This window comes from Columba livia, chromosome 4, assembly GCF_036013475.1.
Source record: "Columba livia isolate bColLiv1 breed racing homer chromosome 4, bColLiv1.pat.W.v2, whole genome shotgun sequence".
Classification (NCBI taxonomy): Eukaryota; Metazoa; Chordata; class Aves; order Columbiformes; family Columbidae; genus Columba; species Columba livia.
This window is the reverse complement of record NC_088605.1, coordinates 41,481,616-41,553,704: the sequence shown is the minus strand read 5'-3', so window position 1 is coordinate 41,553,704 and position 72,089 is coordinate 41,481,616. Positions and strand designations below refer to the sequence as shown.

The window sequence follows — 72,089 nt, the reverse complement described above, 5'->3', positions numbered from 1 at the left end:
AGTTAATTTGTGACCAACTCAGATTCTATTATACAGGCCTATTGAAAATATTGTTATTCTCATGAGTCCCAATTAATGGGTATAAATTGTTTGCTGAAATAAGGGAAGCAGGATTTTCAGAAGGTTTAATCTATCCATTTCATTGAAAACTTGGTAAATCACATCACCCGAGAACAGCATTTCCAACCCATGAGTGTTCTGGAAATAATCTGTAAACATGATGGACTGTTTTAGTCTATACATAGGCAGATCTCTAGTGAGAAATCATTACCATAATTATTCTGCATATTAGATACCAATTTTCTATTATTAAGGTAGAAATTATGTGTCTGTCTTAACATAATTTCTGTATCAATTTTCAGAATGAAAGTAATGTGTCTGTGCCGATAAACTGACAATATTAAAATAGCTGGAGATAAAAATAATGTATCTGTGACAAAACTTCTCTGAAAACTCTTTCAAAGATTTGTTAGAGACTGTATTATTCTGGAATTTTTGTTAAGCATTTAATCACATTTCATCTCTCTAGAACAAAGACTTCTGTTTTCAGTCTATAACAGTAAACCAGTCAGCAGATAATGAAAAACAGAAAAAGAAGTCATATTTTGATGAAGAAAGGGTTGTTGAAGGGTTAATTTATTTTCAAATAAAATTTGCTGTTCTGTAAAAAGAGAAGCCTTCTGTGCTTTTTTAAATCGGATTCTTCCTACTGCTCCAACTGCGCTCTGGTTTTACTGATTTTCTCTAGCAGGCAAATCTGAGTGAGGTGGTCAAAGATGCACAACTACTTATTACTCATCTGAGCTGTTCCACATACTGAATATTGATACTATTTAATACTGATACTATTTAATACTGACACTATTTAAAAATAGTCTGTCCCCAGTTTTATCTACGTGTCTGGTGGACTTTTGGGTCCTAAACCTGCCTCCACTGCTATTCGTGAATATATATGACCAGGCCTCAGACATTTAGCAAGCTGCATTCTAAAAATTAGTCCAGATACATTTGGGTTAATGACAGTCCAGTATTACAGTCATGAAATAAATTGGCATAATAAAATAAATGAGTGAAGGTCTGTCATATCTTACTATAACGTTAAGCACATAGTAATAATGATAATTTATGGTACAGTTTAATTGATATTTAGCACAAATTGCCATCTAAAGCCATTAGCAAATTGCATGGTAGCCACCATTAACCTGCAATACATTTTAGCCCTTCCTCAGTGATCAGATATAAATCTGCAATTTTACACGCACATCAATATTTGTTTCTATCTGCAATCCTATTATTTGAAACACCGCTTTGCACATTTTTCCATTACTCATCTTGCACATGTGTAGGTTAAAAAAACACAACCCATTAAGTTCTTAAAGTACTCATCGTTATTCTGTCTGAAATATCATGAAGGCATTGAATTCTGACGTTTGTGTAGTTAACTACAGGAACAATGAAAATGCATGTCCTAACATAGAAAATAAATGATGACCATTTATTTCAGTATTTGTGCCAGAACATTGCATTTTACTGTAAAACAGACAAACTGTAAAAGCTAGTGGATTGTATAGTTACTGTTGAAATACAGGAGGGGGAAAAATGAACATATTTAAATGCCCTTTTTCAGATAAAAGTCTCAGCAAGGTACATTGTGTAGTTAGTAATTGTGCTGAATGCAGCAAGTTCTGAGTTGTGCATAGCGCTAAAACAAACTATTCAAGTAACAGTAAAAACTCAGAAGAAAATTACACAATCAGCTAAATCAAGATATAATAGCCTTAAGTACCAGTATGTCTTAATTTCAAATTGGACTTAAATTCTACATTATTTTATGCAGAAAATACAGCTAGAGTTGTAATTAGTATTTCATTCTAAAGTATCTGGCTTTGTAGTGAAGCTGGAAAGCTGGACATGTGTTTTTCAACAAAGTATTTTCTTTCTTTCCTGGCAAACTGGATCATGTCCCTACTGTGTTCCTGTAAATAACACTAGGTTTTCAGATTAATCCTCTCAAGACTAGGAGGGGCACTCCAATAATATTTCTGATTTATTATTTTGTGCTGCCATTATCCAGAGTACTGGGGAAGAAACAATTTGCTGAATGCATATTTATGCTGCTACAGGAAAGGGCAAGTAAATTGGGAGTGGTACACTAACATGTAATTCAGAGAAAAAACAAGATAATAATTAAGATAAGGAAATTTAAGTTACTAGCAACGGTGAGTAAATTTACAGTGTATGTACATTTAGAAGTCAAACCTAACAGAAATATCAGAAAGGAACAGAATAGCAAGCAGAATTGCAACCCTGGACTTCAGCAGGGCAAACTTTAGCCTTTTCAAACAATTGCTAGGGGAAATCCCATGGGCAGGCTGCTTGAAGGTAAAGGGGCCCAAGATAGTTGGTTAGTGTTCAGGGACTGCTTCTACCAGGCTCAAGATCAGAGCATCCTGACACGTAGGAAGCCAAGGAAGGGAGCCAGAAGACCTGCGTGATTAAACAGGGAACTGCTGGGTAAGCTCAAGTGGAAGAGGAGAGTTTATAGATCATGGAAGGAGAGGCTGGCCACTTGGGAAGAATATAAGGCTGTTGTCAGAGGGTGTAGGGAGGCAGCCTAAGGCCTCCTTAGAATTAAATCTGGCAAGAGGGGTCAAGGACAACAGAAAGAGCATTTTCAAATACGTGGCAGATAAAATTAACACCAGAGGCAATGTAGGCCCACTGATGACTGAGGTGAGTGCCCTGGTGACAGAAGATACAGAGAAGGCAGAGTTACCGAATGCCTTCTTTAGTCTCTGTCTACTCTGCTGGAGGCTGTCCTGAGGGGCCCCATACCTCTGAGGCCCCAGAGGAAGGCAGGACAATGGAGGAGTTTGCCTCGGTTGATGAGGGCTGGGTTAGGGAGCAATTAGACAATCTAGACATCCACAAATCCATGGGTCCAGATGGGATGCACCCGCGGATGCCGAGGGAGCTGGCTGAGGTCATTGCTGGAGCACTCTCCATCATCTTTGCCAAGTCTTGGGAAACAGCAGAGGTGCCTGAGGACTGAAGGAAAGCAAATGTCACTCCAGTCTTCAAAAAGGGCAAGAAGGAGGACCCAGGTAACTATAGACCTGTCAGCCTCACCTCCATCCCTGGGAAAGTGATGGAACAACTTATCCTTGGTGCCATCTCAAGGCATATCAGGGATAAGAGGGTCATTAGGGGCAGGCAACATGGCTTCACCAAGGAGAAGTTGTACTTGACCAACTTCATTGCCTTTTATGAGGACATAACAAGGTGGATAGATGATGGCAAAGCGGTGGATGTGGTCTACCTTGACTTCAGTAAAGCATTTGACACAGTTTCCCACAGCATCCTTACAGCTAAACTGAAGAAGTGCGGTCTGGACAATCCGGTGGTGAGGTGAACTGCAAACTGGCTGAAGGAAAGAAGCCAGAGGGTCGTGGTCAATGGAGCAGAGTCTAGTTGGAGGCCTGTATCTAGTGGAGTGCCTCAAGGGTCAGTACTGGAGCCGGTATTACTCAATATATTCATCAGTGATTTGGATGAGGGAATAGAGTGTACTATCAGCAAGTTTGCTGATGACACTAAGCTGGGAGGAGTGGCTAACATGCCACAAGCCTGTGCTGCCATCCAGTGAGACCTGGACAGGCTGGAGAGTTGGGTGGGGAAAAAAATTAATGAAACATAACAAAGAAAAGTGTAGAGTCTTGCATCTGGGTAGGAACAAGCCCAGGTTCCAGTATAAGTTGAGGACTGACCTATTAGAGAGCAATGTAGGCGAAAGGGACCTTGGGTTCCTGGTGGCCAGCAAGATGACCAAGGCCAATGGCATCCCGGGGTGTATTAGAAAGGGGGTGGTTAGTAGGTTGAGAGAGGTTCTCCTTCCCCTCTACTCTGCCCTGATGAGATCACACCTGGAATATTGTGTCTAGTTCTGGGTCTCTCTGTTCAAGAAGGACAGGGAACTGCTGGAGAGAGTCCAGCGCAGGGCAACAAAGATGCTGAAGGTCATTGCTGTCTGAAGGGAATGGAACATCTCTCTTACGAGGACAGGCTGAGGGAGCTGGATCTCTCTAGTTTGGAGAAGAGGAGACTGAAGGGTGACCTCATTAATGTTTACAAATATATAAAGGGTGAGTGTCATGACGATGGAGCCAAGCTCTTCTCGGTGACAACCAATGGTGGTCAAATTTAAGTGGAAACTCTTGTGTTCCAGTTTGAACCCATTACCCCTTGTGCTCATTCTGGACAAGTTCTGATGGTTGCTTTTAGCACCATTTTATTTCGGTGAAACCCTGTAGCAATCATCAGACAAGGTAGGCTTCTTATGTGCATCTTTCTGGACTTAAAGTAGCTACTTCAATGTGGTTAATATGCTCTAAAAACTGCAGAGAGATTGTTGTTAAGCTATTTCTTACCAGCCTCGAAAGAGTTGCCATAAAAAGAAATCTATAGGAGGAGATCACTGTCACTGTATATACTGTGTAAGATATTAACAGGCTCTGATCAGCACATGAACCACAGAAATATCCATGCATATGTATTTCATCATGCAGAAGAAAATAGATACTTCTGAACTTAATAATCCTTTTGTAATCATTCATTACTGAACATATTTAATGAAAATGGCCTACTAGATAAGGAAGTTCAATGACATATAGCCAGACCAGAGCCTCTGCAGAATACTGTGTAAGCACCTTGAAATACATGGGTGTGTTCACCACACAGGACGAGCAGACTAAGAATATACATATGTCCTTAAACATTAGTATTTATTATTTGTATACAAGTAATGTTGTGCTGTTTGTGTGATTTATAGAATTACAGTTTTCAGCTAACATCATCTTGTAGATAAGAGAAGCCATAAAGTGATGGTAAACAGAATGTTACTGTATTAGCATTATTTGTGTCAAAGAGATCACATCTTCATTGGAAGTGTAGCAGGAAGATTCAGGAGACTAGACAACATCATGTATCAATTCTAACTATTTATACTTTATTTTCCTTTTCCTTAAATCTGCATTGTAATTTACATGCACTTTTAACTCAGTAAGCACAGGGTTTCCTTTTGCTGTTGAATGGATATCACAAAAAGGTAATAAAGAATGTGTAAATCCACTGCTCTCTGTTGTCTGAGCTTGGAATGTGGGAACAAAAATTGTTATTACTCTGATGATGGTATTGGAAACATTTACAGTGTTTATTTTAGCTAAGAAAAGTTAACATGACTTATGGAAATTAGTTAAGAGAGAGTAAAGAAAAATTAAAAAAAAATATGTACAGCTCCTTGGTAATATCTGCATTTGCTAGCTTTCTTTCTAGTCTTCATTTAACATGTATGAAATTTAATCAAAGTTTTCTGGATTAAAAATTAGGCATGAATGAATCTGTTCCAAATATGAGATTCTAAAAGTTTTTCTCTACTGTGAATTATGTAAATGAAGCTTTTTTACTTTTTCCAGCTCCTACTCTGGGCTTATTTATTTATTTATTTCCTCATTACATTGTTTTAATCAACTTAAAATTATCTTGCCTTCATCAAAAGTCTCTAAAATTACTGGGTAAAATGTCGAAGTCTGTAAAAGCTTGGTCTGCCCTGGGTTATGTGACACCATTACTGCACGGTTTAAAAACTGTGAGGTAAAGCTTCTAACAGGAATGTAGTTCTGACGTTATAAATATGTTAATCTCTACCCAACTCATTAAGATGAGCTCTAATTAAGACCAGCTTTGAAGGTAAACTTAGAAAGGGGACTTGGCTTTCAAATGGATCTCTGCAAGTTTGCTTTCACCTTTCAGTTATTTCTGATAGTTGTATAATCTCTGTGAACCTGCTGTCTGAGTTTCGTATTCAGATCCTGTTTCAGTGCTTAAATTTCTGTCAGTAGACTCCTACCTGCCTTCCGCCAGCCAAGCACTGCATGTGCCTGGAACATTTAGCTCTACATGCTGTTGGAAATGTAGGACTACATTAAATAAGGGTTTTAAAAGCCTTGATTTTTCAACCTCAGATAGGAATCCAGAAGCCTAGTGCTGTTTGCCCCGATGCTTGAACGGGCATTTTTTCCTTTGGCCCTAAATTTCCCCGGATCGATTTCTGCTCAGGATTGACAAACTATTGGTAATGCAGTGTGTCTCTAAACTAACATGCACTATCAACAGGCTACTCAGTGTGATCCCTACTGCAGATTCTCTTTGCAGTCTTCAGCACTAATAATACAAATGGGTGTCTACAATGCTCATCTCTGCCCCCTTCTCTTCCCTTTCCCTTTCTTGTTCCTGTGGGACTACAGCACCCAGGTAAACTAGTTTAACTGTCTGCTATGAAACCTTTTGCAAAAGAGTAGTGAATTGCTTCTTATCTCAAAATATTGGTATGGAAATGGAGCCATGAAGACTCTAACCAGCAAACTTTGCTCATGCCAGTGTTCTAGAAAACAGACAGGACCATATTGCAGCAGATTTCCACTCTATAATGTTTTTGCACAAGGCAACTAAACAGGTAAGAGAAGCAGCTTTATGCTGAACCAAGGACATAATGAATATTTTGCAGAAATATACCGTAACAGTAGAAAGTTGATTTACTCTAATCATTTTTCAGTTTGTTCTCTTCCAGTTTTCCTTTGCTGTTTTCCATCTAAATTACATTAGTTGCTATGGAAACAGCAATGTCATTGGCATGGATCTAAGCACACTGATGTCCACTAGTACAATAATAAGCCAATTTCTTTAATGATTTAGAATATACAATACGGTTTGTGAAAAACAGAATTTTATAGTGTAGAATACAAAGAAAAGATGGCAGGGGTCATAATTTTCACTTTGTAAAGAAAAAAAAAAATCGTGATCATTCTGTATTATAGGAGTCTTGACTGAAATTAAACATTAGATGGAATGAAACAATTCTGTATTCTCCCATTTCCACAGAAATAGTGGCAATACGTAATTTAGCCTGAATTCTGAATTGCATAGTTCCCATTATTATAACTTAGAACAACAACTTCCAATGTGAATGTTTGCTCTGTGAAGAAGGTATTTTATTTTCTAAATCCTTTGTCAAGATGCTTTACACTTTACATTCTCTCACTTGTATGTTTTTCACAAGACCTTGCTTCAGGGTTTTGAAAGTACCTTACCAGCCATATCTGTGTTGGCCTGTTGCTTTGAGTTGAAGGCAGCCTTGGAATATTCTTAACGCTATGTAGAAATATAAATGGCAAAAAAAGAAAAAAGTTATTTCCCAAATCACCTGTGCAAGGATTCTACAAAGAGTCCTTATTGGATTTGTAATGAGACTGCATCGGTGTCAGTATAAGAATTTTCCTTTCATAAGTGACAAAATCCTGTCTGTTGACAAACACATATAAATGCCACTGAAAAATAAAGAATCATTGACCATAATGTCATACTGTGTCTCAACCTCACCAGATAGACTGTATTGCCAGAAATTTTTAGATATTCCAACTACATTGTACTTGTACATATGCAGTGTGTCTCAGTTATATCTTATGTATGTTTTTACATATAACCCCTTTATTTAAAACCTTTGAATGTTGTTTAGGTTTATCTCTGCATGTGGATATTGTCCACATTGTTTGTTTCTACCATCCTTTAGCAGTAAAAGGATTAAGTTCTGATGAATCCCGAGTTTTCTAATATGTCAAGTCAAAAAAAGATGCTTTGGATTTAGTTTAAAGCTTACTAAATGGATAAGAAATTCTATAAAGAATAATAAATTTTCACATCACAATATGTACAGTTTTAAAATGTGTGAAAGAAACATTGCAGGACTTGTCATTTATATGATGAACTTTGGCTTCACAACTGTTTCCTGGATTTGAGCAATTAACACTGTGAACTTTAGTCTTTGCTTCATTTGTATAAAATGCATTTGAAATAACAATGCATTTCATTTGAAAGCTGAACATTTGATATCCTGGTAGGTGACACAGTTCTGTTTTCAAAACTGTTGATCTCTTTCAAGTACCTTCGTTTCAGATGTTCATCTGCTTGTAGATTGTATTTAGATTATTTACATTTCTGTTTTATGTGAGGTGGGGTAAGGATGTCTGCAGTCCAAGCCCATTAAGCTTTGGAATATAGTGTGTTTTTATAACACACTATATGAATTCGAGAGAATGCTAAAATAAAAAAAAAAATGTTTTAAAATTATTTTTGAGCTTGATAATACAATGGAACATTAAAACCAATAAAAACCTATAGACTGCATTTTAGACTACATATTTAATGCAACAAATATTCTGCATACTTGAATCTGAAGTCACCTCCAGCTATTGATCTCATTCAGTCTGCCTTCATTTAGAGGCCTGGAAGCCTTTGCTCTCTAAGCACAATTATTTAAAAAGTTGTTCAACAATTTACTGGCTACATCTCTGTCAGTTTTCATTGTTTTCATTTGAGCTGTATCCTCTCTCACCTCCCAAGTTCTCATCTCTTCCATTTACCTTAAATGGTATTTCTGATATCTTGTTTCTATTGTGTCTTATTCTATTCTACACTGTTACAAATCAGTAAAGCCCAAGGCTGTTAATCCTTTCTCTTTGAAAGAATACATTTATGCAGAAACGCCAGTGTCAACTCTACACTTCTGATTAGAATATCTATAATTAATTTTTTTTTTTTTTTTTTTTTTTTAATAGAATACCTAGAGCTTATTGAACAGCTGGAGGTCCCTGCCAGGCTGTTGCATTTTTTACAGAATAATTCTGTATTGGGACTGCACTGACAATTTTAGAGTGGAAAAGTTTTACATTAGGGCAGTTTTCATTTATGTTGTCAGTAGCACTGAACAGGTGGTCATTTCAGTAAATAATAAAGATACATAAGAAAACAGAAAACTTTTGTTGTAACCCTAGCTGAGTACCTCTTCCTATGAAGAGCAACTGTTGTAATGGCTACTAAGAAAAGAACATAACAAGCACTTCAGTGGTCAAAGATCAACTAGAAAAATTACTTCAAACCTTATCAATGGAAGTCCAGGTGTCAAGGTTTGATTGCAGGGCGACAATAAGCCATGGCAGATGCTTTGTTAACTCACTCCCTTTCCCTCCCTGTCAGCCCCCCCCTCCCTCCCCACTAAGTAAAGGCAATAGGAGGGCAGAGAGAGGGCTTGCAAGTTGGAAAAAGTTAAAAAAGTTTTACTAATGCTACTAATAAAATAGAAAAAAGAATACAAAATATACAAAACCAATCTTGAATTCCCCATCAAAGCTCACAACTGCTTCAGTAACTGCAGGACAGACATCTGGAAGTCCTCGGTTGGACTCTGCAGCAAAACACAACTGGACTCAAGGATGCAGGCCCTGTCAGTAGGCCTCAGATTTGCAGGGACAGCAGGCAGGGTCCTCCCCAGATGCCAGCCATAGTTGAAGAAGGGCCGAGACCCTTGTGATTTCCCATTTTATATGTTGTTATGACGTGGATGGGATGGAATACTTAGTTGGTCAGTTTTAGTCACCTGTTCAGTTTGCTCCTCCTTGCCCCTCTCACTTATGCAACGTGCATCCTTATTAGCAACCTTGCATTCCATTGCTATGTCTACCAAAACATGTATCCAACTTCAGAGAAGTGCAGTTACTAAGAAGAACTTAGCTGAAAGGAAAATTCACTAAAAGATAAACTGGTCTTGGTTTTAACAAAACCAAGAAAACAGGTAGACAAATTTCAAGAAACACAAAACTGTCCTTCTCAGCTTCTCTTGCAAGATTGTGGGGTTTGTTTGTTTGGTTGTTTTTTTTGTTTTGTTTGGTTTGGTTGGTTGGTTGTTTTCCAGGTAGGGTAAATTGCTTTTTTGTTTTTCCCTCTTATCCAGATAAAGATATTGATGGATGGACGGACGGACAGAAGGAAGGAAGGAAGAAAGGAAGGACCCAAATTCTGCAATTTGTTGAACCAGTCAGTAAGAAAATTTGAGATAATTCATTTTATGTGGGTACTTATTTAGAGCCAAAGTTTTTTCTTTTATACTCAGTTTTCCAGATTCCTTAGATGTTAGACTATGAAACTGTTAGGTAATATGTCTTTGACCAATTTTTTGGTGCTGTAGTCTTCACATCTGCTACAGAATATTGCATTATCCATAAAATACATCCTGCCATTAGCAGTATAAAACACTACTGTGTTCCTTATGTGGCAGCTCTGTCACAGATAACATGACTTGTAATTCACATTTATTGTGTGGCTCAGCAGTGGATTACTGCAATATCCTATGTTTTTCTGCAGAGTTTGAATTGCATTTTAAATTTCAGGCATGGGGCTAATGGGTCTGGAAAACCCAGTCTTTGACTCTTGATTTCTAATCTGTAAACATTTCAGATTCTGTGTAAAAGTACTACAAGTACCTATTAACTATGGCATACTAATTTGTAGCTGTCTATGTTTTTCTGTGTAAATTCCTTAGCCTTACTGCAGCAAGAGAAGGCAAATTCTTATCTGTAAAAGCTGTACTTTACCAGTGACTCCATGTAGGATGCTTTTATGTGTAATGCACTGACAGAGTACAATCTGCTGCAAAGCACAGCTATGCTCATTAGTGACAATGTTTATAAAACAATGTTCCAAATAACACTCTTGTTCAACACATCTAAGAGAAAGCTGAAATCTACTAGCAGCTCTGCAGCATTTAGCTTTCATGTCCTTTCCCAGATCATGACTTTCTGCAGAGATTATGGGATCCATTCTCAAGGTAAGGTCTTGCCTCCACATTTAATTGCCTCAGTCTGTAGTCTGATATTTCAAGAAAATAGGCACCAGCAACTTTTATAGAAATAGTGCTTAGGTACATATCTAACCTGATGACAGCTTATTTGGTTCTTAGATTATTCCTATAGCATTTCCAAGTTCATCTGAAGCAAGAATCTTTCTGTTTCAAAGGTTAGTATACTACTCTTAGGGCCTTGATGTCTATTCATATTCCATGTGACTAAAGACATATCAAAACAACCAACGTCTATAATCCCTAAACAGGAATTAGAGATGTCTATAGAGGAATGGATGAGCACTCGCTCTTTCCCTAAAGCTTTTCCCCAACTGCCCTGGAGATATTCTGTTATTTCCAGACATTCACACCTGTACTATATTGGCTGATCTCTGGCACTAGCATGAGGTCAGCCCCTTACAATAGTCATGGTCATGCTCTATTTTGACTGGCTACTAACATATTCCTGATAAATCCAGATGCAAAAGAGAAAGTAAAGCAAAACTGTGAAAAAAATGTGAATAAGGGTAGAACATTTGCTTAGTCTGAGAGTTTTCCTTTAGCTTGGATTCAAAACCCTGCTCTAAAGAATGGTAGTGCTAATCAGTTCCCCTCTAGAAAGTTAAAAAAGAGGACACTTTATATGATACAAATTTTAAGCATGGTCAAAGAGCTCTAGTAAAGCCCTACCGTAATATCCATATGCCCATACCATAGCGCTGGAATGGCCAAGGTTGGAAATCGCTATTAGATTGCTAAAATAAGTCTTCATTCAAAAGATAAAAATTAATTTTAGCAATGTATTAATGATCTTTTGAATAAAGTTTGGTGGAGGTTTTTTTGGTTTTGTTTTTGTTTGTTTGTTTTTGTTCTGTGTTTATATTTAAGCTGGTTTTAAATTGAGAAGAAACAGGGATTGTTGCAATTTAGAGGCTCAGACTTGTACATTACATTTAATATTAAATTCTAAACTTTCAAAGATATTCATACCTCAGAGATAGTTATCTCTTCCTATTTCACCCTTTGCTCCTATCAAAAGTAATAAAAATGTAAATAAGTGTACAGTGCTATTGACTTTTTCAGTTAGGTGGTTTTTAAGTCAAGATAATCAACACTAGGCTGAATAACTAGTTGAAATCTTTGAATCTTTCTATCTCCACCCTAAGAAGAAAGCAAAAATATCAATGTAATTTCAGTTTGTTTTTATAGTACTCATGACGTTTTCCTCTGATATTAAATGAGAACATAAAACAAAATTTGTTCCTCCACTCAACATTTATTTGCTATATAAAGCTTCTGCAATAATGTGCTTTCCTCTTTCATTCTACTTGAGTTGATTGAAAAGTTTTACATATTTACCACCTCACACTTCGCCTGAGTTCATGAATTATGCAATTAACCATGAATGCAATTTCCTGCATTTTACAGTAATAGCTTTAATTGTGTAATGCAATGCTATATAGGGAGCTCATTCACAAACTATAGAACGTATTAGAACGATTTCTTACATGGGTGAGTATTCTTGGGCAAACAGCTCAGCTGAATATGGTAATTAGTGTAAAAAGCTATTTCTGGGCAGTTTTTATGCAGGGGCAATATTCTGTAGCTACAGTATTTTCAGGAGCACTTTCACCATGTTACATGTGAGAAGCAGACCAATGGTGGTTTTGTACATAAACTGAAAACATTCTAGTACCTTCATTTTTCCTTACAGCTTTATAAATATGCATAGACATTGAGAACATGTGATAGACTATGGTGTCAGTAGGTGTTTAGCCCTTGTAATTCTATTGTGGATCATTTAATGTAGTTATCCTCAGTGATGTCCAGAATATCATACTGGCACTTTATGCTATGTGTTTTAAGTTATGAACTTAACGAGAAGGAAATAAAATAATGGTTTATTTTTTTTACTGAGCAATCCTAATGCAGTAATACAATTAGAAATCATTAGTATTTTGCTTCACATTACCTTTAGTTTGAAGCAAATGTGAGATCCCTGAAAACTTAATAACTCTGAGCACACTGTTTACACCAAATAAACAGTAAGACTCTTGCAGAATTCAACAGAGCAGAGAGCTAGGCCGTTATGCAGCACTGTTGAAAATCTTATCTTTCATCTTTCTTTTTTTCACTTGCAGCCTTTAAAAGAAAATGCTCCTGTTCTACTTTTGGCCAACCAACTTTATTTACATTTAGCTGGTTTCCATTTACTCAGAGTTGGTGCATAATTTGTATCTTAAACTTCAAGAGCTTGTCTAATTTGCAAAGTTGCACTTTTATCTACTATTATCTACAACAGGCTTCTCTTTATATCAAAGTGCTCACACACTCAGCTTTTAAATTGTATTTCGACTAATCTTCCAGGTCTTTGGATGTTTTCTACAATTAAGAATATTTGATTAGGAGTGGTTAAAAGAAATTTAGAAACATGCACACACTTGTGCTGTACTTGGAAAGGTCGAACAGCCATTTCAGGAGTGCTCCTGAGATTGCCTGTAATATTGGGAACAGGGATCTTGAAGCAGTAGTGTTGTTTTTCATCACCTGGTGTCAGTACAGTTCATCCCACTATTCAGCTACCTGCCAGTGTTGTTTGCTCTGGGGCCTCTTGCCTCACTGAGGAACTGAGGATCAGACACCCTAGGCAGGGTTCAGAGGCCTAAAAAGGGACATTTGTTGACATTTAGAATGCTCAGGACAGCCAAGAAATCTGCAAGGGCGGGCAGGCAGAAGAGTAGTTGCCTGCACCTTCGCAAGTGCCCAGCAGAGCACACCCCTGTGCTGCAGGTGACCCCACTTGCTTATCTGGGGAGAGCTGAATCCCACACATCGACTCTTCGGGAAAAGCACAGAGAGATGATTAGTGGCAAGGCAAGTAAAAGAGCAGCTAAATGGGAAATAGTCTCTGCAAGGCAGTATTCATCTAAAACCTAGCAACTGTGGACCTCAATTTGCAGGCTGTCCACTGTATGCATCATCCTTACTGCAATCCCTGACTTTAGAAAGCTGGTTCCAACTGACATTTCATTTTCTCAGGCTGCAAACTTTGCTTTAATATCACCCATTATATTTTAGGTTATTTCACCTTTGTAGTACACAAATTGAGTTGCAAGCATGAAACTTGCAAATTTGCATGGGAAAGAAATCATCTTTTGTTTATTTTTTACATGAAGTTATTTCTGAAAATGTCATCTCTCTCCTTTTTTTTTTTCTTTTTTTTTTTTTTCCTAGCCATATCCTGCTTTAATAATGAAGCAACAGTTCCCAAGGAATTTTCTGGTAATTATTGGTTTATTATTTAATGGCCTGAGGGAAAACTGAGAGTAGAAAACATTCTTCTAAAGCAAGGAGGAACTGCAGTAATGGTAAATCTCTCTGGTATTATTGCTGTTATGAACCATTTTCAGAAGTTTATGATGCAGATGTGCAGGCTTGAAAGCACTCAGATTCACATTAATGTATTCAGATATTTTAGAATTAACAGCCTTTTGAAAAGCCCTAATCCTTTCCAGCCTACATTTCAAAACAATTGCTGAAGAATTTCATGTTCTTTCTAACCTGAGGTTGTTAATGTTCTGTATGCTTGTTCTCTTTCCACATGTTACAAGAAAGTGGGAGAATCGTAGTAACTAGATAGAAACCCCGTCACCCATTTTCCTAAAATCTGTCTGTCCTGGCTTAAAAACCTAGAGCAGTTTTAAGATTAATGTCAAGCAAAAATCTCACTACTGGGAAGATTATGCTGATGTATCTCCTGGTGGATGCTATGGTCCCTGATCAGCTATAATGAATTCATACTAGTGTGCCTTCTGGGAGGAGCTAAGTAGGTCATTAGCCAAGGGCAATTGGGCATGGACTAAATACTAAAGCATATGCTCTCACCCCTGCTTGCAGTATAAATAAGGTTCGAGCTATATCTGGCTTTTCTGGCCCATGTAGTCAATGCAGATGATATTCCATGAAGTCTCTTGGCTTTTCATATTCTTCCCTGACCCAAAGCTCTCAGTTCACTATGAATGATATCACACTATGGTATATTGACATATGACATGTTTCATTTACATGTGCCTTTACGGAGTTAAAACATTTGTTCAGAAAAGTAGACTCTGCTTTGGTCAACACTTGCAAGGATTATGTCTTAGTGTGAATGCACATATTCGTAGGGATAGAAGGGGAGGTGAAGCAGGAAGACAAGTTGGCTGTACAGTATATGAGCTGATACTGCCAGGAGTCAGGCAGGACACAGTGCCTTCAGACAGGGGAAGCTTTCCTGAGGATCCCACTCTTTCCTGTTCCTTTACCTTCTTTAGGAAATTTTATTAAGTCTGAAGACTTATAAAGCTTACTGAAGACATGCTGGTAAAATCACAGATTATGTATTGGGTAAAAGAGACAGAGCGATTAATGTATGTTGTTGTCCAGATGCAAAAGTGCTCCAACCTTGGAGAAATTTGCCACAGGCAGTTTCTACGTCTACTCCGAGGCTTTGAGTCTTGAATAGACATGAGTCAGCTGGAGCTTTGGCCAAGAAAATAAAGTCCACTTGCTCATTTTTTGCTGACAGATTTGAAAATGGCTGGTAATCCTTTTGGGAAGGCTTTGCAGGATCATTTCAGGATCCTGCTTCTCTTTCTTGAGCATAAAACACTTTTCAGGCAGTCAGAAGACTTTAGCAGAAGCCATTTCATTACCCTTTTGCCCGAGGATGATGAGTGCATATTAAATGCCTGTCTTTTTATTTCTGTAACCATTACCAGAATAGAGAGTGCTTTCTTCTTCCTCTGAAGTCTGCATGAAATTGCCTAAGAATTTGCTAAATTACAAAAGCTGCATTAAATGTAGATTTGTCAAAGATTTTTTTTTTATACAGGACAAAAGGCTATTGGAACAAAAGAAAAATTCCATGCAACCTATCTGGTCTTTAAGGTCTGAATAAACTAACTTGCATAGGTGCAGTCTGAATAATTTCTGGGGATAAATGTTCTTGTTAGTTTTGGAGAGTTTCCTCCTGCCTTTCAGAGAAGTGCATATTCACTCTCATTATTGTGAAGTATTTCACAATAAAAAACCAGCATGTCAGTTGCTAGACTAAAACTGTAATCAGAGAATACTGAAGATTAATTTCTTACAACACTAAGCCAGCACTTCATACATGTAAAAAAACCCTGTTAATCTTACGGTAAGACACAACATGACAATTTTTCTGAAACCAGTTCATGTTTTCTTGGAAGTGGGAAGACTAGTTTGAAAATATATGTTCATTCCTGTGTTCTCAAATGCAACTCATTTTTTGTATTGGGCATTTTTTTCTTCCTGCTTCCTCTTTGTTGATTACAATTATATAAACTGTGCCTGTGCAGCAATTGTATTTCAATCCGTGTTCACATCTTCTCATTTCAAGATGCGTTTTATTTTTGCTCAACCCTAATGGTACTGCTAGGTCATTCTGAACCCAGCTTGCTTTAAAATTCTCCTCTATTTTTGACCCATAGCAAATATGGACTGTTTTGGTTTAAAGTATCCTCTCATCTTTAAGATCTCTGGGAAATATTTTAGCAGCAGGAATGTTTTTGCTATAGGCAGTAATTACAAATTTGTTCTGAGCTGAGGAGTTCAGCAAGAACGCTGTATTTGACTGTAGAGTTGTGTCTTTATTCAATTGTTTGTATCCTTGTGTCTAATATTATGGCCTATCGGTTCATTTTAGTTTGTGAATTTTATGTGTGCCTGACTGACTACACATTGATTTCTAAAATGTTCTGACTTCCAGAGTACAAAATCTAAAAATACCACCATACAGCGTGAAGATAGGTTTTAGACGTGCCTTTATTTCTTGCTTGTCCTTGCAAATTCTTTCCTTTATGCTGATCTAATGTGGTTTTTCAAAATGTATCAGAAGCTATTAGGGAAAAAGCAGCACAGTTAAAACTGAAATTAATTGCTGAAGACTAATGCTTTTAACATAGCTGATATCAATGTAAATGGTATTCATTCCTTGTTGGATTGTGATGCGACACAACCTCCTAATACTAGCAGGTCTGAGCCTCATGAGTATTCAGTCAGTCTAGGACTATGTCTAATTTAGATTTATAATAGATCGCTGAGGAAAACATGCTACTGCTGAAAGTGATTTGATTACGGGGAGGAACTTAAGCTAGAGTGCTTGGCTGGTTACCTGTGCCTCAGTGTTATAATCAGACTCTTGGTAGTTCAGAGTTTCTCAGTAATTATTAGACTCCCAACAAACTTGCAACAAAGTACTGCAGGCAACAAGCATTCATTTGATTATGTACCTTAATGCAACTGACTTTTATGATCTCATATGACAGCTAGAGATACTGTTCCCAGCACAGAGACTGTTTTAGAAGTCATTAAAGTATTTTTTTTTTTTAAGTTGATTAACAGGATGTTTGTGTTTAGTATTCTCTGGGTGGGAAAGAATGTACTTAATTTTATGTGAGTTACAACTCTCGTAGCAGTCATATTTACCACAAGTTGTAATATACTAGAGGTTATTTCTTCAGAAACATTGTGAAGCATGTACTGTAACAAGCCCTGCAGATGCTGCAATGCAATGTTGATATGAGCTGTTGATATGTGCTAAGGAGCAGATACAATCAACAGGGTGAGTCAAAGAAATGGGTAAAATTTAACATAGGGAGGAAAATCAGTCACATCAGAGCAATGAGATCTGTTGGGGAAATAGTGGTATCTTAAAGCAGATTTTACTCCCAATTATGTTATAATTTGTAACACATCTTAAAGCAGTCTTCACTGAGGCAGGATGACAGCACACGGGAAAGGATACGCAAAGATCAGTGAGAAGAATAAATGGGCCTGAGAACTGGATGTTCAAAAGTGGTAGGAGTTTTAAAACCTCGATAGCTGAGACACTTTGTCCATTAGAAGGAAACACCAGCAATTAGACTTGCATGCTGTGGGCAAAAAACTCATGAGCTCAAACCAACCAGATACGTAAAGAGCTAATAGAAGCAGTGCTAGAAAGTTCTTCAGAAAAACCTTACCAGAGTCGTTCATTCTCAGGGTCAAGAGGCAGAAATGATCTGACATGGAAGAAGTAAAAAATCAAGAGTTTTTAAAAGCTCGTCATTGAAAAGTAGAGCTACCCCTGTATGGTAGTCTGATCCACACTTCAGTGTATAGGATTAATCACAACTGTAGAATGCTAGAGGCTCAACAAAATGAAGGGCTCTTCAACAGGCAATGATGATATGAACACTAGCTATGAGATAGCTTGGTAGCTTAAAAGCATGTAAATCATTCACATTGAATAATACTCTGCACAGAAGGTATGGAAATACATATGAGTGTCATAAAACTGTGAATCTGCTTGGCAAAGAGGCCCAGCAGAAGTGTGGAGAATGCTTGCTTGTTAGAAAAAAAACAATGACAACAAAACACCCCCCAACAAACAAACAAGAACAAACAAAACAACAACAGCAAAACAACCAAACAACAGGCAGGTTAGAATGTTTCTATCTGAATTTTGACAGTGACATAACTAGTTAATGAAGTTTTTGGTAGGAAGTTGTAAGGGTATGCAGAAATTTGACAGCATGACAACTGGCTTGGGATTTTGAATGACAGATGGAAATTCAAGTCCTTGCTCTTTTTTATGTATCATGAAATGAGATGGAGAAGAGATTTACCTTTAGACAGCAGTGTCCTAAAGAAGGCTAGTCAAGCCTGCATTCCAGCTTGCTTTAATGGAAAAAAAATGAATTATGGTTTTAATTTTATTAAAATTGTTGAAGTGAATTTGTTCCAAAACAAAATGAAACCAAATTTCAAATTTTCACAAGTTGTCTGGAAATAGAATCATAATTTTGATTAGTTTTCTTACTGCAGTCATATGTGTGAGGAGCCAAAACACCAGAACTTCTAGTCTGGGGCTGAAAGAAGTCTGTTGTGTTTCACTTCTGTGTATCTCACTTGTCTCTGCACTGCCTTGAATGTGAACTGTGGCTGCTGAAACTCTTTGGTTTCCTTCTAAAACTATAACCAGTGTACCCTGGGGATAGCCTGCTCTCAGAAAGAAGAATGTTCATTATGTTGTACAGAAAAAGGGTGTCCAAGCAGCTGCAGAGGTAAAAAGAAAAGTGGAATATAGGAGGAAGACTGAATTACACAGCTAGTTTCATATCCAGGATAGTAAAAAACCCTAAAATACTAGAAAGTGGTGTAGAAACAAGTACTATGGATTCTTTATAAGTGGTCTATGAAACAGACTGATGTTAGATGCTTTATCACTGCAATAGTTAACAGTGAGAAAAGCACTTCTGGATGAAAATGCAACTTAATGAACTGGTAGGAAGTGTACACTAGTAGAATGAAGGCAACAGTGCACAGTGGCACCGTAATTATGACATGGGCCTTATTAAGAGGGTCAGCAAAGTTTTAGTAGAACAGCAGTACCACCACACTAAAGTGGTGGCACTTTAGCTGTGATTTCTCCATTAGACTAATTCTTAGCAATAAGCCATGCATCAAATAGTACCATTTCCTTAAGCCCGTAATTTCAATATTTATGAGTCAATTTGAATCCCCAATCAAAAAAAAAAAAAAAGAAAAAAAAAAAAAAGAAAAGAAGTTCAGTTGTGCAGCTGTAGAAAACAACTTATCTGATGCATAGCTAATATAACTAATTGTTTGGAAAGGTTCAACCAATTTCCTTGCCTCTCTTTCCCCCTTCTCTTCATTTGCCACACACATAAGTTGGTAACAAAGTTTCTGAAAAACAAACAAGCGTCATAAAACCTACTAAAAACCCACAAACCAATTTAATTTTTAAGAAATACTGAGATATGGAAAATCCAAAACCAGTGTGGGATAAGTGCTTTAAAGTTCTTTTGTCATTCCAAGAACCATGACATTGTTGAAGTTCTGCAGCAGGACATCCCAGGTCTTGTTATTTGATGTATGCTTTTTCCCTTCTTTGTTCAGAAGGGACAATGTTTGTGGTTGACTCCATTTCATTTGCTTGTTTGTGTGTTTGTTTTGGTCTGGTTGGTTTCTTTTTTTTTTTTTTTTTTGGTAGGGGTTTTGTTTGTTTGTTTGTTTGTTTTTCTGTTTGTTTTTTTATTTTTTTTCCTGATATGTAACCTTAGCTGATCCTTCTACCTTTAAATTTCCACTGTTTCTCTTTGTGTTTTTTTGTTTTGTTTTTCATCTCCCTAGGTACATCTTCTAACTTTTTAAAAACATGTTTACACCTCTCTTCAAATCATAGGTTGTATTGTTGCTTGGTAAATGGAAACAGTTCTGTTGGAAATGTTGAGTGAGTAAAAATGGCAGCCCTAAATCTCTCAAGAATTTTTGCTTTCAAAGAGTTTTGGCTCAGGACCCATAGGACAATAATGTAAAATTGTTATTACAGATGATGGTACACAACAGCAAAAGAACGCAGACACAGGAGTAATGATTTTGTTTAGTTTTGCAGAAGTATGGTTTAATATGAATGAACATAAATCAGATTTTACTATTGGATATATGATTTTAATTTCTAAGGTGTTGCGCTTCCAGCAGGTTGTGAATTTGTAACTAGGTAACTAAATAAGTTGATTGATCAATTAATTATTTGACCATCTAGTAAGTATGCACAGATTTTATTTCTCTTTTTTTTGCCTTCCCCCCCTACTGTTCATTAGCTTACAATACATTACATTAACTGTTTAGCCAACTTATTCTTAACTAATAACATTACTGTTCAAGCAGAATTTTTAGTTCTGATGTTATGAACACAAAGTCACAGGCAGCATGATTTCCCTCTCCCAGGTATTCGTACTAGTGATGCTTGAGAGAAAAAATTTACTGAAGTAATCTTCCCTTGACCAGGAAAGTTCCAGATTTCCACCATGGAAAAAGAGAAAAGGAAACATTTTATGGGGCTAGTGGCACTGATTCTGTGTCAATTCTCTCCTCTTTCCCCCTGAGAAAAATAACTGATTTAAGAGAACTGAACTGGTAGATTACTATATTTAATATTTCTCTGTGTAAAATTTGTGTAGATAAAATTTTGACATCTGCATTTTTTAAAATTTTAAGGATTCAAATGCATTTATATCAGTTCCAAGCATATCTAGGAAGGTAGAAGTAAAGAAATAACAGGAGAAAATATTTATAGTACATCTCACTTTCTGCATCTTGGAGAGACTTTGAATTTTGGAGGGAAATTATGTTGCAGACCTTGAGGGGAAAGAAGCCAGAAATATCATGGTCCTGCCACCATGTACCCAGAGATATCCTGACAAAATAGTGAACGTATGCCACCAAAGTAGACACATTTGATAGCAGTGCCAAAGACTTATTAGGGGATATTCTAAATTTTGTGTAGGGCAGATCTGACTGTGGAAGAACAATATGGAAATGGCCTGAGAAGTGCACATCTCTGGACCATGGTGCCTCCGGGAATCTCTTGTGTCCTTTCACTGAGGTAGGTAGTTCACACTTTCTGGGGGAGCAATTTCAATTCATGCTTACAGGCTCATGACTCCTCGGAAGATTGTTACTACTTTTGTTTAGTACCTGAGCACTTTTTGTCCAGGCCTGTTTTGGGTTTGATTGTTTGTTTTGTTTTGTTTTTTAAACCAGACTTTTCAGACATGGAATTTTTTGCATATTAGATCACCTGCCCTCCTACCCATCCAACTGGCCTATCACATCACCCTTTAAGCTCTGTTGCTTTTTTTTGCTATGTAAGTTGATTTCTTAGAGCTTGGTAAAAATTATTCCTAAACTCCTGCTATGTGAGAAAGATTCTGCTCCTTGATTTTTGCCTTAACTTTTCAGTCAAAGCACACTTCCTTAAACACTAATATAAGTATTCTTGATCCACTCATCTAAGGTTAAATTTTTCTATTCATTTCTTTGATCCTTGGCAACTTTTAAAGTAACAGAATTCTTTAAACTCTTAATAGCTATTTAACTCTGGAGGGAAATCTCCATGATGTGTGGGTTTCTGACAGAATAATCATTTCCATGACATCAGACTCAGGTTTTGTATTATTGTGTAAGTGAGCTGGGTAGCTTGAAGGCAAATTTGTGTTGGAGCATTAGTAAGAAATTATTCTCATGGCAGAAGAACCTCATGTCCACAATTTTCTCTGGTGTGATGTATTGGAATTATTTGGATGCTGTATTTCAAACAGAGTCAGATTAACATAGATCACACTCTTTGACATGCAGAATTGATATGTCTTAGATCAGTGGATTTCTGATCTGAAGCTACTCCTTTAACTCTGAAAGGTCAGAAAAGAATTGCTCTTTTTTCCACCCATTAACACGTACATGGAAATATTCAGAGTTGCATTTCTGATGCCTTGGCTATGAGTAACCAAAGGACTCTGTGACAAGCTTGGTGTGTTGCAGAGTTTAGAAAGTGTTCCCAGGTTATTTTTTCCAATAGCATGTTCCTAACCTTTGTTTTTTTCACTTGTGGTCTTCCCAGATCTCTTGCAGCAGCATGTGAAATTCCTTTTGTTTTGAGATCTTTGCCCCTCCGTAACTTGAGGGGCTCATTATTTCTATCTGCAGTGTTTTGAAATTGATTTCTATGTTTAATAGGCATTGGAAATGGTATTTCACTGGACTCTCTCTTCTGGAAACAGGTCAATGTAAATGTTTTGAACACAGTTCTAGGAACAAGTGTTGTTTTTTTAAATGACTTTATTCTTGTCTGAATATAAACCAGCCCTTTAATGTTAGCTCTTTTGCATTTCTCTAGAGTAAAACTGATTTAATTTATGCTAACATAATGTAACACCTGTGTGTGCTGGGTAAAAACTAGAGTACATAATACTAAATGGAGAAATGTCACATCCTAAGAAGAGAAAACAAGCAGCAAAGCTCTTCAGTATCTTTGAACTTTTTTGTTGTAATTTTGGAAATAAGAAATCTCTGAAAACAAAAATCTGTGTTACAGCTTTAGCAGGTAATAAATGAAGATTTTCTATACTGTTTTGCAAAAGTGTGACATACATTTTTAACCAGTTTCTCATGTGTACTGAAGTCCAATCTGTGCAATGAGACTTAATGAATAGACTGAAAGATTGACAACTAAAGTAATTGGTTTTTGATTACTTCGTCAATCTGAGAAGTAGTAAATTGGAAAAGTTGTAAACCAGGGGTATCAAACTAATTTCACCGGGGGCCACATCAGCCTCACAGTTGCCTTCAAGGGGCTGAATGTAATTTTAGGACTGTATAAACGTAACTACTGCTACATTTATCTGTTCGGCCCCTTGAAGACAACTGTGAGGTTGACGTGACCCTGGTGAAAATGAGTTTGACACCCCTGTTGTAAACTGTTGTACTGCTCATGTATGAAAGAAATAATATACCAGAATCATCTGAAAGTTCTTGATTTTTCAACCAAGAAAACAATGCAAAGCTTTTCAAAGAGTACAATATTTGATATAATTCCATTTGGAAAATGCTTATTTCAGTTGGAAGAGGAAGGGATAAGTGTAAGATCTACACCTAAGGAGTTAGCCACAGGTTATGCTAACAGTGTAGCTGTTTGTTTTAATTTCCTTTTGTGATTGGTTGGTTGGTTTGGTTTTTGAGCCTCTTTTTGTATTTTATTTTAATTTTTTTTTTTTTTTTTATGTTGCATACTGTATGTAATTATATTCTTGTATTATCTATGTGGGGGTGCCAGAATATACTGCAGGAGAATTCAGTGAAAAACAATGTTGATGGGATAAAATTTCACAGCTTAAATATAAGATAAACTATGAGGATTTATTTAAGAGGGGGAACCTCATTAACAAGGAAAGAAGCTTGACTTTCCCAATGTAACTGCGAGTCAGCAATTTGGTCTGGCCTAACAAAAACCAAATATGACCATAAGATATATTGCATGCAAAGCATCTCTGTTGGAGATTGGAGACTACCACTCCAATTAAAAAGAAAATTCTTAATTTCACTGTGCTATTCATTTCTTAAGAAGAAAGAAAAAAAGTCAGCCTGGGTTATATGGTGAAATTCAAAGCAACAGAGAGCTGAGTTTGCAGAAGTCTAAGGGAGGTACCATAGATTCCAGAGCTACGACTAATGGATATATGTCATGGAAAGGAAAGAACTATACAAGGTAAAGAACAAAGACCACATTAAAGCCAATAAGCATAACATGCATGTGAACAAATGTAGGCTGAAAACTGCAGAAGGATTCTTACCATCAGAGGGACAGAGGTTATAATTCCAAATAAGAGAAGCAAAGGCCAAAGAGGTTACTTGCTCTTAAGGAGAAGTTAAACAAACTTACAAAACACAATATGCAATGTGCTTGCCTGTGACAGAAGTTGTCCAAGCCCAGCACAAGTGAGGTGTCTTCTGGTCCTGTTGCAATAAGTCCACATAATTCTCCAGGCTGCTGTGTGCTCCTCAAAATGAGGGACATTATAATAACACTTATGCAACAGACACTGCAGTTAAAGAGATCTTGCAGTATCAGGAAAACAAATCCAAGTTGTTTTAAAGTGAAAGTGTTTCTTGTCAATTGTTATCAGCAGTAGGGAAAGATATTAGTATAAGGAAAATATTAAGTTTTTCCATATATGTAGATTGCAATTTAAAATATTTGATGTCTCAATTTTTTCCTATTAACACTGATTTTCAGAGTTCTGTTCTTCGTGGAGCTAGCTGATGATGTGATTCATATCTGCTGTTATGGTGAGTATGCAGACCATTATGTGTGTGGGGAAAAAAGTTTCACGTAGGGAAAAACTGTAATTGCATCTGTCCTTACCCTCTCATCCAGAGGAAGGTTTTATTGACAACTTCAATGAGAAGCAGGTGGATACCAAGCTCATTAGAAATGGGGCTGCATGCAGCTGCTTTGGAAAGGATATGGAGAAAAAAAAACAGAGCAGTGTTATAAACAACAACCTGAAATATTGTTTGTGTGGGATCAATACATGAGGCTACTGGATCCAGCAATGCTAAGGAGAAACACTGAGATTTCATGTCATGAATTTGAGTAGTGCAGCATTCACTTGTACTTCCAAGTGGTAGTAAAACATTGATCAATTGCACTTGGAAAGATGGCTTGGCCCAACTACAGCTGTAGGTGGTTGCAGTGACGAGAATGGGAATCTACTCAAAGGTCTAGTCTCTCTCACCATCTGGCCCTTTGGTTCCCTAATGTGTTGACACTGCAGCATCTTTATGAACTAGCTGGCAAACATCACTTTGGCTTCCACCTTCCTCCCAGGAACAGTCTGCCAGTTTGCAACAATGACAGGAAAATACAGAGCTGTGTTCTAAAGCAATTAAGATGTGTTAGGACAATTTGGTTCCTAAAGTACCTCCCAGAGCTCTTGAAATGGGACATACTTGTGCAGTTCAGCCTACATTTTCAGCAGATGTATGAAAACAATCCTGCAATGCAAGGCTGAAGTATAAAGAGAAATATTCAAGTTAAAACAAAGAGCTAAGGATGAACCCGGGGTGTGAGCGACTGTTCTGTGTTTCCTTTCTTGAAAAAAACAAAAACAAAAAACACCAAACCAAACACAAACAAATTAAAAAACCCTAAACAAACAAAAAATCCCACAAAAAACCTACACCAACCAACCACAAACTGATGTTCTGTAGAAAGAGGAAAAGGAGAAATGCAATGTATTAATCTGTTATGTTGGCCTTGGAAAACGGTGCTGTCTTAATTCATGTGTGTTATGTGAGGAGGAAGTTATGAAAAGAGTAGAAACAATTAGCGGTTCTCCATAATTCAGGTAATCTGACAGGCATAGCAGAAGTATGAATGCATTTCATGGGAGATTGATGTGACTCCACACCTGTTTAAATAGCCTATGGCATATTTATCAGAGGCAGATTCACACAACTAAATGGGCTTGTTATGATTACATTAGAACAGATTAAAAATATTTAAAGAGAGCTTTCCCTGTGTCTATTTACTATGTTGCAATAATTAAGCACATCAAAAAGTATGAAGTATGCTAAATTTCACCTTCATTAGGGCATGGATTCCCACAAAATAAGGCTTTAGAAGCACTGGAGAAAGCAATGTGGAAACATGAGAAAAATAACTGTCAGTTATAATGTTTGCTCTCACTAATGACTAAGTAAATAAGTTGTTAGAGGCCTAAGTATTGTGGAGTATATAAGATGGATGCAATAACCCACAACCACATCAGGACACACGGAGCTATTTGTTATTGATCAAAACCAGCCCCAAATTGAGCACTTATTAAACTTTTTTTTTTTTTTCCCGTCGATAAAGGCTGTTCTCCTCCAGTCCACTATCCTCCATTTCTTTTTTATCCACAGAGTGGCAACTTTGACTTCTTGTGGAATATTCTTACCATAAAGCCTTTAAAATCTTTCATCCATATTTCATAAAAATCAACAATTTTAAGATCTTCAGTTCATTTTTTCTTTCTACTTTCTTCAGTTATTCCAGAGATAAACATTTCATGACTGCTTCTGTTTCTTGAGTTGTTTTCTGTCTTTACAGAATAATTGAGGCAGTTATGATACACTTTCTGTAGAAGACAGCTTTGAGGTTATCCATCTCTCTATATATACTTTATGTATTTATGCTTTTCATTGTTGCTGTTCAGTCTCTTAAATGGGCTAATCTGTATCTAGTGGAATTGTGTACATTATATGAAGAAGTTCAGGCATTTTCAGGAGCATATGTTTTAAATCTGTTTCAGTCCACTTCCTTTATATCTTTCTGAGGTTGTTTATACATTGTACTCCCTAAACCCAAGAGATTCTCTAGATTTTCTTTTTGAAGTCCTACAAAACAAGGAGCTTTTTTACAGATTTATACTTAAAATTTTATGCAGTATGCCCAGCGAAGACATTACCTGGAGCTCGTTTATTTCTACTAAGACCAAAAAAATAAGAAAAGGGGGGGTGGGGAAATCCATAGTGTTGTCCCAAACTATTCATAAGAGAAAAATGCATGACAATACGTCTCACCAGAATTCAAGTCTGTATCTCAGATTCCCCTATATTGTTGGATACTCCAAGAGGAATGTACATTGCTTGAGTGGCTCGTACTGATAAATTATAGATAGACCGAGAACAGTGTAACAGAAGCAGGTGTTACGTTGAGAAAGTGGTTTTGCTCACAGTGTCAAGAAGCTGGCAAAAGGGTGTTGTCTTGTTCTTGCCTGGTGGCGACTATTTAGAATAGCCATGCACTTTAGATAAATTTCCTGTAATGCACACTCCTGCTCACCTCTTCATCAGATATCATTATCATAAGTGTACACCTACCTGGAGAGTGGAGAGTAGTTTTAGGGCAAATAGAACATGCATATGCAAACAAACCATTTTAGAAGTGGAAAGATAGGAAGGAGGTATAATTGGCCCTCAGCCTCCAGCAGGCTCTTGATCCTGCATGGGACATGCTGCGATATTTAACTGGAGGGAGCCAAAAGAGGGATGGTTGTGCAAACTGAGTCCTTGCATTAAGACACGGGGCTCTGTGGGATTCCTAGATGAGGGAGAGAGATAAGCAGGTATATATATAGAGAGAAAACAAATGATCCTTCTCCAAAGCACAATTTGAAGTAGGAAGAAAATATATTCCCTGCTGCTGTGTAACTTGGGGTATAAAATAATCACAGAATAAGTACTGAGTTTATTTTAATTGGTATTTTTGAAATGAGAATTTATCCAAGAGTTTTCAAGTGAGCTAATACTAGTGATTTTCCTCTTGGAAAATGTTTTCTTCCCTCCAGCTGCATATTTAATCACCTATATATAACTGTTTGATTACCTATATGTTTACCATAATCATTAGTCAATTATAATACAAATAGATACAATTACAGCTAATAAACATTTGTCCACTGACAAATAATCTTGTTAGAGCAACCGTAGTTACTAGTGTATCCCTTCATTAAAGATAATATAAAAATTAAATAGAATAAAAGCAGTCAGAAAGTATGCAGAAAAGAATTTGTCATAAACCAAGACACATCTGTGGGGAAATGAGTTCTAATGTTTCATTTCTTAACAGAGAATTTCCATCAAACTACGTACTTGCAGTTAAATGACAGCAGACTGCTCTGCATGTTTGCACTATGGTTAGTTATTTGCACTTCTCAGTGAAGCATCTGACCTTGTTAACTGCTTGGTTCACTATGACCTGATTTTTACTGATTTCAACAGTAATTAACTTCATTGAAGAATGTATCAGGCTTTCACAGTTTTGAGAATGTGAAGCAGCTTCTATGTTTACTAAAAAAAAAACTTCCTATAATATCTTTTGAGTTACTTTTTTTTTTTTTTTTTTAGTGTGTTATGATACATTTTAACACAGGGAAATTAGTAAACCTATTGATGTTAGGAAGATTAGGAACAGCTATAGAAGTAATGTAGAATACAATTTCTCAATTATATAGACATTTTTTTCATGTGCTGTTTCTGTAATTTGTTTGGTTCAAGAAGGACAAGAGAACCGCTGGAGCGAGTCCAGCGCAGAGCAAGGAAGATGATTAAGAGAGTGGAGCATCTCCCTTATGAGGAAAGGCTGAGGGAGCTGGGTCTCTTTAGCTTGGAGAAGAGGAGACTGAGGGGTGACCTCATTAATGTTTATAAATATGTAAAGGGTGAGTGTCACAAGGACGGAGTCAGGATCTCAGTGACAACCAATGATAAGACAAGGGGCAAGGGATACAAACTGGAAAATAGGAGGTTTCGCTTAAATATGAGAGGAAACTTCTTCACAATGAGGGTAACAGAGCACTGGAACAGGCTGCCCAGGGGGGTTGTGGAGTCTCCTACTCTGGAGACATTCAAAACCCACCTGGACACATTCCTGTGTAACATCATCTAGGTATTCCTGCTCTGGCAGGGGGATTGGACCAGATGATCTTTTGAGGTCCCTTCTAATCCCAACATTCTGTGATTCTGTGTGATAAGCAAAAACTCTACTATTGGCTTGCAGCTTGTCAATCTCTCTCTGCTTTCTTGGTATGCATTTTTCCCACAGTCATACATTTACGGAAAACTTCTTAAGGCTGAAGTTATAGTCTTAGAAAGAAAATGTGCAACAAGCTACTGTGATAAAATTAAGTGCTCTAGAAATTCTTCAGATGTACTGAGTTCTACCTCTGGGTAGCAAAAACTATAACATAATTGTATTATATTTGTTCCAAAATACCATTGTACAACAGTAAAGTTGCATGTCTGTTCTCCAGGTAGGTATCCTCTGACTGGCAGGAATATTGATGACCAAACCTTGACAAAGGCCACTGAAAAAGCTTGTTGCAAGTCACGCAGCTTGCCATTCGCTCACCATGGAGGTTCATGCAGACACCCCTTTGATCCTAAACAGGATGCCATAGTCCACCTCTGCTTTCTTTTTACCTTTTAGAGAGGTACCGTAAAATTGTAGAGAGAACAGGCTCATCTTAAAAGTGTTTTTATGGTTAAACTATATTCCTAATTTCACGTAAAAGTTCATCTTGAAACAATTTATGGATTCAGTAGTCTAAGCTTGGCTGTCAACTTTGTGTGGCTGCCCAGCATTGCTGCTCAATGGCAGTGTACTAATAGCTCTTTACTTCCACATGACCTGAGAAAAGGCATTTTGCTGCAGAAAGAATAAAGGACATCTGAGAAACTATCCTGTGGAGTTTTTGAAAAGGACCAGTTTGATTATTTGGTCCAACTACTGGTATTGTTTTTTCATAATAGTGAAATATTTTGTATATCTTTTGCTACTTATGCACTGTAATTGTAGCTTCTGCAAAGCAGTAGCTGTGAGAGCTGGTAAGAAATCCTGGCCTCTTTATAGGTCATCCTTTGGTGATCTTCAGAAGGATACAGCTTGCTTCTCAGATGAACTTTGGAGACTGAAGGGAAGTTCGGGGAATCTGAATATGGATCCTCATGCTGCTCCACATACAGTAAGTTACCACTGGTAAAGGCTAACAAATCAAACATATTTTATACCGTCTGCGATGAGCTTATTGGATTATTAGAACACTGGGTTAAACATGATTTTCAAACTGATTTCAGTATGTTTTCCACTCTAAATGTAAAAGAAAATGGGCTCATGTTCTCATAAGCATCTGGGAGAGACAAATGGATATGCTTAGTGTACCTGAAAAAGCCATGCTGCCACAGCTTTTAGAAGAAAAATATGAAGAAGATGTCATGTGAACATTTCACTTGTATAGTTACTGCCAAAACTTATTTATCTGTTTTTATTTAAGAGTCTCATTTAGCTGTGTACTCTTTAGTGTACTCTTCTTTTCAAAACTAATCCTCTTTCTTTATAAAGTGATTTTCAGACTGCAATCTGAAGTAATGACTGGAAACACCAATAAAAATAATATAAATATGCTGGCAATTACACACTATATAGATATATATATTTAAATTGTCATTTAACAAATACGATCATGGAAAGCTCTTCACAGAGTGAATTAAAGGCATATGGTAGACCTGTCATATTTAACACACTCATCTGTCATCACATTCTGCTATCTTTTTATCCATCATATCATGTTTGTAAAATCAGTACAAATGTTATATATATATATATATATACACATTTACCTATTAATGATATTTTTTTCAAGCCTCTTAAACAATCAGAATACGTTGCCCTTAAATTATGTTTTTGTTTCTTAAGAGTTGCATATTCTGTTACCAGTAAAGAAGTCAGAATCTAACTATTGGAAGTTCATGATGTATTTAATTTATGTTCCACCAGGACAACCAAAGCTTTAGAGGCAGAAATATTTGTTATACTTGTAAGTTGTGATGAAAAGCAGTAACACTGGATTTAATTGATTGTTAAAGCTAGCCATATGAGTCTCATAAAATAAGCCTATGAGGCAGCTGTGTTTCTTAATACATAGTCTGTTTCCACCAGTGAAAAAACAAGTCTAAAAATATTACTTACATGAAAATTAGGGTAAATTTAATGCATATTTATACACAAAAAAATCAAATTAAGCAAACTAAATATTTCATTCTACTCAGACCTGCCTAAAAAAGTATTACAATCATAAATAAGAATTCAAGGTTTTGCCGTTTACTTCCCTTCTCTTCAAATTTTGCTAGAGTCCAGCCATTAAAATAACTGTCATAGCAACAAAAACAAAAAATGTTAGTAATGATTTACAGATGTAAAGATCTCATGTTTTGCTCTCATCTGATATACCTTATTGTATATTTGTTGCATTTAGTTTTGTGGAATAAAGGTATTTCAGGTTTGGCACTTTAGAATTTCACTCATTTTGAGAAATGACAGTACACTCTTAGTAAGATTTGCAGCTATGGTTTACATTTTTCCAAAAGAATCTGTCATCACAGAGACAATTAAGACTTCAAACTTCTTAGGGGATGTCCAAGGATTCCTTCAATAGCTTGGAGTACATTATTGGAAAATTTTGATTATGCTACTGTTCTGAAACCTTGTTAATCATTGATAGATCAGAATTTCACAAAAGCTGGAGAATGAGTTATGGTGTACAGGATTTGTGGATCTATTTCTGATATATTGGTATTTGTATATGTCACATTTATATCATGAAAGAGGAGAGATTTGACACGGTTATTATTATATACTGACATAAATTATCAGCGTTTAGTTACAGAGACATGTCCATTTAAAAGAAACCATACTTTCATTACAATACAGACATATTTTCAAACTTCTAAGTTTCCAATACTGTCCCTAGATTCCTTATTTACTTAATTCTTGTACTTTAGTTAGCACAATTCCATATGGTTATGTTTCTCAGAGTTCAAAAGTGCATGCTGGCAATAGACCATGTCATTACAGCTGACACTAAAAATTGAATTTCTGTATTCATACTAAGTTTCTCTATTTATTTTTCTCTATATATTGTAGCCAATATACAGGCAATGCAATTTTTTTCCATGTCACAGTGGATAATTCAGTTCCAATGCTGATTCAACTCAGGTTTTCAAGTGAGGCTGCCAAACATACCTGTTGGCCATGGAAGCAATTTTTTTCTAATCATGAAAATCTCATGAGCATAGCTGAGATCTAACTCACATTACTTATCACTTCAAAGAGTTAGGTAGGTGAAATATATAAGAAATCCGAGCTTTCCAAGGAGATTAGAAGACCCCAAAGATTAATAATATGTCTCACTAGGGTCCCTGGGAAAGTTTATATTAATATTCTATGTTTTAAATGGTATTCAGTACCAACAGCTTAAAAAAAAGTACAGAAAAAAAAAGAAAAGGAAGTTACAGTCACAGCTGGTGATGCAAAGTGCTTAGATGTTCTTTCACTGCTAAGAGTACAACTCTCAGTTCTGTGTTTCGTTAGTTCTACATTATACTGACACACTGTGAAACAATCCTGGGTGAAATTTGTCAAACAGTGAATTTTTTTTCTGAGATAAAACTTCACTTTCCCACATTGCTTTTTAATGCCAAAAAAACAAACAAACAAAAAAAAAAAAAAAAACCACAACTTATTCTTGATTTACAAGGGATAATATATCTTTTTATATATATTTGAAAGGTTAAGCAAGGAGCCCATGAGCCTCCCCCAGAAGATAAGATCTTATGCCAAATATTATACTGAAGGTCACTTTTTGTTTTTCAGATGCATTTGTTGCTAATGAGGCCCCTGATAACTGATCCACAGCCCTAAGAAAAATTTCTAGGCCTGTCTTTAATTTGCTGTAAGACTGTCATGTTAGACAAAACCCAAAGATGTTGCAGTCATGCAGACAGAATCTTAAGGACTTTATGGCTATCATAAAGACTGGCAAACTGATTCCTTAAGTTTTCTACTTCCCATTTCTCTTCAGTCTGGACTCACTCATGTAGATGATATTGCCTATAAGAAAACAAAGCAGATGTGCTGTAATTCCACCACTTTTCTTTGAATTATTTATTTGAATGGCACAGATAAAAGTACAGCCTAATTGATTCAGCACTGAAAGGTAGGAATAGAAATAAAATTGCTTTTGTGTTTGTCACTGAGAAATAGATTGAAGTCATTTTAGCCTTATTATGGTACAAAATCATTATAAAAATCCTATTAAATCTTCAGATATAAAAGATTTAAAACTTCAGAGCAACAACAGTTCAGACCTATTGCTCTGTAGTTGTGTTTATCAGATGGTATGACTTACACCTGAGTGCTTGCCAACTTGGACATTTCTGCCAACATAGCAAAGATAAAAATTAGAAAGTGCTCCCTGTGTCTCATCAGACAAGGATGACCATACTTTGCTAGTCCATAGGTGTCGAACTGTTACTTTCAGGCTGAGTCACATGTTTACCCAATGCCAAACTTAGTTGGAAAGACCTCTGACACAAAAAGTAAATTAGCCATCATCTGTAGGCAAACAAAATCATAAGAATTACACTAAGTTTATTGTTCTGTACTCACTACACAAGCTCCTTTAATACTGAATGCTTAGGTGTTCTTCTTGTATATGGTTTAAAAAACGTAAGAGCAATGCAAATTATTCCACTAGTTGTATTTTTGTTATCCAAGGTCCCTCCTTGAATTTGACAGTGGAATTCTCCCCTAAAATCCTACCATTCATTGCATCTTATCCTAAGCAAGTGCCCAGGTAATTGTATATATTTAATATATGCATATATGTATGTACACCTGTATCTGTATACATAATGTATATAACTATATATAATTAATTTTACAGACAAACATGTGACTAATTTCTGGTTTTCTCCAACTACAGTTTCTTCATTATCCATTTTGCTAATCAGCAAGCTACTCTGTTTTGTCACTGCTCTTAGAGACAAATCTACAAATATTTGATACGAAAAAGGAGACTTACAGATCCCTTCCCTCAGTTCTGCCAGACAACTGGGCAGCAGCACAGATATATCTGAGGCAACAGGCGGGGAAGAAAGAGTTCCTGTGCAGTCATGGAGCATCACACGAGGGAGTCTAACCTATATCACTCTGTTTCAGAATAAATCATACATTCTTTATTCAACAACATTTAAATAATGTAGAACATAGTCTTTCTTCCTATACTTGTCAGGAAAGCATCCATTTAACATCTACTGTTTAAAACATAAGTAAATACCTGCAAAGAAACCAGGATATTGTATTAACATATTTTTATGGGTTTTCTCCAAATTTTATGGAAAACAGGGGGAGAAAGGAAGGTAAGGACACTATCTTTTCCAACCCCTCCTTCCATATTTAAGACAGAGTTAAAAAAACACCTATCACTTCTTTTTCTGACTGACTTTCTATCTCAAACACCACACCTTAGAAGAATTTATGCATGTATTTTTTTTCTCTAATATAGTAAAGTGAATTGATGTTCAATATAAACATGATAATAGATGTGCCTGTAAAGTCTGCATCCTTGCAAACACTGTGATCTGCACTATTTTGAACCTCAGGCTTCCACTCTGCTTGGAGAACAGTGTCTCAGCATCATAGATAATGTGTATAGGAAACTTGTTAAAATTACTTTTCTTAGTAATTGGGATCCTCACAATTCCCACAGTAATTGGAATCTCTAGGCTGGTAATACATTTACAGATAGAAAATAAGTAGGGCATAACTGAAAAAGGCTGTGAAGATTAATACAGTGCAGTAAAATGAAAACTCATGCATATATCTCCTCCCCTCAACTCTGCTCACTTTGAAGTTGTCAAAAGAATTTATTGCTTCATCCTCTGATCTTGTCATTCCTTCCCTTTGAATTCCCTTTACTACACCAAATGCCATCTTTTCTCCTTTCCTTTCTATCTCAGTCCTCCCAATATTCACCGAGTTGCTAGTTAACAATATCATTCTTATTTTACTTGCCCACTAGATACTTTTATTCTCCTATGCTGTTTTTTTGTAGCTGGGAGATCATTTTGATGATAAAATAAAAAACCACTTGCTTGCTTCCTGAAAAACTTTTAAAATATCTCCTAGTTGTAATGTATCCAATAAGCCACTAATGAGTTGGCAGATAATGAAAAAAACTTATACCTCTATGTATTTAATAAAATAACAAGGAAAAGTACCTAAGGGGTAAGAGAAACACTTGATATAGTTAAAAATTCCCATGTGCTTCCATGTGAAAATCTTCTCACACTTTGTTACTTCCTTTATTTCCTTCATGTTGTTAAAAGGTACATATACCTTTTCCTGTAATCGATATAACTTTCACTTTGTTCATTGATTCTTTCAAAGTGAAGAAAACCACTAGTAAATCCTCCGTTTTAAATAGCCATAGTTGTCATGATTTTTTTGCAGAAAGTATCATTCACTTACATGCCTTGCACGCACCTAACCCTGCATGACCCTGCCCACTGCAAGTTACGTGATGATGTATTTTCTTTCTTTGGTTTCTGATAACACAAATGAAATGCTGGAAATCAATGGCTGCTTGGTGACTACCTATCTTATACAGCAGGCTTTCTCCTGACCTGATTGCAACACCAAAGAGGCTGCTCTCTGGCCAGGCAAGAAAAAAGGGCAACCTTCTTTTTCTGCTGTGTCCATTTGCTTTTCTCTTTCTTTCCACCACAGACAGAATACTTGCTTTTCTTGAAACAGCCCGTTAGTTAAGACACAGGAAAAATGTTCAAAGTCAGTATCACTGGAAAAACAAGAGTTCTTATATTTTTAACCACCCAAGTCTACACTTGATCCCCTGTGGTGAGGCACGTCTCCTCTCTAGTGGGTTATTCTCTCTTCTTGTTAAAAATTATAGCCACATGTGGAAGTACAATAGTAAGGACAAATAATTAAGGTAAAGCCAGTTTCCTTGCTGGCAGAAGCTATTTCTATGTTAAAATGGACACCTGAGTAATAAGTTTATGAGATCATGCACTATGTGCAAAGACAGTGAATTGCACTTTGTGTTAGCTGGCTGCGGAAACCGGGGAAAGTCAGCAGGACTGAGGTGTAGACTGCAGCCCATGGGTAGGGCAAAGTAATCCCAAGGACTTTTTCCCTTGACGTTCTACATTAACTTCTCCTCTGATGCCACAGGACATGCTCGAAAGCTGCAGCAGAGTATGGGCGAGGAATTTGGGTCCAATGGTGCTGAAGGCAGGGCTGTTGCCTGAACACTGCATGTGTCACCGATGTGTCCTGGCCTCTTTCTGCATGAGGCAGTTGCTACAGGGACTTTGGGCAAGTTCCTCCTGGGGTTACTTAGCACTTGGATAAGGATCACAGAATTGCCATGAAACAATAACCACAGGTAGACTCTTTGCATTTGTTTAGGCAAAATGGCTCCTTAGTTCAGCAGGCCATGGTAACATCAAGTTTCTTTTTTTACTTTTTACTTAGTATTTTCATGTATGTGTTGTTTACAGCTGTTATATAGGTTTTGTCAAGTTTATTCTAGGAAGTGATGCAAATTTTTATAGTACCTTGCAAGAATATTTTCTTGTGTAGGAGCAGAACTCAACTAATCAATGCTCTCTACAATGACAGTGGGAACTTTGGCTGAGCTTGGGGGTGAAGGATTCCCCACCCCAGGCTGACATGAACAAACTTTGCAGGTCGGTTTCCTCTAGGCTTACAAAAGAAAGCCCCAGTCCTGCTGAGGAATGTGTGTGGGATGAAGCTGTCTGATTTTGGGGTAGCTAATGAATGAAACTCCTTGTTTCTACAGACATTTCCAAACCTGGCAGTGAGGCCAGCAGGGCAGTGAGGAGCCTGAGCATTCAACTCATGGCAGACTCACCGGAAGTGAAAACTATAGTTCGTTCATCTTTTTGTCAAAAACGAAGGAATAATGTGCTTCTCTCAAAAGCAGCCTGTGAGTCAATATGCTTCAGCTCAATATCTCTGAGACAAAATTTTCTGTAGATATGTACTTGTTTTGCTATTGTGCATTACTTTGTCAGAGGAAAAAGTATTTCAGAAAAGAACAGTTTTCTTTTGACTACCCCTGCTGATACAAAACAATTATTTTATTCGGTTTTCTTCTTTTAGAGTTCTATAAGAGTTAATTATAAATATGTTGAAGTCCATAGATTGTCATTTGAAAATGCAATCTTTTTTGTGGCTCTCATTCCACTAACAAGAAATAAAATATTAACAGTCTGAGCAGTTTCCAGTTGCTTTCTTGGGTTTAAAATCATGTTTTCCATTTCTGAGTAAGGGGAAGGAAACCAGTACAAGTTGATTTTTTTATTATTATTATTTTTTTAAAAAACAAACCAGTAACAACAAAAAAGAAAAAGAGAAAACAAAACAAAAAAACAGTCAAGCAATGTGTAGGAGTATCCTAATATGATTATTCTGACATTTTCTGCCTCATAATCTATTATCACCTTGTACTAGGTGCTCATTCACCTCTTGAGACTTGAAAGTGTCCCTGAGATCTGTAACTTTATCTAGATACCAGTCTGCTAATTCTATGGTCTTGAAAATGGAAAGTCTTTGTATGATCTGTGGTCTATGGTACAGGTATGAGACATGGGGCTCAGGTCAGAACAACAAAAGTAAACTTTATTCCTAAGACAACTATATAGTAGGAAAAGGGCTGGGAGCAGAGAAAGGCTCAAATCAGCAAGAGGTGTGGCTGTGGGCTCCAGCAGACCTCCTGCAGCCTGGTTGTGAGGAGGGGTTCTGTGGAGCTGTGAAGAGACTACAAAGGCTTTATTTTTTCTTGTTCACTCCCTGTCAGTCTGGCCTTTGAAACAACTGCTTTCCTCACATAGCCTGACTTAGCTGAAAAATGGATTGGCCCCACGTAGAGCTCAGACTGCTTATAGACAAATTATAAACTTAGATTTATCAACCCAAACACAATTATATTATTGTTACAGATCCTGTTGCCAGAGCCTGAGCTGCATTAAAAATCAGAGGACATGACTTGAGACTGCTATCTATGAAATAAATTTGAATACTTCTATAGCCGCTGTTTGCAGTCCACAATGTACAACATCATTCCGATTTTCTAACCATCAGAAAGGTCAGTAATTACTTTAAAGTTACTGATATACACACTGAAATTCAGCTCTTCCCCCACTCCCACAAAAGCTTATCTTAGTCTTGACAAGGGTGTGTTTAAGTTGTTCTCATTTTTACGGGCTTATTGCACAAGCCTGGTTATTGTCACCTGGCATGTACAGAAAGGTCAGTCAATGTTTGTAATAATGAAAGATAAGCGTTTATCAAAGTAGATTACTTGCATCTTGTTTACAGTAGGAAGGTAAAAGCAGTTTCTAGAACGACAAAAAAATTAAATCCCCCTCCAAATACCAAAAGACTAGATTGTATAATTTTTATCTCTTCTATAATATTAATCTACCAGTTTTAAAGAAAATTGACATGGTCATCTACTTACATTCAAACAGTACCTGGAACAGAAAGCAGCTTTCTCAAACATTAGTGATCTTGGAGGAGCCTTGTATAGAGTTAAATAGAGTCAAATATTTTAGTAGACTGTATTTCATTTAAATAACCTTCCAAATTGGCTTTCTTTACCATATCCAAACTCCTGACTCAGTTTTCCTATTCAGTAGTAATAAATGAAAACTTTAATGTAAAATTTTACACATTCAAACACCTGCACACACACAGTGACCGCAAGACTAAGAAACAAGCTGTTCCTACCACTTAGTATGGAGGAGTATTTCGTTGAAACACAAGAGTGTTTTGCACATATAAATGGAAAAATCCATCAGTAAAGACAATTTTAAAATGGCTTATATTGGGACTGGGTTAAGTACACATCCCTGGAAGTAATTAAAACACATGTAGACGTGGTGCTAAGGAACATGGCCTAGTGGTGAACTTGGCAGTGTTAGGTTAATGGTTGCATTTGATGATCTTAAAGGTCTTTTCAACCTTAACGATTCTATGACTCTATATACACAGTCATGTGAAAATATATGTACATGCCACTGTCTTGCACACATGATGTGCAACATGGACACCTATTTTGTGGAACTCTCAATATGTGACTGCCTGCATTCACCTAGTTTTGACCTCCTCCCTTTCCCTGTGCCTTCTGATCCATCTCTGCTTTACTTCTAGTGTTACACTGCTCAGATGAGCCTCACAAAAATGTACTTGAAGAGTAAAATAATACGAGTACTTGGAAAACCAAAGAGTTTTACTCATTTTCCATATGAATTTTGTTTAAATCTGAAGCCTATGGAAAGAAACATATGACCCACAAACTCAGTGTCTAGAAAACTAATAAGTAAATAAAGCTTGATTGTAGAACAGGGCATAATCTTTCATTTGCATTCTGTTGTCAAAGAATGCTATAAAATCATTTGGATGATTCAGGTTCACTGAAACATTTTGCTAATTTACAATATCTAACTGAACTACTGTGACAAAAACAAAAATCTAGCAAACTCAAAACCTACAGATTATTTCCTTAATTTGAGATTTTTTTCATTTAAAATTTACTTCAGTTTTCAGTTTTAAAAAAATAACAAGTGAAAACAAACCTCAGAACTGATATGAAACCTTTGGATTGTAACATTTGATGGATAGCATAATTTTTACTGTTCTCTCTTTGGTCTTCATCAGATTTTTCAAATCTTCTTTTTAACTTCCAATTACATAGATAATAAAAAGCGTTTCTTGAGAAAAATACCTGAGTTGGATGAGCATAGTACTATATATGAAAATCTGTAGATTGTATATGATGGAGTACAAAAGGATACAGTAGTGAAATAACTTTTGAATAAATGTAATAAATTTTGTTGTGCTTGGTGACACAAACTCTGCCAAATCAGCATTCTAGAGGGAAAAAAAGGGAAAGAAAAAGGGACAAAAAAGGTAAAAAGAATCAGAAGTATTATAACACCTTGACTGAATGAAGAGAGTAAACTGACTTCTTTTGTAATGTTCACAGGGAAGAGCTGGAATAGGGAGCTGGCCTGCAGCCCCGGGGCCAGCACAGTGAACATACATGAGTTACAAGGTGGGAGGGTGCCCAGGCTCATTATTCATGTGTTTCTGTACACCATAATTTTTTTTTTTAAGTCAGGGAACATGCAAATAAACTTGACTGGTGCTGTAGTGTCCCAGTGACCCAGATCTTTTCTGTCGCCTTTGATTCTTGCATCCTGCTGAGTTGTTTTACCTGTCCCAGAGCACTGCAAATCAATAAGTATTGGTTAAGCAATTGATCATTTTGCAAATACAATTTGTGACAAGACAGAATCAGACCTTCAAATCTGCCAGGGTAACAGGGAGAAATTCACTCAGAGTACTCAAAGGACTGATGCTGTGGCTGTTTCTTCACATTTTCCTACTATGGTTGCCAAAATCCTTATTTTCTGATTAACCTCACTGAACTGTGACAGTTCTTTCCCTCTTTAATTAAGGCAGTTTTAAATGGCCCTCTGTGGCCCTCTGTAGACCAGATCTTCACTAGCTGCAAGTTGATACGAAGGACCTGCCTTGATCCAGATGGAGCTTTCTCATTAATGTCAACAGAGGATTCAATGGCTTTGAGTCAGACACTGCCATACTGCTCCCTGTAGTGCTGATAAGACAAGACGACCATTTACGTAACTAAAGGATGCAGGATATGCACCTTTGATTATAAGCCCCGTGATAGAAGTAACCTCTGTGGTTTCATTGATGTTATTTTGTCTGAAAAGTATTATGTACTTGCTGCTGTGTAAATTAACTACATATATGTAAGCATATAGAAGAATCTTATCTGAATCTTATCTGTTGTTAATAATGTTTCCTTTCTCCCTCAAGTAAAACTCCAAACTTGTACAATCACAGTGGGTAATGAAAAAAAAATCAGTTGTTGGAACTTTTAATACTTTTTATTAGTCAAAAGTAAAGGATAGTTTACATTCCTATCTATAAATCAGATAAGGCTTAAGATAATTTATAGGAACAGAGAATAACAAGTTATTTTTAAGGTATCTCAGACTATAATATAAATATTTATATACCCAAAGTCTCTTATCTCTTGTAAGAGTTTCCTGGGGTCAGTGTTAAAAACTAACAGTGAGGATGACTTCAGGAAACCCTTTGACTTCTAGTAGGTCTGGTGTGACCATCAGGATGAAAGGTGTGAAACCTGAGCTGAACCAACTAGGAAGCTTCTGAACTCAGCAAACAAGAGCCTGGGCCAGCATATTTCAGGGTCCTGCTTCATGAATTAGTGAAGGCAGAGGCAGATTGACAGGGGTGGTAGAAGGTCTGCTGGGAACTGAAGAGAATGGTACAACAGAATAGGGGCAAGTTGCTGAACAGAGAAATTGCACAGTCACTGGTCTCTATGCTTTGAGGTCTGGCTGTGGGACAAGTGCAGTCAATGCTGGAGCTCCATCTCCAAAGGAGCCAGGGAGAGGAGAATCACAGAATCACAGACCTTGAATGTTCATCTAGTCCAATCCCCCTGTCAGAGCAGGAACACCTAAATGAGGTTGCACAGGAAGGCGTCCAGGTGGGTTTTGAATGTCTGCAGAGAAGGGGTCTCTGCAGTCTCCCTGGGCAGCCTGTTCCAGTGCTCTGTCACCCTCACCGTGAAGAAGTTTCTTCTCAAATTTAAATGGAACCTACTGTGTTCCAGTTTATACCCATTGCCCCCTGTCCTATCATTGACTGTCACAGAGAAGAGCCTGGCTCCATCCTCACGACACTCATTCTTTACATATGTATAAACATTAATGACGTCACTCCTCAGTCTCCTCTTCTCTGAGTTCAAGAGACCTAGCTCTCTCAGCTTTCCTCATAGGGGAGGTGCTCCACTCCCTTAATCATCTTTGTGGCTCTGAGAAGGTCCATACTGGTACAGACTGAGTTTCCTAGGCTTTTTCAGGACAGGGAAACAGAAGATAAAGTCCAAAGAGGGTGAGATGTGAAAATTCACGGAAAAATTATTTTGGCTCCTTCCACAAATATTCAAGACAATTTGGAACTTTGAAATGTGTGTATAATGCTTGGGCTATATTTGTAGATCAAAAGCAAAAAAAAAAAAAAAAAGTAATTTTAATACAGTTTACAGGTCAACATTATTTTCTATACTTCTTCATGTTCATCTCATAGTTTTGTCTGTTTTTATTTAAGATTATGATGACTTTAAGCAACAGAATTTAATATATGCATACAATAAAGAGTATAAATATATTAGCATAATTAGAAGTACATGTATACTGTAAGTTAAAGCTATAATGATTGCGCAGTACCAGCCTGAGGCTAAATCTTCTTTTATTATAGTTGGTGTTCAACAGACAACACTACTTGGTTCATAATAAACAAGCCTCTACAGCTATTGGTTCATCACAGTGGACAAGCTCATTGACTGTGTAAAGATGTAGGTGTAAGTGTGACTATTTTTTAAAATTTTTACATTGTAGATTGAAATATTCCTACATTGTTTAACTCACTATTTCTTCCCAGATGTTTCTGGAAATATAATTCGGGGATATTTCATTCTTGTTTTTAATATAGGAAGAGTTATTTAACATATTAATAGTTTCCATTCCAAAGTGACCTTTATTGTTACCAGTGAAATCATGTATTTCCTACCATGCTGTCTTGTTTCTAGTGTAGAGAATTTACAGTAGCACACATCAAGCAGGAAACAATAATTATCAAAGTGCTAACAGCAAACTTTTTTTTCTTAAATTGCTTTTCCTCAGATTCTTCTGGAACCTTTTCATCTGACCTTACAGCTTTATGATCAACATTTTCTGTGCACCATTGCTTACAAAGGAAATGGTATGTGATGAGAACAGTGAAAAACAAAAGTTCAGTTATAAAATTTATGTACTGATTAATATCAATATATTACATAATATCGCCTAAGTCTAAGCAATCCTTACGACTAAGCTGAGTTTCAGTACAGGAGAAAGACCAGGAAGGCAATGTCTCGTATGGAAACTGAGCTGTCTTGTACCAGAAGATACAGTTCCATCAGCAAATATTGCACTGAATATTCTTTAATTAGAAGTACAACAGTCTGTTCCTGCCATAACCTGTGAGACTTACAGTTTCATCTGCAAAACATTTATCTATACATAAGACTATTTGTAATGTAGTCTCAAACAGGGCAAGATAATTTGCCCTCATGATTACAGGGTTAACCTCACAGAAACCCCACAAAAGCCAATCTTTCCTCTCACAAAGTTATAGAAAATTAGGTCAAAAGTGTCATAAACTTGTGGATCTTTTTGGCACAAAAAGAGAGCCAAAAATCTCAGATCTGCTTTTTCGAAAGTTGGATTCTGAGAAGCAAGAATGCTGGAGAAAAATCTGGAAGGAGACTTGACGACTGAAAAAAGGCAATGAAAATTAAAAAAGAAAAAACACAACACATCATCCCTGACAGTGGAAAAAAATGTATTTTCATTTATAATCCCAGGTTTGAATCACACTTTTTCTGCTCATCTCACATTTCAAGCCACTCTTGTATAAAGGAAATACCTACTTAATCAGACCGCACAAAACAGAAGAACAAAGATGGCATTTTCAGAGAATTCATCTGGACTGTGGGATACCACATACCACATACCAACCCATATCCTCCTTTTTTCAGCACAATAGACTTAAACCTGTACTATCATCATCCTTTACACCCTCATTCATGTTTACTTGAGGTGTGAGTCTTAATTTTTTTGTACTTCTATTTAATACGTCCATATACACTAAGAGTGACAGTTTGCATGTCCGTCCCTGAGAGAGAAGATTTGCATATTTGTTATTCTCATGTAAATCTCAGTGTGTTATAGACAGCATGGAGGTGCTTGAAGATAGTCCGACAGAAACTGGTTCAGACCTCAGAAATAGCAAGGATTATATCTTAAATCTTAGTATCTCTGTTGAATTCCCTAACCATTTTCCTGTTGAGTAGACAAGAGCAACTAAATTATTATTATTATTGTTGTTGTTATTATTGTTATTACTGTTATTACTATTATTATTATTTGTGGAAAGTAGTCTTATTTGAGGTCCATAACTTTGGAAAGTAGTAGATTACAAGATATGATTGTGATTATGAATCAGAAGCAGAACTAAACAGATTTATTCTCAAATACCTCTTACAAATGAGGTACAGGAAACACGAGCATCCTCAGCATTTCTTAAACATCCCATTTACAGTGTCCTCCACCTTTGTAGACTCCAGACTTCAGTGCCTATATTTCCCTGTAAAGAGTAATGAGTGCTTCAATTATGCATAGTCTTTTCATGCCTGAAGGTAGCTTCTTGTCCACTAAATATGTTTGGAATGAGAAATAAATATTTGGTAATAAAAGGAGAAATCATAGGAGAAAAGGAATGTTTTTCTAGGACTTAGTAGTGGATTAAGAAATTAATTTGCCCCAGCTCACCTCTAACAGTCTACAGTACTTATCTATCAACTTTGGTGTCTATTTCTTTGTAGATTTTTCTTTTCCTATACTTTTTTTAAAAAGTAGATTTCAGTCTTGTATTAGTTTTCATTACAAAAGAAAAATATTTGGTCTGATAAATTTGACTTCAAGGGCAAGGGTTAATCTCTTCGATATAGAGTATTTCTGAAGAGAGACTCCCTTTAAGAGAGAGGAGATGTAATTTTATAGAGAAGAAAAGGCACATCAAGATTTTTTTTGGCAATCCCTGCCTTTCTAAAGAAAGGCAAATAAGCTACAAAGACACTGTCTGTGGGCAAAGGTGTCTTCTAAACATCCAGAAAAGGCAAGTCAAACTGGATTTTTCTGAAATGGTTATAGCAATTGTGATTAAACAGACACTTTAAAATAGTAATAAAGTTTGATTTTTGATAGAAAAACATTAAAAAAACTGTACTAGCACTGCTATAAATGTCTTAAACCACCACGAGTTTGAGGTTTTTAAACTTGTCTTCATTTCAGTTCTTTCCTGTGGCCATGGTTTTGCTGCTGGGGATACTGAAGGGGTGAAAAAGACTTTAACTGTCTTTAAAAGATTCATCTGAACAAATGTTACGCTCTCCAAAATCAATTACTACATTCCCTATTGTCTACTGAATAATACATAAGTGCACCAAATGTAATTCCATTGACGTCTGGTGATTTCTTCATTCCTATGAAGGAGATTTTATTTTTCACTTTAACAGCTCATGATTTATATCAGTGAATAAATTGTTTCTTAGTCCCCAAAGAGTCTTTATAAACAACTCTGGCCTCTATGACCACACGATTGTTATCTATTGCTACAGTAGCACAGTAACACACTCAAACAATGGTTCGTAGACACCAGTGTTGCAGCAGAAGTGCTTTTATGTGGTTCGGTTGAAAGCTTTTCTCTGAGGGATAATCGTATCCCTAGTCATTAAGAAGAAAGAAAAAGAAATTAAGTTCATTGCAGCTGTATTAAGATGCAAACAAAAAAAAAATTGAAGGGGATGGGCTGTTCAATTTTAGTAGGTGTTTGTCTCAAATACTGTGTAGAGTCTGTTTCACTAAAGCTACTGTTTTCCCTAAATTGCTGCCCTGTCCTATGGCAGAAGTAGATTCTTCAGGCTTTTCCTGGGTAACCTGTTTTGTTTCAAAGGAATTTCTAAAGCTATAGAGTGTCTTCTTTTACCGATGAGGAGAAGCCCTAAGTAACCACTGTCTGTGCACCCAACATTCAACATAAGGTTAGTCAGTTTTCAGACTAATCTATAAACAGGACTCAGGTGTCCCAACACTGGTGACATGGCGTTTGAATCAGGTCCCAGAAGATTTCACAGCGTCCAAGTTAGACACCTCACTAGCTATGTGGTAATACCAAAGGACATCAAAATTATGCTGAAAACATCACAGCAGTCAGGGAGAAAAGCTAACTAAAGAAAAACAGTGAAGACAAGAGTGCCTCAAATCCCAGCTTGTACCAGAATTTCAACACCTGCCTCTAGCCTGTGTGAGAGCTAGATTTGCTTTCCTCTTCTTTCTAAGACGATCTGAATGCACAGCCTCTTTCCCAGGGATTGCCATGGATTCACTTCTGTTAGTGGCACAGAGGTATGTACCACCCGCACATCCCCCTTTCTTCAGCATACACTACCTCACCCGCACCCCAAGAATTGTATTATTTCCTTTTAAGTGAACAGGCATTCAGATTTGGGTACTGTAGGGGTTTATCTATTCCAAACCACACCTTTTCTTTGAAAACTAAATTTAAAAGTTTGGAGCTCTCTCCAGTATTAAAAAAACCAAACAAAACTGCAAAACTGTCATTCTAGCAACAAAAGCAATAATACATCTACAGACAATCTTAACAATGTGTATGTTTTGGAATTTCAACAAGACTCACTTAAAGCATTTGTAGACACTATGGAAGAGCGCTTCTGATGTTGTGATTCAACTGAAAAAAGTAAAGAAATGGTCCTCTCTCTGGTCCTATAGTTGGTCCACATTGAGTGATTAAATTGTTTTTGACAAATCATTTTCAAAAGTTCTTCAACTGTGTTCATCCTGCACGAAGTGTCCACAGCATGACAGCAAGCTTCCACTGGGAATCATTTTACACCTATGTAGAATGAAAGTTTAAAAAAAGTCCTGTTTCTGTAGAGTTTTACACCTAGTCAGTAAAGGTGTAAATAATGTCAAGACTCAGGGAATGTAATTTTAGTTATGCATCCTATATAAAACAAGGAGATGAGTTCATTTGTATTTTGCATGTTTTCCTTTCTAGCATAAATATTTACAAAAATCTGGACTTTTAGAAGTCAGTGTTTTACAACTGGAGTTAAAACTACAGTGGAAAACTCTTTTTTTACATTTTTAAAATCATTATTATTATTTCCGTCTATAGATGTATATACAAAGATGTTTGTTTCGAAAAAAGTTCTGAGTCCAGTCTGTCATAGTTAGATCCTGTAGATGCATTTCTCAAATCAAGATAAGAGTTACATTTTGAATTATAACTCACTTGTAACTTTTGACTCAAAATCACCTAGGTTAAATTGTAATGGGTTTTGTGAACATCATACTTGAATCATTTGACAGATGTCTGGTTAACACAAAAAAATTATAGAGGCACGCATATGGACAATGAATACTCTCTGTATTTTCTTTCTTTTGTTATGTAAAAGACTAATCCATAACTAAATCCTTAAATAGGGGCTTTCAGGTTTTGAAAAGCATAACTAGGATTGTCATTTTTAGATCATAATTCAGTATACTTTTCCTTTGTACAGCATTGGGGAAAAAAATGAACAAATAATGCAAAATTAGTCACCTCTTGTAAGAAAACATTATTTGGTCTCCTTTTCCCCTATTAATAAGATTCCAGTCAAAATTGCTGAACACTTTGGCTATTGTTTCAGAAATGCAATATTTCTTCAAGAAAGTCTATTTTGTAGTACAATTTGAATAGAAACAGGTCTGGAACATAAAATAACCATAAATTCAGATTGAAGGAGAATATTTGGATGTCAATAAAAGCAGTAAGAAATATTTTTTAGTAAGATTTTAAAAGTTTTACTAGATTTTAATGTTCTTTTAATTCACATGAATTAGTACTTTTTCTTATAGTAGATTATAATTTACTGCAAATACTACAGATGCAATAAATCTAGATCAGGATTATTTAAAAAGCATCTAAAAAAGTTAGCCAGAGTTGATCCTTATTTTTGAAAAACGAGCAATTTGAAAGCAACAACTACTTATTTTTGAAAATACTGCATCACCAACAGCGTCACACCTTGCTTTTGAAAACATCATCTGACTCTGTCAAATAGCCAAGAAATGTTAATTTGAAGGTCTACACCATCCAAAAACTTGGCTCACAGATGGATCTCAGTTTTGTTTGACAAGTGCTACTTTGTCCCTGGGCTCTCTCTTGGACTGAAGAAAATGGTTTCCTTCAGGAAAAAATCCAGGTGTTGGTCTAGTGACAGTTCATTAGAGATCTTTCTCAATATGAGAGATGGATGTGACAAACAGCCTGTGGCAGGGGCTTTTTCTCTCTGACCCTCACAGGTCTGTGAAGGTAGTTCAACAGGCCTTTGACTCATACACATGTCCACATAAGTACCTTGTGTCACATTTGTGGCATTAAATGGAGCAAACCTTTGATTTCATGCTATATACAACTACAACACACAGTTCTGTTCTGAATTACAAAGAAAAGAGAATGCAAAGGAAGAGAAAGAATTACAATTTCTGAGGGCCACAGCCACCCAGAAGAGGTCTGAACTGGGATCTGGACTGACCTGCAGTCTCCAGAGCTTTTGGAAAGCAGACAGAATCCAGTCTGCACTGCTTGGGAGGAAGGCAGGGGCTTTGCCCTGGTTGGGGAAGGATATACAAGTGTCAGGCTGGCATGGCTGAAGCATATTGACATGTCTTACTAGCACAAGACAATATTTGCTTTTGTTGATGAGAGGAAGAGAGGAGCTAAAATAGGTGAAATTACCTCCTTTTAGGTCTAATCCCTGTTTGCTCTGTCTCTGGGATACAAAAACACGTCCCAAGCGCTTGTCGAAATGAAAGCCCTCCTGGTCTGCCCCTCCTTTCTGCTGATTTAAATGCTTTATATAATTCAAATGAGCAAAAGAATAGGTGAAGCTCTCATCCCAAGTGTTTACATAATAATTATGACCTATCATACAGGCAGTACTCTCTTAAACAACTAGAAGAGTGCGAAGTCCAGTAAGGAAACAGTCAGACTGCCATCTAAAGGAGACCAGATTGCAAACCAGGCACAGGAACTGCAACAACCAGAGCTTTAAATCTGACATTTTCTGTTTCCATACGCGTTACCAACATAATCCTCTCATGGCTGAAGCAAGGCCCATGGGCCTTTTCTCTCTTTGCATAATTTTTTCTGTATTAAGACTCACAATACTTATCAGATGTGTTGATGATAATTATTAAGAACTTGTTAATAGCTCACTAGAGTGCTGTTCTATAGGAATTAAGCAGAATTATTATTTTTTACAGTGATTAAAAATCCTTGATAATAAAATTTATAAAATAGTCAAAGCATTGTCTCTGTGTGGTGGGTAATAACAATTCCAATAATTAAATCCAAAAGATGGCTATCAGAAAACTTAACAAGTTGGATAATTTTCAGCTCCTTGTTAAGTGAAACCCTTGATTAACATTTCCCAGTTAGCTGCCAAGAACATTTATAAGGTTCATTAAGAGAGGCCATTCAGAGTAAGAATACACTGACAGGCAAATTGGAGAGGGGTCATAGAATACATTTTAAATTATTTATTTACCTCAAAACCAGATGCTAGCAATAATGCAGTATTTTTCTCAATATATATGTGTGAACATAGGAGAATATCTGGCTGCCATGTCTTTGTCAAGCGTCATCAAGGTGTTTCTATAAAATATGCAAGTTTTAATAATGGTTTACTGGAAAAAAGATTATGCCAAAGCAGTTATGGCCCTAGCAACATAAGAAAAGAAGTCTAACTCCTTGTGATTAAATTTAGAAAGCTGACATCTATGTGTTATATCTATAATTTATCTGTCAATGAATAAGAGAACTGGACTGTTTCTAAAATAAACATTCATAAAACAGCTAAATTTCCATTGCTTCAACTCCCCCATTACTGTTGTTAATAATTTCACCTCTAACTGGATTTGTATTGATGTCAGGATGAATATCTACATTATAGCCATCCTCTGCATTTAGTTAAAAGAAAAAGATACTACTTCTTTTTCCTCGGATTCAAACTGCAGACAGGAACTTCAATATACTTACCTGTAGCTAAACTAGAGCATATTTCTGAACGTCCTCTGTGGATTACACTTCATCTCATTCACCTGAGTTAGAGATTTAATTTTAATGAAACTGTCTTCATTGATTACAACAAGCACGCTATTAGTTTAAGTATTTTTCTTGGAAAACTAAAAGTCATAACCTTTTTGCACTGTAAATGAAGGGACAGTCATATAGTGAATTGCCTGTGTGATAGGAAATGGTTTTATCCAGAGCCTGTCCAAAATGAGACCCAAGCAAACAAGTTTTTATTCTAAAGCAGAACAAATGAAAACATATAAAGGGAAGAGCTGCTGTGCTGTAGTTCTGTCATTTCCTTAATGCATGGAAATAATTACCATAGAAAGCACCAATAGCATAAAATAGCCTTTTGAGAGGCTGTTTTACGATTCACTATTGTGTCTTCTGAAGGACTTGAACACAAACACAGGCTTTTTCACCTCACGCAAATGCTTTATCTATGGATTTTCTTAATGGGTGCAGGGGTCTGCTCTCACGAGACACCTATTGAAGATGCGCCTAACTGATCAGAATGACACTGATGTTGTCATGTTACAAATTCTGTTTTTATTTAGAGCTAAATATGAAGGCTGCACATTTTCATGTGATGTTTTCAAGTTAAACTAAATGAATAGAAAGCAAACTTACAATTTAATTCAAAAGTTAAGCAAAAATTAAGGAAGCTAGGAAGTGATTTCAAAATATTAAGAGCAAATTATGTGGGGTTGTTTTGTTTTTATTTTGTTTTGTTTTCTGAAAGCATGTAATTGTTCAAAGCCTGCAACAACATGTCAGCACACCACCCATCTGCAAGGAAAACATGCTTGCAGATTTAGGCTGAATTTAAGCCTCAAAACAGTGTGCAGCTCATGGCAATCAGATATTTGTGTTGTAACTGACCGTGTGCTTCATGTGCTCAACTGAAATGTGTGCCTGACTGTGCAAAAGTTTTGCTTTATTTCAGGGCCAATGTTGAACTGAACATCTGAACTGACTGCTGAAGATGGTACAGCAATAATCATGCTTGAGAGCTGGTTTGAGGAGCTGCTGCTTCTGAATTATGAACTTTCACCCGGTTGACCGGAGTAGCTGCGACTAGCACACAGCGACAGTCAAATGCAGGTTCATACCATGGAAAAGTCTCCCAGCCACCAAGCCAAGCTTTCATGTTCTGCGAAGAAAGCTGTTACAAGACAAACCCTTCCCCCTAATAATGACTGCTATGAGAAGGCATCATTTTCACAACAGTTATATACAAAGAGGCGAGCTATGCAAATGGGAGAAATACAGAGTATTTATCTGAAATACAGCTGTAAAAATCAACATTTGACAGCAAAGGAGCCATATATCACATGAAAATATTGTTTTTGAGCAGGACAGGGCAACTGAAGATAATATGGCTTTTGTGTAACACACCCTGTCTCTGAGGACGTAATTAAGAAGTTGTATAACAAAACTGAAAGCCCTGTAAGACACAGCCGGAGTTCCAACTTGTGGATAATTGCCATTGCTGTGGAGGATGTATGAGGTAACATGATTTGCTTCATAACAGAGCTTTTATGAGGCTTGTTTGGAGCAGAAATTTCTACCAGCCCTATTAGAACAAGTGCAAGCATATAGTAGAAGCCATAGAATACTGATAAATAGCTGTACAATTATTTATACAAGGGCTGAATCTTGACTGAAAACCCTGTGCACCTTGGAGGAGAGGAAGAAAGTATTTCCAGTTTCAAACCTATAAATCTTTCATGCCTCTAAATGTGATGTTTTGTGAGGCAGTCTGAAAGAGGTACTGTCTTGATGTTGATGAAGTGCTGTGATAAAGGATTCACTTCCTATGTATCTATGAGATAAATCTGAACAATAATTATTTCAAAGGCTTGAAAGTATCAGGTGTGTAATTCTGACAAGAAGAATATGATGAAATTCAAAAAGTTGAAAAATTCTTTTCTCATTTCACCATGAGGAAGGAATCACTGACATATCAAACACAACAAAACTCTATGAATACATATAGGAACTGACTGGAATCTAGGAAGTGTATTATGAGAAAATAACATATGTACAAGGATTTGGATAATCTATCTGGATGCTGGTAAAAAAATAACCTGTTTACTTAATCATTAAATACTGCTTTTCCATACTTTCATTTCTTGTGTTTAAGTTATTTTTTAAAATATGTAAGTATATAAAATGACTTAGGTTTAAAAAGTAGTTTTATCAAGACATTATTTTATTTAGTTAATAATTTAAAACTAAGTTCCAATATAAAAATAACATTTCCTGAAGAATTGCTGTTTTATTTAAAGCAATCTCATTAAAAACCAAGATCTTCAATTAAATAATAGATGCATTATAGCTAGCTAAGTAAGCTGGACCATATCCTAATATGAAGTTGTTTTCAATGTATTTAAGTAGCTTTTTTCTACTACTGAGATTTTATGTGCTTTCTAAGTTATTTTTTTTAAAAGCTTTCAGGGATTTTCCTCTCTATCAACTTTGATGCAGTATCGCATCTCCCATAATGTTTTTGTAGTTCTTGGCAATACAGAATGACAGACAGGTACTTGCATTACTTTACATGTTTGTAGAAGCAGCGTTTGAAATCTAAAACCACCAAGGCTGTAAAGATCATAAAAAACAATCTACTTCTTACTTTCAGTTAATAACAGCTATTTTTGAACTGGTTCATATAGCTTTCAGGATATGGGGGAAATAGATAATTTTCTGTTTATAAGCCCCTATGTAGAGTTTGTGTAGAGTCAGTTTTATCTTTAGATGAGAACAGGAAGATATGAATAGCATTCAGTGAGAACATTTGCAGGATGAAGAACTGCTTAGTGCTATTGAGGACAGCAAAATTAAGCCATTGAGCTAAACTGAAAATATTTACTCACGTTGAGAACCACTTTTATTTATCACGCAATCAAAATGTGCTCAAGACAAACTTACTGACTGAAAAGAACTTCTCATTGAATAGTTGCTTATTTGTGGCAGTTACATGGTGGATGTTCTAAGGGGCTTTCTGTTATGTGAGTCAAATTCGAAACATAGCATCAAGGTATGAGAATCTATTTAAAAGACAGTCATATTATTTATCAGGAACTGATATCAACTATGAAATCAAGCTGACTCCATAGGAATAAATGAACATCTTTATAGCAATGCATCACTACATTAGAAAAATGAATGGTTTGATTTTCAGTATACATTAGAAGAGACCTAAAAGTATTTTAATACTATAGCAGGAGGTAAAGGGAATTTAGACTGAGTGCTGTGTGAGCTTCAATAGCCTGTTGGAAAGAAGAATTTAAATCTCTTTTTCAAGAGATGAGTAATATGGGTTTGAACTTTACCATCCAGAAAACAGAAATAAATGCCAGTCTTCCATGTGCTGCATGAAAACTCTTAACAGATGGAGAGATATAGGCAAGTAGTGTTCCTCTGAGGCTTCTGACTTTTGTGCAAAAACTAGGTACCTTGCTGCTCAGCACTTGAGACCAGTACCCAGACCTAAGTATGACAATCTGAAGTGGCAAAAAGTGCTTTACCGCAGAGTTTAATGCATGACGGGTTTGAGATTTAGTTTTGAACTGGGTAGCCAAGGCCCAGGTTAAACAGGACTTGAAAATCATTTAAGAGGACAGAAAGGTGGAAATACCCTCAAGCAATTCAGAATTACAGATTTTGGAAGTACTAATGTGCATAGTAATTGTATTCATTGCCTCTAGAGAACAACAGAGTTATGCTTGTGCACAGATGCTTTATGGGTATGACTTCTTGTATTCTCATGATTTTAAATAGTCTTTAGATGAAGACCTGACCTGGAAAAAGGAAAAATAATGCATGTTTTCACCCAAGAGCTAACATATTCTTTACTCCAAAATTCTGTGTCAGGTCAGATTCTGTATTTCAGCTAGTTCACATGGCAGTTACTTTTATCACAAGATCTACTTTTTTCTTAAAATTCTGTGTTCCGATACCTTCCAGACTAGAAAAGCTTTAAAATTAACTGTGTAGCATCCTTCTGCTTTCTTTATTCAGTTTTGTCATCATTGCATTTTGGCACTTGACAAGATTAGGGTAGGCATCTGTTATGTAATACTTGCTCTTTTATTCTGCCAAGTGGCATAAAATCAAATTGCTAATAACTCTGGGTTGAGTTCAGTCTTCCATGGTGGGATTGCTATTACTGTAACAATGTTCTAATACTACCTGTGATAAATGTTTACAGTAAAGAAACTCACATTTCATTATTTTGATATAGATAGGAACATTCATGTTCTTCCGTGTTGACAGGTTACTGTAGTTGTTGAGTTTCTCGAATTTCTGTCTTTCTAGCCAATTTTGGTTTTATTCCAGTTCCACCAGTGCTCATGTTTTAACAAAACTTGAAAAAAAACATTCTTTACTACATCTATTTGTCTTAAATCTGCCAGTTTAGGCATCTTTACATGTACACCTTATTTTTCAAGAAGACATTTTCATCTCAAATTAACTCACCTACTTAAATAGCAATTCTGTATCTTTTTTTTTTTTTTTTTAATTTTGTGTGTGATGACATTTAGCATCCAGAATCATGTCCTTTAAAGGCACTGCACACACTTGCACACTTTGAATTACACATAGCAGAAATACCATTTCTTCATCTTTTCTGGCAAGGAAATTTTTACACTTTTTTTTTTTACACTCTGCTGGTGTACCTCTCTCTGGTCAGATGTTCTGTGGGAAGGTAGTTTTGGTTGATATGCCAGATGTGTTGTCAGTAACTTACAAAATTGCATCGATTTTATATATGAAGGACACCAGCATGTCTTCTTCCTGACAGATTTTCTCCTGAAGAACAAGAAAGCACATATGTAATCTTAAAGTTGTGCACTTGTGGAAAAGGGAGAATGCAATGTTTCTTTTAAATAGCAAAAATATACTTTTTTTGATTCCTTGTGTTTTAAAAATTATTTTATTACTTTGTAACATAAAAAAAACTCAAACAAACAAAAAAAAACAACCAAGCAAACAAAAAAACCCCTGCTGACCATCAAATAAGTTTAGACTTTTTTTTCTGTCAGAAAAAAAATGAAGAAAATAATTGTAAATGAAAAGATACTTCAGCACTGATACATATAATTTTTTTCATCTATATCCCTTGTTCACTTTTCCATTAACAGTCTCCAAATACTATATCCTCCTTTTCTTAACGTAAGTCCTTATCTTAGGTTTACCACATTCTGAGTAGTTGACATATTTCAAAGGCATTCCCTGGAGCTAAAGACATCTCCAAAAATCATGAAACCTGTTTTTTTTTTTTTCCCCCAGCTGGTTCTGAAGGCAAAACTGCAAAATGAAGGCTGTCTACATAGTTTAGTTAATTTTAAATTAGGAGAGTGATTCTTTTCTTAAACTCATATGAACTTAAATGGCTGTGTGCATTATGGATGCTGATTGTTAAATGGAAACACATGTTCCCATGTCAACCAGCTTCCTATCATAAGTTGCATTCAGACTTCCTGAAACTCAATTATGTTTTCATTTGACTTTCATTATAACCAATTTTTGCTATGTGTCTCTTTATGTGTACAGTTTTAATTTTTGTTATTATTTTCATGTGTTAAACTACTTTCCATTATGTTAATTTGCGTTCTTATTGCTATGCTTAGGAAATAATTGTAATTTTAATCAAATAATTGTAACCTTAATTCTAAATCAAAGATAATGAATTCATTTCCCTGTCTTTATAGGGGATGCAATAAAAGGAAAGGCTAAGCTTTAATCACATACAGCTCTGACTTTACCTAACTTAGAGCATCAACACTATACCAGTGCAAACCCCCATCTTGTTGTTGGGTGGGTTTTGGGTAGTCCCTGAGACAGTCTCTGGGAAAGACAGAGAGCTTACCAGTGCTGCTGAACCCACTGATGCACTGAACCGTACCTGGTGCATCCCCATGTCATTTACTCCGTATTTTCAATTGTAATGTCTTTTTCAACAGTCTTGTTCATTACTTCAGTTGATATTAAAGACTAGAGGCCACATAAGTTCTTCAGAACAATATTAGTTTGAACAGCCTGCCCTTGACTGAGGGTTTGCAGACAAAATAATGACTTGTTACAACAGTGTGTTAAGAGTAATAAAAACATTACTTTCATTTTGTTGCTTCTGCCTTTTTACTAGTGTTTATAATGGCCTTAGCTATCAAGACAATGTGTATGAACAGTTTTAGGAAGCAGGTTGTTTGGTTTTTTTTTTCTCTAAAGCATCTGACATGGAGCTAAAAGTTGAAACTTCAGTCTTATAATTTGAAATATATAGTTTTTCTGATTTCATTTTGTTTCCATTCTTTCCATGAGATACAAAAGAGTCAAAGAGCACTTACTCCCTGGACTCTCAGACCAAAAAGTGCCACATGCACTGACAAACATTAAATTTATAAACATGGGGAAAAAAAGTGGTTACACATGCAGCCCAGCAGTAGATAATCTCAAATGGCCAGCTCACCTGCCAGCCATCCTGCAGCAGATGAACCATCAGCTGAAGCATGCTTAGAGATTGAAATCACCCGAGGTGAGCTGCACAGTTATCTCCCAGTACTCCCTACAAACACCATGCACGTTGGAATCAAAGTTGAAGCAGTCTAACAGTAAGTGTGGGCTCTTTTATATAATTCAGACAAAGCCTTGTGTGTTTTTCAGTGTTGTTTGCCTAGTGCTTTGCTAGATTTTTCTGGTTGCAGTGTGTAATACTTCTCCTTGCAGAGCCTGTCAGATTCTGAACAAAGTCTCTGTCAAGCCCAGTCTAGTTCATGTGACAGTAAACAGAATTTCTGGCTTTAATCATGGACTGGTGGGATCTGATAGTCAACAGCCTGAATAAAGTGAGGGGGGGAAATAACAACTTTAAAAAAACGGCATTTTGGTATCTTGTCCTGAATGTGGATGGAGCTGCACTTTTCCTGTAAGGAAGTAAATTGTCTGTCTGTAGGATGGCAGAGCTTGGTTAGGGTTTGTAGGGTCTGAATTTTGTGACAGGACAGAAGGCTTGTTGCTGAGGAAAATCTCTGACCATAGTTGATGGGCGATTAATTGTTCCTGTTGCTCAAAAAGGGAAAAAACTTGACATAAGCAGAAAGTTTCACAGACATGTCGTCCAGCACAAGGACTGTGATAATAAAGAGACTTTTCAGGATTTTATTTTTTCCTTCTGGGCTAGGTACGTAAAATGCAAGACAGTGTCAACTACTGAGGCAGCAACAAAAGAAATGAAAATGAGCAAAAAGATCAGAAGATGCTGGCATATACAACATGCTGAAGGTGTGCTATCTTTGGGTGACATTTAACAAAACTTATTGATGCATTAACTATCCCCTGGTAGATCTCGACAAATGGGTCTGAAGATTACAGATACTGATTAGGGGGATATGATCAGCTACAGAAGTAGAAATATTGCTCAAGCAATTCAGGATTGGTAGATATTTTTGTAAGAAGTGGGGCTGATCTTATAATGGTAGAAAAAAATCTGTGTCCCCAGAGCCAAGGCAAAAAATCTGCTAGCAATAAATAGAGATAGTAGAGAAATGGATTTACTATACTGAAGGATGTGGAGGGTAAGTACAGAAATAGAACAGGAACTTACAAGGAAGCAGAGAAGGGCAGGTGATCTCATGGGAAAGAAAAAAGAGGTAAAAAGACAAAAATCTGTAGAGAAATAAAGCTGATGAATGGAGAGAAAAATCTGGTTACTCATTCAGTCCACATGGTCTTAGACTCCATGGACGTCCAGCTGATGCTGTTTGTAGCGTCTTTCTGCAGCTGTCTTCTTGAATGGTAGCAGCTGCTTACAGGGATTGGATATTATTTCTCCCATTTTCTCATTTTTTCCTTTATGGAAGTCCAGCTTTCATTATAGATCACGAAAAAAACCCATATATATATATATATATATAAGAATTCTAGAGATGCAGAGGAATGCCGTCTAGATTTAGGTCTATGAAAGAGGTAAGTGTTACAGTAAAGCAGATGCAGGAAATAAATTGTTAGGAACAGATAGAACTTGGGGACTGGGGATTGAAAATTATATAGATTTGGGATGGCATGTAAAATGTTTGTAAGATATTTCAAGTGTTGTGAAAACAGAAAATTAGGCTAAGGAAAATGCTGGTAAGAACTGAGGTGGATGTATATTTTTGAAAAAGAAGAGAAAGAATCAAAATATATAAAATAAGTCAAGGCGCTCTGTGGAATTTTGACTAATGAGATAAACAACATGTGGAATATGAGATTTGGACTTCATGTAGATAGTGAATTCAATTATGGAAATACCTCTCCTGAGTCAAGGTAGGCGCAAATGATGTGAAAAATTCTAAGAAATACAAGGAAGATATCAGAAAAAGTAATAATATCCAGAAATTGTATAAGTAATTGTAATACAAAATAATGAACTTTTCCCCATTTGAAAAAAAAAAAAAAAAAAAAAGTGGTGAGATATAATGTACTGACTTAAGTATTTTTAATATACAGTAATATCAGATTAATTTTACTAGATGGTATTATAAATAATATAAATTGATGTAAGTGTATTGTGGTGGAGAAAGCAGACTGAATGTTTTAAGTCATATTTTCAGAATTTGTTCGTAATTATATTAAACTAAACTGTCCTCAGTAGCTTCACAGCTGAGTGTTGAAAATGTTCACCATTCCAGCATAATTCAGGCCTTAGAGTAGATCCAAAGAGGGACTTTGTCACACTCAGATTTTGGAACACGAAGATTAATTTCAAAACCCTCTTGTTGATGCCATTTGTGATAAGAAAGGTTAGGTGCTTTGGACTGAGAGGGGCTACTTAAAATTAGCACACTTTGTGGTTTTTTTAGAGCATTTTGGCTTGTCAATAAGAACTGCTAACAACAAGAACCTGACTTTAAATTGTTACTTTCTGGGGTGGAGGCATGATTCAAAGACTACACTGAGGTTTTCCTAAAACTCCACTATTTCAGGGAGGCAGGAGTCATCTTTGCTTTTGAAACTGAAATTGAAGAGAAATAGTCAAACTCCTTTGACTCCATAGTGAAGTATTCCTTGCTGTGAGATGCACTGTTTAAGTTGCCCTTTATATAAAATTTTAACCCCATTGCACTTCTCTGTGGAGTGCTAATTCTAAACCAGTGAATAGCATTATCTGATAATTTTGTGTTTCCTTGCGGTTGTAGCCCATGGTGTAAATCTGCACTACAAACTTGGCCAGCCTGTTGTACATAAGACAGATGGACTTTGCTGGCTTTGGACTCAACTGTGGCTTTGCCCCAAGCAAAGAGCCGCTTTGCTGCCCCAGACAAAGCCACAGCATGAAAGACTAAGAATTTAGAGTCTGTCTTCCTTGCTGTTTCCCACTCTAAAGAAAGTACTTGTCCCCAGGCAAGTATCTCTCTGGCTGTTTTCACCCCTTACATATGGGCCAGAGTTAAGGACTCACTCCTGTCATGCTGTTTTTCTCATTGTGCTGTTTTTTTAGTAGTTAGGCAGAAGAGAGAGATGATGGGTGAAAATATTGTTGCTCTCCATATAGTCTGACTTGCAGCCAAACTGCATCTTAACCAGTTTCTTGATGATGTTTGAATAAAATCAGTATGAAGCATATTTCATTTATGGCAAATAAAATATAAACATTTTTAAGGTCTCAAAGGATAGCAGTTTGAAAGCTCTTAAATAATACTTTAGTCACACTGAATGAGACATGGAGGACTGCCTGCTATTAAAGCCCAGAATCTTGACATAAAATCTTGACTACTTTTCTGGTATTGCTATGGATTTCTTATTTGTCCTTGGACAAGCTATATGTTCTTGGTGTCTAGGAAGAATATTAGTGGAATTTTTCCTCTCTAAAACACAAACTTGCTTTTTTTGGTATTAATCACCCGATCTGCTATATGAACTTCATTGATACAGGATGGAGGTGTTTGGCTTTATGTATGCCTTTATATTTCAGAGAAAAACTTTTTTTTTTTTTTCCATAGAGGTAGGAATTTCTCTCTAAATCAAACAGAAAAGTGCATCTTGGCGTTTTACAGCCAAGCTACAGTGGCTCTGTTCACAGTCCAAGCCAGCAGGGAGCTGTGCAAATGCAGATATTTTCACATTGATCCTGTGCCAATATACCCTACTTTCCAGTAGGGTTTTGGTCTTTTCTTAGTATACTAAAGAAAGTTTGCATGTGTTCAGACCACTGGTAGATCAAGTTCCTGTCTACCCACAAAATACAGATGCCCCAGAACCTTGGTCAACTAAATGTAGGAGCACTTTTTTTTGAAAGGAAGAAATGCCACTTCTCCAAGCACAACAGTAGGTTTGTAGTTTGGATTCTAATCTACAGAGGAAATCTTTACCATAATCTTCAGCACAGTTCACCAGAGATAATCTAGCCACTATGAACTGTCAAGGTGTCGTAGGGAAGATTCATGAATGCATACTATTAAGAAATAGTTTTCTGAACATCACTTATAATTCTCTAGAAACATTTTTAGTCTAGAAGCTGTTTTCAGAATATTTAAGAAAGGACCTTCAAAAGTTTAGGCCTTGCAATGTCAAAATATCACTTTGTCGAGGGTTTAGATTGCGGGGTGACAATAAAACCCTGGCAGATGTATTGTTAACCTCCTCTCCCCCCGTTTGCCCCTCCCTCTCCCTGCTTCCCACCAAGGACAGGTGATTGGGAGGAAAAGAAGGACAGAGAGAAGAGAGTTGGAAAAATTAAAAATGTTTTACTAATGCTACTAATAAGAATAGAGAAAATAATGCAAAATATACAAAACCAATCTCGAAAGTCTCAGCAACTGCAGAGCCGGCAACCAAAGTCCTGGATTGGACTCTGCAGCCAACCGGAGCTGGATTCAGTCTGTCACTAGGCCTCAGTTCACAGGGACGACCAGCAAGGTTCTCTCCTAATGTCGGCCATAAGCAGAAGGGAAAAGAAGGAAAAGGGACGAGATCCTCGTGATCTCCCACTTTTATATGAAGTATTCACGTGAATGGAAGTTATACAACGTTGGTCAGTTTCTTGGTCACCTGTTTCTCGTTGCCCCTCTCACGAGATGTGAATCTGTCCTTATCAATAAGTTTGCATTCCATTGCTATTTTTAACAAAACATGTGTCTGGTTCTCCAGGAAAATGCAGTTAATATGAAGGCTTTAGCTGACAGGCAAATTCATTAAAAGAGAAACTTGTTTTTAACAAAACCAGGACACACTTCTAAAAGGAAAAAGAGGATTTGTGGACAATTAACTCTGGAAGTCTGGGATGTGGGAGAAAAAAGACAGTAAGAATTTTTACAGTTTGTCAATAGAAGGCAGATCATGCTTAGATTTGCACTTTGGAATGTAAATGAGGGAAATATATGTAATTTAGAATTAGTATTTATCTTTCCCATTAAGTAAATAATTTTCATCTGTAGAGACTGACTGTAAGATGTTTCTTGCTGAAATATAGCATTGGATCCCACAGCAAACAGTGTAGTTAATTAATACTGTTTATATAATTGCCCAATCCTTTCAACTCTAGATGCATCACTACACCAGAATATCACTCAAAGGAATCTTATAGCAACATGTGAAGTATTAATCACTCAAGAAATATAAATGAGTCTCTTACACTAGTTAGTACTATCTCAAGTAAACAAATTTTACTTTTTTAACCACCAACAAAACAAAATAAAGCTAATTAGGTTATTCTCCTTGCTTTGAGCCAAAAGCATGTTTTTTATACCTGAGAGCAGACATAATAAGCCTGTTGCTTAAAAAAAAAAAAAAAAAATAGGGTTGATACCCCAAAGAAGAAACAAGCTTTAGAATGTATTTGAAGTTACAAATGACACATTTGTGAATAAACTACTTGCTTTATTATATGATTACTTTCTTAATTTTTACAGCTCTTCAAATGTTTCTCTGTAATTTTATATTTCTCTTTGGTACCATTTCAGAAAGTAAGTAAATACATTTCTAATCAGGCAAGTTCTATAAGCCAATACTTGACATAAGAAGATGTGCTTTGCCATAGAAGTTCATGTCTGAGTGAGATGTTCCTATATTTTATACATGGCAGCTGTATTTTCAGCATTTGGATTTTCAGGCATAGGCCCATAATTTGATATTTCCTGGGCTGTTGGTCCTTATGAGCATGTCTCAGTTCACAACTGTTAAATTATTTTCTTAGCACTACACCCAGCTTTCCTTACACCTCTTTTAAAGACTGTTGTACCCCATCGGCAAGTGTATATAGCTCTAGGTTGCAGATCGTCACAGCTCATGCAATATCACATACAGTTCCAAGTTCTCATAATCACTGGTTTTAAATGGATTGTATTTCTTCATTCAGTTCATTATGATACTCTCAAACATAAAGATGGAAAAAAAAAAGTATTCCAAGTTAATACCATTTGCTCCAGATTTGTTCATTTAAAGCAAATTGCAAAAAACTGTGCAGAGTGAAAGTACTTTTCTTAAGAGTTCATTATTTCCAGCAGCAGGTTTTGCCTTTCCTATATGAATATAGTAAGGCAATTCTGAAATGTACATCTATACACAAACCTGCTAGTGCATAGTTGGAAATATAGTGTGAAAAATCTTTTCTTTTCTTGAATTTCTATTACTTTTTTTTCTTTCGAAAACTCCTTCATAATTCTAATGTGCATGGTACATTGCGGATAAATCAATTTTCTCCTGCTTTCTGAAGTGTTGTATTTATGTAAATAATAGTTCTATTCTCTGCTAAGGGATCAAAGGTTTCAACTGTATCAGAAATTATATTTTTTATATCCATGGGACGTACTGAGATGTAATAGCTTGTATGCTAATCATAGCAGCTAAGTAATTGGGGTTTTTTTTTAGTTCACCTCCAGTTCAATTCAAAATACTGAAGATTTATCAGAATGTACTAAAAATAATCTGCACAATTGAAATTAGAAAAGTATTCCTCAGGACTTTTAAAGTGTATTATTTTCATCTCTTTGCAAATTTCAACATAACAGAGTTCAAAATTGAAGGAAATTTTAAAACAGTAAGTTCCTTCAGAATATGAACTGAAAAATATGACATAGCTTCATTATTGGTGAATCTCTGATGTCACATCCTTAAAATGAATGATCTGAGAGTTGGATTGCTTTTTCCTTATGGGGTCTGGGCTTACCACCTCTAACAGTACTGTTCAGAGCAAAAATAGTTATTGCATGTAGTAGCATCCTACAGCATCTGGTCCTTATGAAACTGTCCCTGTTGACCTCAGAGAGAGTCAGCAGCAGCTGGGGATTCCAGGGACTTCAATAAATCATGGTGCTGAGGATACCACTGGGGTGTTGGCCATCATTCAGGAGTACAAAATGCCGTCCCGTGGCCAGACACAGCAATAAATTTTGGTACTTAAAGTGAGTTCATGGTCTGACTGAAGTGACCCTGCAGCTGTCCAGATAACGCTGTGAAGGACGTGCAACAGGACTGAGAGTCTGTGGTCTGAGCTTGCAATGCGAGGGAAAAAAACATTTCTGCATACAATCAGGAGCCCATATGGTGAGTGTTGAATATATGTGAGAATCTTACATCTTGAACACATATGGGATCTGGAATACCTGCCTATTGCCTTCTAGTTACAGCAGGCAGGATGATAGATAGCTTTGTAAGTCCATCTCATGTCTTGTGCTGAACACTTGTGCTTCAAATGGTGGATGGAGCATGTGGGTACCAGAACACATCAAAGGATGTAGGATGCCACTGCATGTACAGGCAAAATAACGCCAGTCTCAGGGCACCAAAGATGGGTCTCTTACCCTGAAAGTTTTTGTCAGAAAACTGAGTGGGCCGTTCCATAACAGAGGCCAAGCTGGGAGACAGGGGTGACAGCCAGGCTGGCAGGGCAGTGCCCTCACCCTCAGGCTGCAGTCCCACAGTGTCAGAAAAAAAAAGAAGAGCCAAGTTCAGCTAATAACCCAGTGTTGGCCAGACAAGTCTGCAGTGAAAAGGAAGGCCTGAGGTCAGACTAGGAAGTCAAGTCAAGAAGGCCAGGAAAAATGCAACACCAGGCACAGCACACCCATGTCAGGCTACAGCAAAGGACTGAGTGTAATTGTAGCTCCTGAGCTAATTCTTGGGGAGGGTGCATCCGTGGAGGTCCCAGATGAAGCTTCCCACAGCTGTTTTTCACAACTTGACTGTTTTCACAACACTCAGATCTTAGCTTATACAGCTGTGTCATATCAAAGCAGACCATGAACACAGGTACCTAAACACCTAGGAGAGGGAAGAAAAGGTTTAAGGGGAGGATTACAGACAAAGGAGGTTATAAACTGGTCAGATCATTTAGATTCTGTTGGTACATTCAAGGCACTGACAGTTTTGCAGTCACCATTGTCTGAAAGGGTGAATAATAATGTGGAGCTTCTAGGTGACCATAGGTTTGTTTCTCCAGTCATGAGAGGCAGAATATACTGTGAATAAGGTAGACCATACCATTTGAAAGAACCGTAGCTTTGACTGATTCCCTGCTTCTTGACTGTGGATGGTGGCACGTGTCTCAACAGGCAATGCATCTGTCAGTTTTGTTGAAGTTGTCACCAAAAGACAGCAGAAAAAAACCTTTAAATGAAGTGTACAAGGTAAGTCACACAGGTAAGTTTCATGGGGTGGGAACTTTAGGACCTTATGTGCAAACTCAGAGGGCCTGTGTGAAGTGCAAATGAGTTTACAATACCCAGGGTGAGAGTATCCTTCTGTTCATGTGTGCTAAGGATTCAGTATATAAACTCCCAACAGACCTGAAGGCTTCTCCAGTTTAATCACAAGCACATGTACTACATGTCTTTGGGTCTCTAGGGCATGCCCAAGCACAGCTACTGAAAGCAAAACAAACATCATCTCTCTCTTTAGGCATTGTGTCTTGGATCCTGACTGTTGATGCCGGGTTGACCTACTGACTGAACTAAGCGTCCAAACAAATGTATCACCTACCCCACAGCCAGAAGCAGAGACTCTCATTCCCACATGATGGCACACAACTTCAAGGAGGAATGAGAAGCCCTTTAGGACAAATCCTTAGATTTCTAGCTCAGGAGGTTGTTGTGGGATAATATGACACCGAATTGGTATAAGTACAGACAGGCCCCGGAGTTTTAGTGTCTTAAAATTAAATCACAGAGGCAGATGGAGACAAACTGGTCCCAAAGAGGAGGGTGACAGGTTAGTTCTGGAGGGCAAAGGTGTTGGAGAAGACTGTGTCTTATTTTATGCTGCTTTTTGTTATAGGGGGCCATAGCTGGTGTTTTCTAGGCTCTGGAAAAATATTAGGAAGGGACAATTTAGAAGTTAATAATGTACATAGTCATCGCTATGTTCCAAAAGCAGCTAAAACAGTCATAGTATGAAACAAAGAATAAAAGGAAGGAAAACACTGAGTGGGAAAAGAAATGGATAAAAATAGTGGGTAATGGGGTGGCTGAGGGAGGAATAGAAGAAATGAAGATGGAAATTGTCTGAGCAGATGTAAAAATTAGAAAACATACAAAAAGATAAACTGAAAATCAAAAATGTTTAAGGGTTGTGTTTCTAGTCAGCATTTAAAAGTTTTTTTTTTAATTAATTAATAGATGAAATTATTTGCCCCAGAGAGTGCTATCTAGAGGAATATGGTTGCTAGAACATTAACTAGTGTTCATCATTTTGTACAACAGCCATATGAGTTGTTTCATAACTGATTAATTAAATTACTGCACAGTTTAGTTGCAAGGTACATTCTGAAATCAGGAGCATCTTCTTGTCCTGGCCTGGCATCTTGACACAGTTAACATTTTGGAAAGTAGTATTAAAGGCCAATTGAAATGTTATCAGAGGAGAGGATGGGAAGAAATTATAGAAGATCATACTTTCAATACATTTTATATCAATACCAATATCAATACCTTTCCCAAAATCACATATTAAAAGATTGATGTGTCTCTCCATGTTCTTCACAGAGCTGAGAAATTTGGAGCTCATCTATTTTGTTGGAGACTTAATTGTCACATTTTTAATCAGGTTGAAAAAATGTTATCTTTTAACCCATAAAACGAACTGAGGATAGCTCGCTTTTTAGCACTGAAGGTATCTAGTTTGTCAGTAGAAAATTATTCACACAGAAGTATTACGATATTAAAACTATGAATCAAAACAGCCATCTAATATTGCAGACCTATGGTCGATTCTTTGAAACAATCATGTATTTAACTTTGTGTGTGAAAATAGACCAGTGGACCGGTCCATTAGTGGTATTGGGCATGTGCGTAAATCTTTGCAGATTTGGAGTTTAATAATTTCCCAGGTTTTGTCTTTCAATTTTAGTTTGTTGTCTGGACAACACAAGTTCGGACAGCTCTAAACTGTTGTTATCTTCTTACATTTATTCAACAAATGTTGAACCAGACATTTTGAGAAAAAATTTAAAAAGCTTTTTCTTAAGACTTTGTACTTCAAAGCAAATCATTAATGTTTTAACACAAAACCAAGAAAAAAAAATATGTATCTCACTTCTTCTAGTTTAAAAGCTCTACAAAATAAACTGTAAGTAACAATTTATAATTCCTAGGTTTGGGTCCTTCACATGCTGGTTCTGAAAGAGGCGCTTGCTTTGTTTTGAATGCTAAAATGGTGTAGAAGTTTTCAAAGTGCCTTGTTGACTGACAAGGAAAAATTATGTTCTGTAACCTAGGTAGAGTTGCCTGGACCAGGCTGGTAGTTATTTAAATCTGTGGGTTTTTTTGAAAACCGAACCAAACCTGGAAACCAAACACGCACCAAAAAACAGTTAAATGCGTGGGTGAAATACCATAAACATTTTAAATAGTGTTACAGAATATGCTTTTAAATAAACTGAGAACTACTTTTCACCATACATGGCACTATTGCATTAGGATTCTAGATGCTAAAGGTACCCCTTTTTAAAATATCAGGGGAATTAGAATCACAGTTTTGAAACTACTATGTGAGACTCCTACTTTGCTTCCTACATGAAACTATTCTCTTGCCTACTAAAACAGCACAGGCCAAACAAATGTGTGAGCTTCAGATTATTTTCAGAATAAATTTGTATCCACAAGTTATTGGATAGATAATTTTACATATTTTCAATTAAGCAGAAGCAGATATACAGAAACAATTAATTTTGACAACAAACCCTAGGCTTTTAATCTCAGTATTCTATAATGCATTCCAAGTACTAAATAGCTCAAATACAAAAATGTCAAGTAGTGAGTCCAGCTTGGAATACAAATATGAAATCTGACTTGCCTTAAGCTGTTTGGCATTGGATAACCTGGTGTGCAAGAAGTTTCTTAGTAAGAAATGCATTTAAATGCAGTTTTTCGCCATGTGCATGATACACTTTTCTAGCAGTACATTTTGAAGGTTTGCTCTGATTCTGTATGCCACATGACTGACATATGGGCACCTTTTCCCTATTCTTTGGTTGAATATTCGTAGATCTCGAGCTCTGGCTTCCACGGTGTGTCGGTGTCGGAGGTTTTACAGGCATTCTAAAAAAAAAAAAAAAAAATAGTTCAGCTTTGTGATTGAAATGGGCACTGCTTTCCTACCCCTTCCCTCACCCCCCTTTTAAGGAAGGAATGCATTAAGTCTGAATTGCTGTCTGCAGTTCTCTAGTTCCAGTTCTAAATGAAGAAACCTTTGGGTTTTCTTTGATTGTTTATAATTCTTTGGAAATTTTCCATTTAGTGACAATCACAGAATTTATCGGTGGGCTTAATTGTTGTATGTTCAAAACTATTACAGTGGCATTTTTTTCCCTTGTGTGAAGTCTGTGTGCTTCCTTGCTAGATACTTTCTCTTTTAACTCAGTGCAATGTTTAAAGCATGACTCTGGATCATCATGGTTAACAATGACTTCAGACTACTCCACCATGTAAATTCAGACTCCAATGGAGAAAACGTTTGTCTGCAGCGAACTATTGCTTTAATAGACTTGTCCTTAACACACAGCAAGCTGCTTTCTTATGTAGATGTTGCATCGTTTCTACAAAGTAACCTGTTAAAGCGACAGAGATCCATAACAAAGGCTAATTAAATACAAACATTATGACCATTTGAAAATCTAATCCTTTATTTATTTTTTTGCTTGTAATTGATACAAGAATCACATAACACGATTATAAATGTGTTTTTGCATCTGTTGGCCTTTCACGGCTTTTCAATGAATGAGCGTTCTTTATTTTAATCAGTTAGGTTCTTTTCTTTCAGTCACTTTAAAAACCTGAACCTATATAGCTTTTGTTCTTTGCTCATAAATTCATTCATGCCTTGTGAGATGAAGAACGTGTTTCCACAGAAGATTTTCCCAAAACAGAGTGAAAGAGCAGGCCTCTGGTTACAAAAAAAAGGTAGCAAAGAGGGGCTAATTCAACCTTATGATGTCTTCGATAGCTGTTTTCTCAGTCTTTACTTTTGTTTTATGATCCGACACAGATACAGAATTTACAAAATCACTATTTTTTGCAAAAGAGGCATTTTCTTCTGAAGTCCTAAGCTACCACTGTCTCCCCAAAGATTTGCCTTGGAAGTTGCCTGGTTGTTGCATATTGAGGGAAACAAAAACTATTTGGTGTTATTTTTCTCATTTGTAAAATACCATGAAGACTATTTCAGTCTCTATCAGAAAGCACTGCCAGGTAAGAAAGTGCCTTTCAGCGTGAAAAGTGTGGTATGTATCTCTAGGTATAGTTCAGCAGTGAAGTTACTGAACTCTTCACAGCTATTCAGCAACCAGCCAAGTTTACATCTTCTTGCAGGCTGACACTTTCTGGTTTGACCTATTGGTTGCTTCACATTGGAAATGAGTTATGACCTTGCTAGTCATTTACATCCTTGATATTTTCTCATTATTTACTGACTTCAGATTAGAAGGCTTTCAATGTACATTACAAAGCTGTAGCCTTCAGCAAAAAGTTTCAACTCTGAATTTGTCAGTGAGATAAAAGAACGTTGACATATTTAGACCCTTTGATCTTTTGTGGATTAAAATGAGGGAACACTCAACAGTCTGATGTAAAAGACTTACAGAGGGGAACGCTTGATAGGTCTCAGTTGTCAGTTTCGCCAATACACATCTGAAATGAGCAAGGGGAATGACAAAGCCATTTGCAGGTATCTGCAATTCTGGTTTCCAGTTTAAGGACACAGCGATTCTATGATGGTGGAAGGAAACAGGAATTCATGTAGGAACCTGTTAAACAAGGAAAGAGAGAGCAGCCTGGCTAGGCACATGAGGCTGTAACAATCCATTCAGGATCATGTTTACTATAAAAATAAACATGAATTATCCATGTAAATGTAAGAAATAACATATCAAGAGTTCACCTGCCTCATGCCAAAAATTAGTTTTCATGGCATTAGTTTTCAGGATTGACAAAAATGTTTGCCATGATTACTACATCCAAATAGGGAATACTATGCAAAATGGTCACTACCTTTGGCAGTGGTTTCACAGAAGTGAAAGACATTAATGTTTACAACAAAGCTACCTCCCAGACAAAGGCTGTGGTACTAGGGCAAAATAAAGAAACAAAAGAAGGTACCAGCCTGTTCATTTAGGCAAAGAATAAGATGTTGAGGTGGGAGTAGGTCAAAAGAGAAAAGCAGTACAAGTGTGTAGTATATTGAAATTGAGGACTCACTGTACATTTTCAGCTCCTACTGTGCCAAGTGCTCCTATTATTGCTATTGAACATAGTGCAGTGGTGAGGAGGAAATCTATGCAAATGTGTGAGAAGGGCATCTGTTCAGAATTTTGGCTCCTAAAATAAAAGTCTCTGAGAGTCTCAGGGACCTCCCAGGAGCATTTGAGCCACACAGATCTGATGTTTCATATTTACATCACAGGCTGTTTGGCCCTGAGAGCTTTTTAATGAAGAGAACAGACAAAGGCAGCACTGTAAGTCAAATTCCCCTGAAGACAATGTAACTAGGCCAGCAGACACACTGATGCTTTGCTGAATAGAGACAAGTGCTGCTCGTTCCCTCTGCCACACTAAAAACTGTGTCAAATACCTAAAAGCTTTGTAATGCCCCTGCAGCCTTAATTTAGCTCACTTCTGTGCATGCACTTTGTATGTATATTTGTGTTTGATGAGACAGAAACTTCAGAAGTTCCAGCTGCTTGAAGACATCATCTACTTCATCTGCAGACTGTCGTTAGTTGTCCCTGAAAGCTCATGAAATTTGATGTTATTTCAAATAAATAATTAGAATAACTTTCCTCGTACAAACTTCTCCTCCTCATCCTGCCTAACTCTGAAGCTGCTAGACTCCTTCCAATGCACATGGGAGCAAATGGAGAGAAATGTTTGAGGACTTGAAGAGCAGGCTGCCTGCTAAGGCTCTCCTGTGTCTGTGCATTTGCATATGCATGTGCATGTATGCATTTCTATCTCAACTGTTCAGGAGTGATTAATGAGTTTTCTCAGCTACCAGACAGAATTACTGTTCTAGGACTAAAGGCTAGCAAGCATGTGTTGTAGAAACAGAAAGGCACTTTTAAGTCTCCCTGCTTCTGGTTCAATTCCCAAATGGGAAAACTGTGTTGCCTTTGTGTTTTACATCAACTTATTTCAAGAACGTACAGTCAGTTCACAGCAGGAATTCTGAAGGTAATTCCTAATTCCAACCGTGCAACTCTTGGAGGGGTCATGGCAACACCTTGCATACCCTTAGTTGTTCAATAGGTATGAACGTTAAGATGCTGATCTAGAATTGCATTGTGTTTGGTATGAAGTATACTGTAAGAATAACCAATGCAGCTGAAAAAAAAAAGGGATTTGGTTCTGTGGCAGTGAACTAGAAAAGTGGTATAGAAATGAATGACTACTAAAATTCCATGTATCTCTTTATGCACATAATATTGTATAGAGGACACACTTTAATAACATTCCTGGAAGCAAGAAGAAAGGGATTTAAGCTGCAAGAGGAAACTACATATGCAAAAACTATAAAGATACATAACAAAATACAGGAAAATTTCTCCTAAAGGCCTCATGGCAGAGTTATAAATACAAATAAATTACAAATAACAGCAGCAGATTAGATGCATTTTAGTATTTAGAACCTTGGTCTGCTGTGCCTTAACCAAGGAACTTTAAACACTGGAGCTGATGTGGTTTTGTTTGTTTACATTGTTGGTTTGTTTGGTGGTTGTTGTTTTGTTTGTTTTGTTGGTTGTTTTTGTGTCTGGGTTGTTTGGGTTTTTTTTGTATAATACGTATGTTAAGTCTGGAGTTGTTACTGTTTTTAAGAGTTGCATTTTTTAGATAATATAGGTATCCTTTTTTAATACACTTTTTTTTTTTGTTGCATGTAAGCGATGTATCCAATTTACTAGTTTTCACACCATATCTTAATGCTCCACTTTTTTGTGTAAGCTATTCTCTATTTTCATTTTCAACAACGTCTATTTTAGAATCTCTACTAATAGTCTCACCGTTTTCTTCACTACCAGACTCTGTATCACGTCTTGTGTTCAAATAAAGCAATTTACCAGAGAAAACCAGCATAATTAACCTCTGACCATTGTGTAACATTAGAGTAACAAAGGTATTTGTAGTTGTATTAGTCTAATTTATTTTTACACTAACAGAATTCTTAAATTTTCTCAGTGGTAGAGAGTAAGACCTCTGTCAACATTTAGTCTGAGATTAAAAAAAAATGGAGGATATATTTATGTTCTGACCTATCTTAGGACATTCCAATTCATACTCAATATTCATAGCAGTCAAAAATACCTCCCTTGGAGCACAATAAGAGGAGCTCCACAGTAGTTGTCAGTCTCACATAGGTTACATGAGCTTGGACAAGGTGGTTATTCGTCACCTCCAGCTTTGCACATATTAAGACTCCTGCTATTGAAACACACTTAATTTCCATAGATAACAGCACACCTGTGGTACGTTGACAGAAAAACATAAGTATTATGTAGAGAGCTTTATGGGATTGCCATGGGTTGTATTTTGCACTAATAAGTATTTGTTATTTTTAGATATTTAAATTGCTGTGAATGACTCTTAGCAAAACAACTCAGAGTAGGAAAAGAATGAGAAAGGACAATAATTTGATGAGAACAAAAAAATGACTGAGAATCAGACATTTCCGTTTAACAGAATAATCCCTGGGGATGTGGGAATTTGAATAATGAGGCACAGCAGTGTGAACTACCCTGACTTCCAACAAGGTTGTGATACTTTCCTCCATGACAGTAGAAAAGCACAAGCATAAAATCACTACACTGTTGAGCAGCAATACTGAAAGATCAGTCATCAAGAGCACCCTGACAAGAACGGTGATATCTCAAGGGCAGTACCCCAGCGGCTCTGCCTAAAATAGAATATGTAGCTATTTTAGCAGTTAGGAATCTTTTTGTGAGAATCATGTCCTAGACCTCAGAACAAGATGAGATTGAGGAAGATTTGCAAAATTAAATGCTTAGATAGGTAACTCAACCTCAGAAAGACAAGCTAATAAGGCAGTGATACCACAGGAGAAAATTATGGTGATATTTACAGATAAATAACATTATCAACAGTGTAATATTATTGCACAGAAAGCAGATTTTATTCTAAGATGTGCTATTTCAACAGTCTTATGAAAGATTTGTTTGAAAATGTCAGAGATTAGGAAAAAAATCACCTTTTTATAGAACCCTGGCTTTATTTAGTATTACAGTTGAAGAAGGGA

General features: G+C 36.6%; 1 long non-coding RNA gene across 1 annotated transcript; it reads left to right on the top strand.

The window, feature by feature from the left end:
- Window positions 1-37,501: 37,501 nt before the first annotated feature.
- LOC110358801 (uncharacterized) lies at window positions 37,502-51,498 on the top strand. Its single transcript, XR_002413546.2, has 4 exons — window positions 37,502-37,647; window positions 41,883-41,985; window positions 42,308-42,386; window positions 50,314-51,498. It is a non-coding gene; the product is annotated as an uncharacterized LOC110358801 (long non-coding RNA).
- Window positions 51,499-72,089: the final 20,591 nt, after the last annotated feature.